This window comes from Telmatherina bonti (assembly GCF_933228915.1).
Source record: "Telmatherina bonti genome assembly, chromosome: 10".
NCBI lineage: Eukaryota > Metazoa > Chordata > Actinopteri > Atheriniformes > Telmatherinidae > Telmatherina > Telmatherina bonti.
Window position 1 is genome coordinate 29,846,173 of NC_136628.1, and position 60,948 is coordinate 29,907,120.

General features: G+C 39.0%; 4 protein-coding genes across 4 annotated transcripts; 1 reads left to right on the forward strand and 3 right to left on the reverse strand.

The window, feature by feature from the left end:
* Positions 1-7,648: 7,648 nt before the first annotated feature.
* Positions 7,649-36,284, reverse strand: zzef1 (zinc finger, ZZ-type with EF hand domain 1). Its single transcript, XM_079248280.1, has 54 exons — positions 35,818-36,284; positions 35,005-35,149; positions 34,695-34,889; positions 34,351-34,534; positions 34,042-34,241; positions 33,440-33,650; positions 33,179-33,295; positions 32,227-32,405; positions 32,044-32,142; positions 31,862-31,953; positions 31,610-31,755; positions 31,300-31,405; positions 30,913-31,131; positions 30,492-30,583; positions 30,138-30,358; positions 29,104-29,237; positions 27,876-27,946; positions 27,667-27,781; positions 27,355-27,520; positions 27,024-27,145; positions 26,794-26,916; positions 26,330-26,499; positions 26,159-26,240; positions 25,873-26,074; positions 25,520-25,653; positions 25,161-25,401; positions 24,982-25,061; positions 24,806-24,896; positions 24,235-24,721; positions 23,963-24,127; positions 23,251-23,370; positions 22,985-23,146; positions 22,637-22,769; positions 21,879-22,017; positions 21,587-21,752; positions 21,240-21,502; positions 20,924-21,096; positions 20,579-20,774; positions 20,352-20,497; positions 19,727-20,007; positions 19,224-19,398; positions 18,994-19,126; positions 18,693-18,919; positions 18,287-18,595; positions 18,101-18,201; positions 17,851-17,986; positions 17,320-17,679; positions 17,087-17,230; positions 16,762-16,930; positions 16,555-16,653; positions 16,265-16,430; positions 14,693-14,843; positions 12,583-12,654; positions 7,649-10,018 (listed from the first exon to the last, which is right to left on the reverse strand). The coding sequence occupies exons 1-54, from the start codon at positions 36,220-36,222 to the stop codon at positions 9,938-9,940; spliced, it is 9,096 nt and encodes a 3,031-aa protein (XP_079104406.1). The 5' UTR covers positions 36,223-36,284; the 3' UTR covers positions 7,649-9,937.
* A 1,262-nt stretch (positions 36,285-37,546) lies between these two features.
* On the forward strand, positions 37,547-39,145 carry cyb5d2 (cytochrome b5 domain containing 2; the record flags this gene model as incomplete). Its single annotated transcript, XM_079247458.1, has 4 exons — positions 37,547-37,802; positions 38,027-38,167; positions 38,667-38,853; positions 38,971-39,145. 4 exons carry the CDS (start codon positions 37,547-37,549, stop codon positions 39,143-39,145), a joined length of 759 nt encoding a protein of 252 aa, XP_079103584.1.
* Positions 39,146-39,327: 182 nt separating this feature from the next.
* Positions 39,328-51,752, reverse strand: ankfy1 (ankyrin repeat and FYVE domain containing 1). The gene is made up of 25 exons (XM_079247218.1): positions 51,711-51,752; positions 49,686-49,893; positions 49,269-49,387; positions 48,353-48,488; positions 48,100-48,223; positions 47,609-47,758; positions 47,341-47,506; positions 47,002-47,206; positions 46,829-46,897; positions 46,398-46,600; positions 46,199-46,296; positions 45,649-45,850; positions 45,375-45,473; positions 45,133-45,286; positions 44,453-44,621; positions 44,132-44,250; positions 43,719-43,875; positions 43,383-43,583; positions 43,119-43,295; positions 42,861-43,008; positions 41,986-42,076; positions 41,780-41,904; positions 41,544-41,690; positions 41,317-41,407; positions 39,328-40,974 (listed from the first exon to the last, which is right to left on the reverse strand). Exons 1-25 carry the CDS (start codon positions 51,718-51,720, stop codon positions 40,842-40,844), a joined length of 3,501 nt encoding a protein of 1,166 aa, XP_079103344.1. The 5' UTR covers positions 51,721-51,752; the 3' UTR covers positions 39,328-40,841.
* Positions 51,753-52,273: 521 nt separating this feature from the next.
* On the reverse strand, positions 52,274-60,308 carry ube2g1a (ubiquitin-conjugating enzyme E2G 1a). The gene is made up of 6 exons (XM_079247576.1): positions 60,125-60,308; positions 57,783-57,885; positions 57,534-57,631; positions 56,540-56,718; positions 55,902-56,021; positions 52,274-55,128 (listed from the first exon to the last, which is right to left on the reverse strand). Exons 1-5 carry the CDS (start codon positions 60,168-60,170, stop codon positions 55,935-55,937), a joined length of 513 nt encoding a protein of 170 aa, XP_079103702.1. The 5' UTR covers positions 60,171-60,308; the 3' UTR covers positions 52,274-55,128; positions 55,902-55,934.
* Between the last annotated feature and the right edge of the window lie 640 nt (positions 60,309-60,948).

Here is a 60,948-nt window from a genome sequence, read left to right on the forward strand (position 1 = left end):
TGTGAAGATGAACTAATGCTCGTCCTCTGAATAAAAAACTAAATTAAACCCCTTTTTCTGTTTATCTTCACAAAGCAGAGAAAATAGTGTCAATGATGTGTCAGAGGGTAATTTAGTCTTCAGCATCCATACAATGTTTTATATCATAATGAGGAAGGACAGTGGTTTCATTACATGATACGTTCTTGGAAAAGGCAACACAACTGATCAAAAGCCATATTTTTTCACCACAAGGTCACTTTTACAGTCAAGCATAAATTTTCTTGACAGTGTTGAGGAAACAGGCTGAAACCTATTTGATGTGGTACGCATTCAGTATTCCAAGCAAGGATAGCTCACCTGAAGGACACACTTAAAAGGTATCTAAAGGGATTCTCATTTATCGACTTCATTATGATGCTTGTAATGAAAAATGTTTACGTTTCTGTACAAGCTCTTCTACAGGTGGCTGAGACTCCCAACTCCTACATGAAGTGGCAAACCAGCTGCTTCTGACAGAGCACAATGAATACATCTATACTCCAGTTCTCTCTGCAGATCATCTGCTCATATTTTTTGCTTTTTTTAAAAAAAAATGCTAATTATCTACCACTCTATTTCCTGACTTTGAAATCTCTTTCAGTCATATCTCTAGCTATTTCAGACTTTTCTATTTAAAATTAAAGGTTCCTTCTTTACAAAAAGCAGGGTTTATCTGCAAGAAAACCCACAATCTAGCAAAACTTGGATGCATACAGGCTCCATTGCTTCAGCTTCAAGTAATAATAGCAAAAGCTATTAACTATTAAACAGCTCCCATTCATTCATGCAGAGGCTTCATTGTCTGTCAAGGCCATTTGGTGGGAGAGGATACTAAGACAGGAGGGCTCAACAAAAGCGAGGGAATTAAAATATCATCTTTCACGGGCATGACTCCACTGGACCGTTCACATTCAGCCTAAATGAGTTTTTGATGCAGTGAACTCTTGAGAACATGGCATTGTGCTGCAAGTTAATGGTAAGAGTTACAAATAGACCACTGCAGCACATAGCTGTGCATCAAAGTGTGACCTGAATCTGCAGCAAGACTGGATGCTAAGCAAGTGAGTTAGGATTGATGCCCACCATGGATTTACACATCTCTATTATCAATTAACTAAAGAGATGTAAAAAAAAACAAAACGCTTAATTAATTAGATCAGTGCACACATTTGATTTCTGCTTCTCTCACCACCATTACGGGTACAGCATCCCAGAAGTTGCACTTTTGTGGAAGCAACAATCTTCTTCTGTCTTTCTGTCTCATTCATGACTTGAATAAATGTAAGTATAGGTATCCTGCCAGTGCCCTGTGCTCTGCTGAAACAGCTTTGTCCCTGGAAGTCTCTGGCAAAACATTACCTAAACACACACCGTGTTCAGGTAAGAAGCTTCTGTGTGCATACGCTGCCATCGTTGTTGCGTACATCAAGTTGTAGGGAGAATGTAGTCATGTTCCAGAAATCTTGGTGTTTGTTCCAATGAAAACTGCAAACCTAAGCCACACTGTATTGTTTAGAGAGAAGAGGCTTTCTCAAAGCAGCCCTTCTAATCGAATGTTGTCAGTGTTTTTACAAAGCATACTGTTATGAAATTTAACATTTAGCATGCTAAATGAGGCCTTCTCTTTCTGGGATAGTGTGTTTTGTTTTTGGTTTGTGTGTGTGTATGTGTGTGTGTGTGTATGTTTGTGTTTTTCTTGCAACTTGCCTGAACATTGCACAGCATGTTGACAGGATGACACAATACATGTGAAGAGAGGAAGATAAGAGTGTAAAAAAAAAAAAAAGGAAAGGATAAAAGAGTTTTCCAGGTGCATTAATGGCTGGCCTGGGAAAGGCTAAATTAAGACACACAAGGAAGACTAATACAGGAGATGTATAGTTGTAATGCATCTCTTAGCATTTGAAAGCCTTAGAAACAACAAGCAGGCCCCCTTATGTCACAGATGAGCAAAGAATGACTTTGCTGCTGGTAGCAGTGTATCTCATTGATAACTCTCACTTTGTCTTTGCTCTGCTTGCTACCAGCCTTGAAAGGAGGAAAAATAACACACAAACTCAGTTTTGACCGACATTTGTTTAAAAAACAAAAGGCAAAGACAGTGATGGCCGACCTGAGTTTTAAGAATCACTAATTTCTTCTGAAGATGTTTTTCTTTGCCAGTAACAAGAATCAACATGCTAACATCTAGCAGAGTTATTAAGATAGAAATGAAAAGCAAACACACACAGACACACACAACTGTGACAAGCTCAACCCAGAATGCATGAATTAATAAAAAAATAAAAAAAACAATGCAACATTTTTTCTAAATACAGTACTTTACCTCTACAGACATTTGAATTGATACTTTTTGGGTTATTAGTAATATTTCAAATTTATCATGATTTATGATTTGATGTAATGTATTCGAAAAAATATTTTTAAATAATATACAATCATAATCATATCATGTAAATCTTCTATAAAAAAATACAGCTGTATCATTTTCTTTTCCAATGTATCACAAAGGAAAACTTGCATGATTACATTTGTCAATTATATCATATAGTTATTTATTCTCCAGTAAGTGGAAACGCTCTTTGATGACTCACTAACATCCACTGAAGTGGCTTCTTTAGAAAAATACCATCCTCATTCATAAATATGCAAGAAAAAAGATTGTAAATAGGTGTCTACTATGGCCACTATGCATGAAAGGGTTAAAGAAACCATCTGATTGTTTGGAAAACATAGATTTGCTATCATGATGACGATTGTATGAGAAAAATTTTGTCATCGGTACATTTGAAATTAGAACTCAGATTAGTTTATCTTCACTTAGTTGAGCTAAAGCTAGAAATAAGGACAGGACTTGACTGTACAAGAGGTCTGCCTGGATCCTAATAAGTCAAAGCGTCTTTAGCTGAAGACACCATAAGGACTTATGGTAAAATTTCTTAACTTGAATTCAGGAAAGACATGATGTTGTTTAAAGAGTCTACTGAGTGAGACGTGCCACATAATAATTACCTTACATTACATTAAAATACTTTACATGTTTAAGTATGACCAAACTTGTTCGGGAGTTGTGCAAAACCCTAATTTCATATTAAATTTACAATAAGTCTGTGAGATATAGGCTGTTTAACTCTGTATTGCTTTTATCATATCTGAAATAAATGCAGTTTTGATTAAAAAAAAAAAAAAAAAAGAAGAAGAAGAAGTTTGGTGGAGTTTGGTGAGGGACACAATATTCCAAAAGCTCATTTGTTCTGTCTCTTACACATCAGCTCTGAACCAGTCGGTGAGTTAGTCCTCAGTCATCTGATGTCCTCAAGCTAATTTGTGGCAAGCTGTGATCTCGGGTTAAACATAGCACCTTCCATTTGACACAGGCTGGATGCACGGCAGGGCAGTCCATCTCCTCTGGTTTCCATCACATTAGAGCCCTTGCCTCCTTTTAGTCGTATACCGCTCTCATCCTAATGATCCTGATTAGTTAACACGCTTGGCACCACGGCTGTCATGCTGAAAGCCCCAGCTATCCATTATAGTCCACCTTCTCCTTGTGCCACAGGTGGCTGTTCCAATAACAGCCTGTCTAACCCAGATAGGAGGGAGGCCAGAAATGAGATCAAAAACAGCAAGCTTCTCTCTCCCAGTGCAATCACACAATAGGATGTGCTAAATATGGGTGTAGGCCTTTGCTGCATCTTATTCTCACTGGGTTCTTTAAAGTACCTAATTATCCCCGAGCCTCTTGAGATCTGACCCATAACGGCCTCACGTCCCCAAGAGAGTTAGAAGAAGTAGGTTTCATTATGACAAGGTCAAGGTGGAATTTCCCGCAGCGTGGGAGCAGTTTCATCAGTGGGGTTGTGGGATAATGTGAGGTAAAAGGTGCAAGAGAAAGTTGAGAGTTGACCAGAAAAGTGGTGTGGTGCATGACCAGTAACACAAAAGCTGCTCAAGATGACATGGCAGAGTAAAATAGAGTACAGTACAGTCATAAACAGACTCTATCTTTCAATATAATTCTATAATGAATAATATTGATTTTGCAGATGCACTGTCACCAAGTTTTTTTCTGGTCTGTTTGACACTAAAATTCTGAACCAAAGGCTAAAAATATGAAAAAATACCAAGTTGATTTATTAATAAATGCGAATTGACGTACAAAAATCACTACATTAGCCAAATGAAGCTTTCTTTTTACAGAGAGGTAACAAACTGCGGCAGAAAAGGACATCTTAAATGTGGATAAAAACAAGGAAATGTTTTTCTTCCTCAAAGCAGGTAAACTGAAATGTCATGTGTGAATCAGTTTTCTGTACTTATGTTGTTGCATCATCTCTTTCTGCAGCAGTTTAATTATGCTAGCTGAAGCATTAGCTCCACCTGATGTTAATCTAAGTGAAATGTAGTCCTGTTTGGTGTTGTACTGAAAATTCTACAGAATTTCTTGAAAGTTGGCTGATTTGTTTAGTTCAGTATAACACTTGCTTATCATTATTATTTTTAATTATGTTATCAGTGTTGTAAAGTGATAGTAAGTAGCATCTGTTTGCAAAAATTTTAGATTATATTTATAACCATGCATGATCTTTTGAAAAGAAAATCAGAACTGTTGTGTTTTCATGAGCTTTTAAACAAGTCATAATATCTGCTGATGGACAGGATCTCTATTTGTTGCATTACCATGTTTGCTATCAGTTCAGACATGACAACCCAAAAACAGGATGTTGGGGAGCATATTATAATACACAGTAGTTGTTTTTTTTTTTTAAGCAAATAGAAATTGTAAAAAAAAAGTTGACTACTTGGATGCAATCTGCAACTTTGCCACTGGATGTCACTAAATCCCACACACTGCTGCAGGAGATAACACCGCTGCTAACCAGGTGGAAGTAATGAGCACAGGCGGAATCATAACAAAGGGAATAACTAGCAATCAATGCGAGGAGAGATCAGAAAATGATGCAATAAACAGATGAGTCTTGTGACAAATAACAGACACCTCAGACAGGCAAAGATCCAGCTGGTGAAGGACAGAGAAAAGATTATTCAGATGATTTCAGTGGGCTACAGCCGCTCAACCTTAACTTCTGTTTTAATATGGTAGTTTTCTAATTTATTCAAATGATCTAAAAGCAGATGTGTGTGCGTGCATGTGTTTATGTGTGGAGGTGGAGAGTATAAATGTTGGGCTGTTGGAAAGAGGGTGATGTAATGTTCCTGCTAAAGGCGAAACATTGGAAAGGATAAATCTGATTCATTTGATACTGATGATACGTTGTGATTCATAAGTGTACACAGCTGAAGGAGATGTTTATGAAAAGCAAATAGAGTCTGAGGCATAATGTTGCCGTTCTCGTCAGTGCATATGGCCTCCTGAGATGAGCTCTGTGAATTTCGTCTTCTTGTTCTCACATCGTTTCACTTACTTTACATTCGACAAACTGAGCAGCTCTTAAGTATTTGCTTTAAATTTGGTTCCAGTTTTATTTTCATTTTCTATAAACTGTATACCTTTTACAAAACTCATTTTTGAGGTATGCCAATAGAAATGATAGAATACCATCTGAGACTGTGAACTCATCATTCTAGCATTATTCCAGTCCTACTTTCAGATTTATGATGAGTTTCAATGAGACTTTAATTTCTTCAAGAGTCTTGAAAAACTTTCCTAATAATCTGAACTTTGTTTTCCATGTTAACAGTTTTAAAATTGTTCTAAAGGAAGTGAAAATGGCTATAAAGTTACCTATCTTCTGTGTGTTGCAAGCTGAACATCCTTCAGATGGACAAAAATACTAGTCAAAGTAAAAAACAGTTAAAGGAAAATAGCCCTGCATAAAAATGTGGCATTTGGTTGAATTGCAATAACATTTGTTTATATGTTTTAATTACTTTAAATGAGGAAAAATGTGCTTTTCTGGTGACATTGGTATGATCAGCAGAGAGCTTGACCTACTTGTTAACCTTATTTCACTAATTCTCCAAACTGCAGTTGTTCTAACTGCTGTTTAATGCATGTAAGACACATCATGAATTATCATAAATACTTCCCAAAGCCCTAAAAATGTGAATATCTTTTTTAAAGTTGAAAGGAAATGGCAAACAGAGCCAAATTTGGTCTAAATTCCCTTTCTCAGTGGTGTGATGACCATGCCAACGGCCACACATCTAAAGGCGGAAACTGTGAGCATCAACACATTTTCAATGATTTAGTTTTCTTTGTATTATTGAAACTTAATTAAAATGCTTTAGTTTGTTAGCGCACACATTGAAGAAGCACTGTATTTTCAACTTGTGTTTAACCTTATTTGTTTCTTTTTGCTGGTGCTGAAGGGAGCAGCACTGGGAGGCAGGATTTAATGGAATGGTCTAATAAAAATCACCTCATTCTGAATGTGGTGAAGACCAGGGAGATGCCCACATAACAGCTCCTCTGTATGTCGAGAGAGAGAGAGAGAGAGAGAGAGAGAGAGAGAGAGAGAGAGATAGAGAGAGAGAGAGAGAGAGAGAAGACACTGACAGGGTGAGGGAGTCAAGATACCTGGAAGCCCACATTGACAATAAACCCACATCATGCACTTCTTGCATACAATGTCTGTGTGAACAAGTTCACACACTTCCCAACACATCCTAGACAGGCAGTGGATCTCTTTCTCCAAAAGACAGCTCTGTTGCCAGAAGTACAAATACAGGAAGGCTTTCCTGCCACAGACAATAACTGTTCAGCGCATCACAGCACCGTTCCTGTTGGAGCTCTGCAGTCTCACCCATGTGATTAGAAAAATATTAGTATCATGTGACTAGCAGAGAAAATTTCTAAGCGACATTTTGGAAAATAAGAATAGTTTGAAGTTAAGGGTAATTATTTGACAAATTGTTCCACATATGAACCCATTTTCACTTCTCAAGTTCTGTGAAATATACATTATCAGAAGTCTTTACAGTCACTGTAAGCATTTTCTCTTTTTTTTCCACAGCTACTGCTTTTCACCTGGGATAAATAAAAGTGATGGGAATCTGCATAAACCACCCAAAAAGAAGCAGGAAACAGAGCAGAGGGGAGGGGCAGAGGAGCTGAGTCACTCCAGTGTGGGGGCTTTAGTAGCGCAGAGGGGCATTGAATCATCTAGAGCCTTATTGAATATATCTTCTATCTGATGTCATTATCACCCCAGTGATCATCACTCCCATCATCAGCGCTGTACCAGAGATTCCACATTACAGGCAGGGGAGGGAGGAGGAGGCGGCAGCGAGGAAGACCAGAGGCTGAGTCGGCCATTGAGATAAAAACCACACAGTGACTAAATCAGAGCACTGTACCGCTTTGCTTGAACAAAAAGACTGATATTTGACTTAGTTTTAGTTTGTAGGAGTCATTCGGCAGAAACTGTTTATGTTTGAGGGGGGGGGGGGGGGGGGGGGGGGAATACATGCAGCAAGAAGGCGGTTTTCTTCCTTTTTGAAAAGCTCAACGTTACTCTGAGTACTGAACCTACTTAAAGTGAGCGTGTGGGTTCAGACCAACATCACTTTCTCTCTGCAGCACAGAAATAAACAAAGATGACGAGCGTTGTGATATGTAAGCAATTTCTGTTTTTATTAGAAATGGATCACATTTCAACCCAAGCATTTTTGTTTTACCTTCAGTGTGCCATGCATACAAAATCAGATCCAAAGTGTCTAGTTAGTGCCTGATAAAGGTTTATTTCTTTAAGGGGTTGATATCAAAGTCTTTTTTTTTTTTTCTGTGCAATTAATATTCACAGATATGTACATTCAAATTAGTCAGCCTCGATTCAAGCATCATTTCAAAAAAAGGAAATAAACATTAAAAGTAAAAAGTTACAAAAAAATTCAAATTAAACAATCTATTTCTCTTTTAAAATATAATTAATAACATGAGTTAAATTATGATTGCTTAATTTTTTAACCATAGGCACGTCGTAAATAGGTGAGGCGTCATGGAAGCCAAATAGAGGCCACACATCTCTTCTCTCCTCACTGCAGCTGATGTTTGTGTAAACAAAACCACCAAACTATCCTGCAGCCCATGTGGGGCTAACTTCAGAAAAATAATAAAGGAAAACAAACCAACAAAAACCCTAAAAGTAAACAATGTATTTAATCTGTTCCAGCTCTTCACAGGGTCGCGATCTGATAGGTGGAAAAACAGAATAAACTCATCCAGGAGCTCTTTTAGAGATGTTGTATGGCTCACAATGATTGGTTTCTTTGGTATTAAAACAACCAGGATTTCCTACTAAAAAGAAAAATAAATCTCTGAAATGTTTATAATAACTGGAAAAACAACTCTTCAAGAATTGGGTTTTTAAATTTACCAGCACAAAAAAACCCCAACTCTTTGTGGAAGTGAGTGTTAAACGTGGCTACAGGTACATCTCATCATGAATTAAATATGCTGTGAATGAAAGTTACATTGCTTATTTAAGCAGATATTTGTGGTATTAGAAAGATGAAGCACAAAGAGTTTGACTCATAGATTATTTTTGTACAAGCAATGATTCATGCATATGTGATGAGTTAAACACTTGACAGTGGGTGTGTGTGTGTGATGGTGTGCTTCCCCTTAAGTCGATCGTTTCTCAGCTTTTTATTAGACTTCAAATTAACTTCAGCAACACTCGTCAATCCGTTCACAGAATGAGATGCAACACTAATGATGTATGTCCACGTGACTCCTGTCCTATTACTGAAAAAGATGGTTCAGATGTCAGTTTCATTCTGCAACCACTTATATCCAGGAAATCAGCATAGCTAATTTTACATACGTGTTATTCCACACATCCACTCCTTTCCATTTACCGCATGAGGGGGAACATAGCTCTAATGTTTAGCTTTTCATTCAGTGAAAATCAACCAGAAGTGTTGAAACTTAACTTAAAATGAAAATGTAAATAAATAAATATATATGTGGGTGAAACTGAAGTATTTTAAACAATTCGGCGTTTCTCGGATTACTTTTGTCATAAACTTCTATAATCACATCAGTCTTCCATTCAGTAATGGCCTTACAGGCACAAAATCAGAATAGCAATGTAATGTATATAATTAGTCTATGGCTACTATTTCACCGTCACCAGTTCTATCATGAATCTCTGTTTTATATAGTTATGAGATGAGAGTTTTGATATCTGTGGTGATGCACACGTTCTGGCTTTCAGCCTTAAGAAAAAGTACCGTCCTCTCTTCCTTTTGTCTGAAAAATAAAGCAATGACTAAGGAAGGAGGACAGACACAAGGCAAGTAGGAGGGAGTAGAGGAAAAGGAAAGAAGGAGGCAACAAAGGAAGGAGTGGAATGAGCTACTAGGTCATTACTTTCACTCCGATGTGACTAATGAGACTCCTATGTCCTGGACAGTATTTTTAGGATGCGCTACATGTCTTCTGAGACATGCAAGCCGCCAAGGTGACCCGTTTTCACCATATCAACTACGTAATCCAGAGCTGCTGCTGTTCAGGAGGGGAAAGGCAAGAAAACGGGAATATACTTCCCCTTGAAGGTGGCGAATTTGGCACACTTTGTGTCCTTAAGCACAGCATCTTCAAGTAAAAAAAACATTAGAAATAGGGGGAAAAAAAACAAAAAAAAACAACCCCCCGAAACCAGTCCTTTTTTTGTGAAAGCACATGCTGATATACTGGATTCACCTAAGGCAAAAAGGATTATGAATAAGTGTGGAAAGTGCTCTGTGAGTGCCCCCCTTCCACAGCTCGTGTCCACATATGAGCTGTGCTATGGAGAGAAAGATACCGAGGGGGATCTTATTAGAAGAAAAGCACTGGATGGTGAGAAGTTTCTCTCCGTAACGCTCTGACACACTCAACAAGCTGAGTCACGACGTGTGCCCTCCCAGATGCTCTTCCCCATTTTTTTTTTATTTATCCGGGAACGTCTCATGGGGACATGTTGAGTAGCTTGGTGGATTTATTGGGGTAATTGATAGCCAGGCTGATGGCAGCAATGTTCTTCAGAGCCTGCACAATAAAAAGAAAAAAAAGAAGGTGCATCAGAAGAGAATAAAAACCACAAAGCAGAGCAGCCTGGGAAAAAAAAACTGAGCAGATAAAATAATTTATTGTGATATATTAACTGCGTCAGCTTCAAATTAAAATCTTCCAAATCTAGCTAAGTCATCAAGAAACTGACTTAATAAATGACTTTGTATTGGGATTTTAACAAAGAATGCAGATGTAATCATATTAAGCTTGACTTTTGTTGATGGATCCGTAATATTTACACTTTGTTCCATTAAAAACATGCTCTGAAAAAGCTAAATAAATCTCTCAATAGTCTAAACAACTACTACTTTAATCCAATGGACAACAAGAGTCAACTGCTCAGGTCAAACTCAGCTGTCATCCTACATTTAAGGGGTAAAGGACAGATTTTGGACAGAGAAAATCGATGGTTTGAGGGAGGGGGAATGAAAGCAGTCATGTTTGTTAAATTGAAGCAAGCAGCTTAAATGAGGTTAAATGCCTCCAACTCCACTGCAGTTAGAGCTGCACAGGCCTGTTTAATGAGAGATAACATGTACTCACAAAGTACTTCTACTTTTAACATAACCTGGATGAGATTAGACAGGTGCGATTACAAAAGACAAAAAACAGATGCTGTAAAGTTCTGAACATTTAGAACTGTCTAGATTCCTGTGGTCGTAAAGCAGAATCCATTTAAAAAAGACAAAAATATTTCACTTATCATCAGTCAATCCAGTGTTATCACAAGAGTAAAATACACAGCAGTTTGAGGTGAAAGTAGAAGCCAGGGTAACTTCGAAGATAATCGAGTCCGACCTCTCTTTATGCTAATTTTCATGAACCCGCTTAAAAAAACAAACAACTGAATGATGATGCGAGTTACTGTTCTCTGGAGGGATTATTATTAATATTGCAGCTTAACAAAAATTGTATAAACAAGACAAAGAACTTGTTTTAGTTTTGACTCTTCACACTGAGATTATAAAACTCTGGTTTACAAGAGAAGTCTTGTGTTTGAGGAAAAGAAAACAATACATTTCCGCCACAGAATCAAAGTCGAGACTTTTAGTCGATGCAGCAAAACTTGAAGTCAGAAGTTCATGTACAGAAAGTAGCAGTAACCCAGAGTCACGGTGTTCTGCAGAGGAAAATCTGCTTAACTGGTGCTTAACCGGCAGATTTGTTTCATTATGCAAAATAAAGGTTCACTGTCGCACAGTGTGCATTATATGATTTTCCTTGTGGAATAGAAGAAAACTATTTTTATCCCGCATTTTATTTGGCTGTTTTCTGTTTGAGCTTGTCGGAGCAGAAATGTAGTTCATTCTTATGTGATCACAAAGCGTCCAAGTTCCCCATCTTTTTAATTGTTCTGTTTGGTTAGCTAAAAGCACATCCACATTCCCCCTTCACTTCAACAAGTAATCCAAGGCAATGCTCATATTAATTAATGAAACTTTGACTAAATTAATCAGATCTTTCCCTTTAAACAAAGACCAGATTGTTTATGATTAAAAGATGATGGTGATTCTCGATTTTGTACTTTTCGTCTTGTGTCTACTTAAAAACTGTAGAACTTGTAGAAATGAGATCTCCCCTTTAACTTGAGGTTGTTTTTTAATACAACGCAGCTCCTGCTCTTCTGGCTGTTGGTTTAGACAGGCAATTACATCACTAATTTACCCAATATATGTATATACAGGGTTTTTAGTGATTAGTGTGGTGAACAAAATAAACAGAAAAAAAAAAGCTAAATAAAATCCTTAGAACAGTGCTGACACTGTATGACTGTGACTTGGCCTAAGCTTAAATAAATAAGAAGCCTGAAAAGGAGGGTGAAGCCTGAAGAAGTCGCTGTAACACCCCAACTGGTGAAACTGCTTTGTCCCGAAGGCCTCTTGAACATTTCCCAATTATCTGAACAGGAACCTCAGACAATTTGTTGTTAAGACTGTTTGCAACATCAATATGATAATACTTATCCTACTGTGCTAAATTAGCCATGGTTTTGTTTTCAACCTGACAGGTATTAGGTAACTGCTCAACAGAACCACCCACAGTGTTTTTTCACCACCCCACCTCCTCTGCTCCTCTGAACCGCCTTCAGGCTCCACTGCTGTATTATGGGGCCCTCAAAGCGGAGGACGCTGTGGCTAACTCTGCCACAAATGCTAATGGACTGTAATTATCAAATACATTAGCCATGAGCACGGCCCACACACACGTTCAAAATGAGAGGAAGGGGGTGCCGAGGGATCTGCTAAGTGTCAACAGCTCTGTGATTCACAAGCAAAACAAAAAAAAAAAAAGGATCGGCCGCAAGCTGACTCACAGCAACTGAAGATGGTTCAATGAAGGGGACTGCGTGGTTAAGAGAGGGTTACATAACTCTTCAGGTTGCACAGAAAACTTCTTTGAGCTTCCAAAATCATCACTAGGCACCACTTGACAACTGAAAACATCTTCGTTGACCCGTGAAAGACCATCTGAATGGAAGGGCTTTGAAATTTGATACAAGATTCAACAGGTTTTACATCAGGACAAAGCAGGAGTCTTACCATTGCAGTGTGGTTGAGGAGTTGCTCATCAGTAGTCATGGCTAGTAAGTACTCCTGGAGGATGCCCTGGGTCTGAAAAAAAAAAGAAAAGAAAAGAAACATCATGATGTTACGCTTGCAAAAAACAGAGATGTCATCCTTGGCCAGGTGAGGGTCAAGAACAGAGGGAGCGTGCTGACACAAAATCATCAGAAGTTACATCAGAGATGCGTTCAGTAATAAATGAGGTTTGATTCTCTGACTACTCTTCATCTCGGCATCAAACTCAACAGTGGAATCTTGGAGAAGTCTCTTAAAATTATAAACAGACCAGTACATGTATTGGAAAGACGTACCTCATGCTGCATGAGTACAAGAAGTTGGGCAACACAGATAAGACTCGACAGAGGTTAAATGGGCTGAGACTGGAAAATGGAGCTTTTACAGCTCTGGAGACAGAGTCCAGAGCGCCCTCGTTCACCAATCATCTCGCAGCGCTCCACATGTTTATGTTGGGGAAAACATCCTAAGTCGATTTGTACATTTAGCAGTGCGTGACAAACCATTTTGATTTCTAAATATAACGTTTACTTCCTGAGGTAAAGAGTTCATTGAATCTCAGAGGACTTAGAGGAAATGAAGTAAAACTGCAAAGAGCAAGGACCGATGCTAAAATGTGAACAGCATCGACACTGAACATTCTGCTCATTTTTTTTTTTTTTTTTTTTTTTAGCAGGCAAAGCCCGGATATGGTCACAGAGAAATTAATTATATATTTACAGTGGCTTCATTTAGCTTCCCATATTTTCACAATACGTCTCTGTGGAGTTGTATGTCAACACGGCAACAATGCTGTTACAAACCCCCAGCTCGCCAGTGAAAAGGGGGATATGAGCTCATGACATGAAAGCCACCAGTCAGGTCTCACTTTCTATCTTTTTGGGGCTTTTTTTGAAGAACGGCAACAGATGATGCACCACTGCAGATAGAAATGTATAAGTGATGAAGGTTTTCAGTATTTACATCTCAATTCTGAAGGGAATAGATATCAAACTTGACTTTAATCATAACAAAAAAAAAAAAAGAAAAAAAAAAAAAGAAAAACAGTAACGTTGTTACTCTTAAATCCAAGAGTAAATCAATATTTTCTTTTCGTCTTGTGGATAAAAATTCTTCACTCACTTACTAAAAGTTTCATCTCAGAATGATGTAGATATTCGGAATAAAAGCAAAAAACACTGACAGTGGTTTGCTGGATGGATGCACAAAGATGGGCCATAACATTATGTATCACTGCAGACACAAGACTGCAATGTCCACCAAGGGCATTTAAGACAAACCTGGGAAGTACTGCTACTGCCCCCTGCTGTCCTCCCACACATACTGCTCGAAACAAACTTCTCATCAAGCGGTTGCACACATGTGATGAGTCACCTGATGCAATTTTACTGTCCGACAGTGAATTTCAGGTCTCGATTGGCCAAGCGGTAAAAGGCGAGACAGAAAGGCTTTTCTGGGACTATCTTGTTCAGCTGCATACACAGATGGGAAATTCCTACTTGATGCTGTGTTTATAATCCCAGAGAAGTCTCTTAATAATTCAAGACAGAGAGAGAAGCATGTGCATACAAAACATGGAGAACATCTCTTCCTCTTTCAGTGTGCAGGGAGCCTGTGAGGCAGTGTGATGTCTGGCAGATGGCATGGCGGAGCTTTGGCCCCGAGCCAGCACAGAACAGGTGTGCTGGGAGAAAAACATGGTCAACTTACAGAGAGACAGATATAAACATACAGACGGAAACACGGAGATAAAGAAGTAAATGTTGACTAAATTCTCTTCTCACCTGTATTAACGTGCTAAATATGTTGTCCTAAAAAAAACAACAACAAAAAAAACGATGCATTCTCTGTAAGGCAGGTAAAAAAAAAAAAGTGTTTTAATTCAATCAGCTGTGTCGAAGCTTCACTATATTTTACCTATAAAGTCAATAAATCTGTCATCACAGTCGGTTTAGCCAACAGCTGATATGTCACACCTCTAGGTTTAACAGGAGTACCTGCGTTTTACCAGATGGAGGTGCTTTCTGTTATTATTTATAAAGGCGTGCACATGGATCTATTCATCACCTACCATGGCTCGGGCCTCTGCGATGAAGAAGAGTTCAGTGAGAGCTCTGTGAAGAGGCAGCAGCACAGTGATACTGGTAGGATCCTGGCTCAAACCATTTTCCATGGAGATAAAGAGCTGCCACAGAGGTCGCAGTAATGTCAGCTCACAGGCTCTGGAGGACATTAAAACATATGAATATGTGAAATCTTCAACAATAACATTAAAATGAACATGGAAGTAAACACAAGAAGACAAAACAGATTTTGAGATATATCAAGCCATTTTCAAGGAAGTGTGTTATACATGTTTGCAATATAGGCAATATTGTTCAATTCTTGCACCTTACATTTTTCTGCCACACCTGCAAAGCCAGGAAAATTTTCAAGGACTTGTCACACCCATGCCACAAAATATTTCAAATGCAGCCCTCTGGCAGGCGCTACAGGTCTGTCAAGGCTCGCATTTCCAGACTCAGTGGCAGTTTCTTCCCTCAAGCTATCAGCATATTGAAATAACATAAGCCCTGACTTACTCGAGCCTAATACTTACACATCATTCCACCACCAAAAGATACCAGTTCTTTTATACAGCTAATCTGTATGCATGTTTTTTTTTTTATCTTTACTTCACTCTTTTTAAATGTTCATTTTAGACTACTTGTGTTTTAGTTATTGTTTCCTGTACAGACTTGTGTTAATTGTGTGTTATTGTTGTATTTTTATTTTTGCAGATGCACCCCTAAAATTGTTGCTCTGCTACAATGACAATAAGAACTCTCACTCTCTAACATCCAAACTCGAAGACTGATTAATCGTGATAACATTTTCTAGCTTATACACTACTGTAGATGTCTGGTGATGTGGCAACAGTAATTACAATACTCTGAAAACACAAACGGATATTAAAAAAGCTTTCATCTCTTTCAATTCCATTCAAATTCTATTTTCTATCTGGATATTAAGGCTTGATTGTCTTTCCAAATTGATATTTGCTAAATTGGGTCTCTGTTAACATCTCATATTTGATTCTTAAATAAAAAAAATTAAATAAAAAGAGGACATATATAAAAACTTAGGGACAAAATGAAAACACTGAAGCCACAAAGGTGGGTTGTGTAGGTCTATCTGCATACTTACACATACTGATGGAGAAAAAAAACATTTTTTAATAAACTTAAACAGGGTTCAAAGGATTACTTTGTGTCTAAGTTTTATCCCTAACTTTTGTGTCATTATGACCAGATGGCAGCTGGCTAAGTCTGCAACAATGCAAATTTTCAAACACGTACTTTACCTAATCTCCCTGGTAACAACCAGTACTTTTATGAAGAGCTCTCTGCGAACCTTGTGTGCTATCCAGCACTTCTAAAGATGACAATGGCAGACTAAAACTCTACCTAATGTCTTTACCTGAACTGTCTTTGCTTTGGGCTAGTTGGGAATGGGGCTTGAGTACTGAGGCGCAAATGCTTTTGCAACTTATTGTGGGTGTTTGTAAATAACAACACAAGTCCACCGTTTTAAAATAATTTTAAACACTAAAAGTGTGAAAAGCATGAGGAAGAATCAAGGCGTGTGATATCCAAGAACTTACGCCTGGGACTGACACTGCAGTAGACGGAGCAACAAGTGAATGGCTTTGAGTCGTTGGCTTCCAGTCTGACGGCACGCAACACCCACTTGCCACTCCCAAATATCAGCCAGCGGCAGATGACTGAGCACTTGATCATCAGCTAGCATCTGTTTCAGTATCTCAAAACCTGATGAGATGAAGAGGATGACAGAAGATTCAATGTTAAATGTGAAATAAATCTAAGCAGTTTATTGAGGGATTGGGTTTAAAGACAAACAAAAGGGGTGAGTAGCTGTTCTGAGCAGAAGCACCTGTTTGAAAACGGCCCCTGTGGCCTCCTGTAACAGCAAACTTGTAGCCCCACTCTGTGTTGCTCATGTCTGACATGAACCTGTAGTACAGGGTATCACCTACAACAGGAACACAGAAGGCATGTTAAAAATTGTGATTTTAAAATAAACTTAAAGTCAAACTGTCTCATATACAAACACAAGGAAATGTTAATTGACTGTCCTCACCTGGGATCTCAAAGTCAGACCATTTATGAGGGGATCCACTGAAGTTATGGACATCCTGAAGGAAATCACTGCTGCTGGACATGATGAGTTCATCGCAGCCTTCCTCTGTGTAGCAGCGGGAATCGAACTTTACAGACAGGTAGATGGCCCCGGGGATGTGCACCTTGTCCTGGAGACAGAAATAAAAAAATGTGCTGATAATTTAATACAGAGGTAAAATTAAGTTCATAAAAAGACAAAATATTATTTACACACTGTAAAAAGTTTAACTGAATGTTATTAAACGATTATGTCTGATTATAGATATTTAAAAAAGTTAACCCACCTCAAAGTTTGTGTTGTTGTCATAGGGATGTTTGGACTCTCTGACCTGCACGGCCATACCTGGCTCCTCCATGAACTGGCAAGCAGTGAGAGACAGACTGCACAGCATACTCTGGCTGCAGCCCTTCAATACTCTCTGGAGAATCTGATTGTTAACAGAATATTGTGGCATTTAGTGACAAAATGCCCTCATTTTTCAGCACAGTGGGAATTCAAACTCTTTCTCCGTCTCACCTTCTCCCAGAGCGGCCTCTCCTCCAGCTGCATTAGCATGTCCAGGATATAAGCCATGTGTGATGCCCCGTTCAGCTCCAAGGCCTCCTCACTCAGCGCTGCTTCTGCAGGCCAGTCTGCCAGCAGCGAGGCCAGCACGTGGCGAGCATAAAGAGTGCCGATGGCCTGGTTTACCTTAACTAGGTACTGTCGAACTGCCCGATTGCTTCGAACATCCAGCTCTTTGTGCAACAGAGCCGAGCTTTTAGAGCGTCTCTGTTTAGCATAGCTGAGCTGCAAGTCGCTCTCTGAATTAGTGATGAGTTTCTGGGCCACGACATTGATTTCTTCTGTGGCTTTTTCACAGTGACTGGGTTTAGACTGTTGGAAGAGGGCAATTAAGGGGTGAAATGTCATGCAGTTGTTATGTTTGCTAATGTTAGTATTAATAAGACCCTTCAAAGATATTTTCAAAATGAGAATTTTCTGATATCTCCAGGTCTCTGTGCCATATAGTAGTAAAGCATTCCAGAAACTACTTTAATAGCTTACCATGCTGGTTACCACTATCATGTCAGTGTCCACAGCTTTGGTATTCTTATCCTCAGATCGAGTTCGCCTGGAAGGTTGCCACTTCTGAGCCAGCTTTCTGATTATCTCATCTGTTTTTATTTCTTCCCCATCAAATCTGAAAATAATGTAAGGACATTATTTATGAGCAAAGCAACACTAGATTGTAAAATTTGATTATTACAATAACCCCTCATCTAAATAAAGTCAATTAAATAATCTTGATGCAGACCTCTTCTGCACCTCCAGGAAGAAGGAGTCAGTCCTCTTCATCTGGAGTTCATACATAGCTCGCAGGATTGGCAGGGGAGCATTTAAGGCATCATGGGTGATCTGCATTGAAAAAGAAAAAAATAAATGCATTTTTTTGCTTACAAGTACATATTTTTCATGCTCTCTGAAAAGTGCTCTTTATTACCTGGAAGCAAATCTTTGTCTCTTCATCGAGATCTTCTAAAGGGTCAGGCCCGTTGATGTCACCATCGTCGGCACATGAACTGGAGTGGTCCGAGTCGTTCTCCTTGTCCTGCTCTTTCTGGTCTCGCTCGGGGTCTTGAGCCATGGAGTGGATCTCCCGCTTAGAGGAGTAGAGCATGATAGAGAGAATCTCTAGGTCACGGAGAAGCCACAACTTGCTGAAGCCAGTCCCCTTGCTGCACTTCCTGACAAGCAACTGAGTCAGCCCCGACTGCTGGATGGCCTCCTGTGCTTGCTCCACTCCATGCTTCTATACAAAAAAAACAAAAACAAGGTGTGATGAGAAAAACCTATACATAGATAGACACATACTCTATGTAGATTTTATGTTCATATTCTACAGATACCTTGAGTGTGTTGTAGAGGCCTTTAAGGGCCAAAGACAGAACCCAGGAAGCCTCCACAGCATCAGGGGAACCATTGTCCTGGCTTGTCTGTAACAGGTGGCTAATAATGGAGGTGAAATTCTTCAGGTAGCGGCTAAGAAGCATCTTTTGGCAGTCCTGGCTCCCTGGCTTTCCACGGAAACCAGCTGTGGTGGAATCCTGAGACTGGATGAGTTGGTAGTCCTTTACTATAAAAGAAAGAGAACACAATTAAGGCCATGTTTATTTATCTAAAACACAGCTTTGCTGCTTGACCACCAACCTGTCTTCCTCTTGCGTGTCTTAACGTCCACCACTGCGGCGTGATTCTTCTCTGTGAAGTGTTTGAGTAATATCATGTTGTGCTGTTCATTTGCGTTGTCAATAAACACCGTCTGGGTGCCCACACAGAGAACCTGATAGAAACAAAGAGGAGTTATGCTCGGAGTTAAAGCTACAGAGCGCGCTCAGGCTTGCAGTGGTGTTAAGACTTTGCAAGAGTCTGCTGCATACCTCAGGAAAGCCCACCAGCACCAGTAGGGTGAACAGATTGGTGCGTTTCAGAGTTTGTGGCAGCTGCTGAATGCAATGATCGGTGAAGGCAGTGATGACTGTGCTCCACTCAGGACAAGCATTCAGGCTGTGTAAAATGTCTGCCACTGTGCACGCCCAATCCAGACCAATACGACTGAAATCAGCACAAAATATCACCTTGTAAATGACTGTGTAGACTATTTGGACACAATATATCTCTTTGAATGAATCGCTTCCTAAACTGAGGTGTCGATTTGGTGGATCTGAAGGTAGTTTGATCACTTATACAGCTTTTAACTGAATTAGGATTGTTACCGATTAAAGGTGGAAATCATTGACTACATTTAAGTCAACAATAATATCTTATAAGATTCAGATTGGCCCCCATGGTATTAATTTTATTCATCAGTGTCAAAGAATATAGATTCATAAATACGGTATTATTGTTTCTTCTATCTCTGCAGTGATGGTGTTGCTTTTACCTGTCCAAACAAACTGCTCCAAGGCTGAAAAGCAGCTGGGTGGTCTTCCATCCCTGGGTATCTGAACAAGCTGGCTCTCCTTGCATCAGCAGCTCGTATTTGTCAGCTAGGGCCTCTGTGACAGCGGCGTCGGCTTCAGCTGGAGGGATCCGAAGCAGCAGCTGACCCAGGAGTCCCAGGGTGAGGTGGTAGGTCTCATTGAGAGATCCAGTATTGGAAATGACTGCTCTGAAAAGCTGGGGCAGGATGGAGCTCAGACTGGGCAGAGACAGGGTAATGCCCTGGGTTGGAAACATAATGATTTTCTTTAGATCCAAGTCATGTAATTGTTAGATACTAGTTAATATGTTTTGACATGATTAAATCTGGTCTTCTGTTTTGGATAAAGAAACCATAAAAGCAATCAAGCACTGAACTCCCACTTCAAGTCGCCATCTTTACATGTCTGATTCTAATGTTTAGCTAGGCTAAGCTAATATAGTAATGGCTCTAACTTCATTATAAAAGCAAATATGAGAAGACTATATCAGTGTCCTCATTTAAATCAAAATATCTTAGGGTTGGTATTCTACTAAATCACAAACTCCAAAAGTATTACTTTATTATATTTTTTAGCTTCACATACGGGTTTAGCTGGTGGTAGCATTGCAGCTAGCAGTCCCAGGATCCTCTCTCTTGAGCACTCTGAAAACACATGCTCCTGTAGAGGGACCGGAGGCAGCCTTGCATCAGTCTCTTTGGCAACATCAGACTCTGGTCCGGACTCTAAAGCTGGAAAAATTTTGAGTCATACAGATTTAAAACAGAAATAATAACTAGTATACAAACTGAGCTGCGATTATTCTTACTTACGTCGAACCACAGGTGAAAGAGGGTCTTCGCTGGACACAGAGGGAGTCTGGCTGAGGCTAGGTGAATCAAGAGTGTCTTGAGTAACCAGCCTCTTTTTGGCACTCTCTCCAGAGTTTTGAGGTAATGACACCTCTATATGAGCAGCAGGAGGAGAGTTCACTTCTTTTGTCTTTTTCTCCTTGCTTGATGGCTTATTCTAGTTGTAAAAACACAACAAGGGTTAAAATACAAGAAATAATAATATGCTTTACACTGTCGTCAATAAATACATAAAAGGAACATGTAAGCATCATTAACAATCTTTAGATATAACAAATTTTTTTATCTTCATATCATGCTCATCACCATGTCCTTGGGAGAGGATGGAGAGCAGACTGCAGCAGTACTGCCAGGGAGTGAGGAGGTGTCCGTCGCTGTACTGAGCTCCTGAGAGGATTCTGGAGAAACTGGACACATCTCACTGTCAGAAGCTGATTCATTGGAGGACAGCAGAACAAGCAAGGCTGAAGAACGGAGACCTACATGCAGGGCAGAAAGATGGGGAACAAAACATTCAAATAATTACTCCTTGTAGCTTAGAATTATGGAAATACTGGCATGCAGTGATAGAAATAATAGCAATGAGCTGGATGAAAATGTGTGATGTAAAGGGACGGACTACCTTTTCCGCTCTGTCCATTGAGAAGGCAGTCAGTAATGAGTTGGGAGCAACGTGTCTGCAGGCCAAAGGCTTGGTCCAAAGTCTTGTTGTCTAAAGGCTCTCCGTCCATCTGCTTCTCACTGCTCAGTTCTGATGTATACAAAACCAAAGCAGCAAACAGCAACCAGGAATAGTTGTGGATGTAGGGCTGGATCAAGCGGTGACGATCACTGATTCGTATGGTGACCATGGGGTACACGGTGATCCGATGGGTGGGCAGATGACTAAAACCAATTTTTAAAAAAATTAATTCAATGAAAAAAGATTACGTGTTTTATCAAAATTAAATCTAATTCCAAGTGTTTTACCTATCAGGGTACTTCTTTGCATTGTAGCAACCAAAGCACAAGTCAAAGTCTTCACACACGTTGCAGTTGATCCTGCTACCTACGATGAGTCCTTGGCAGTGGTCACAGGCATACTCCATGTTCACCATTTCATGATCGTCCTCATGGCCTTCTGGCTTGGCTCCACCTGGTTAGAACACAAATATTCAAGCTTTGTTTAACACATAATTAATGATATTAATCAATGTCTTTCAGCTCAGAGTGAACCGGTCCTGAAAGTGTTCATGTATGGCAGTGTAACATGTGAGCTCACTGAGGAAGCAGGTCTTGCAAAGATCCATATCCATGCACTGCAGACATCTGTAGCGGTGCCAGGGCGCCATTCTCTCACAGCCATCACATGAAATAACCACATTGAGAAGGTCACAATAGCGAGCGATGAACATGTGCATCTATAGAAACAACAGGAAAAAAATATCATGTAATTGTTCAGTCCTTTTATCATTTATCATTATTATTATGTCATATTATCAGCAATCTTGATAGAAATCATATCCTAATTACCCACTCAAATAAATTTCCTCATCAACTATTAATATAAACAACAGTAAACAATGGTAAAATTAGACGTTTATCATGTTATTGTATCCTGTAATAAAAGGAATAAATTACTTGTCTTAGTCTTAAAAAGATTTATTTAAAGGTGGAGTATGTAAGATTTTCAATATTTTCAAAATAAATTAACTAAAAAAATAACTACAATCATAATTAGTTTTTTAAACATGTAGGTTCCAGTCTGTCCATATTTGATGTGTTTAATGACAAAAACCCTTCTTAAATGTTTTCCTACCAGTAAAAAAAAAAAAAAAAAAAAAAAAAGAGTACTTTATGCAATTTGTCATTAATTAAACTTGTAATTTAATAACGCATCAAATATGGACAGACTGGAACCTACATGTTCAAAAAACTTTCTAATTATGATTGTAGTTATTTTATTAGTTAATTTATTTTGAAAATATTGAAAATCTTACAAACTCCACCTTTAAAGACAAAATACTTGGGTCCACCCACCTTTCTCTTGTCCTCTGTGGATTCCTCTTCATCAATTTTGTCATACCACTTCTCAAACATGCCGTCCATACACTCATCCATCCACTCCTGGTTCTTTTTGTAGTCTGCAATTTCATCCTCTTCCGTCCACTGACTGCAGATGAAATTCAACCACAGAAATATATTTTTTTTATTTTGCATCTCGTGAGACATTGGAAATCAGTCTTATGATAAGCAAAGCACTTTGGGGCTTCCTTTATTTCAAGAAAATGAAAGCTGTATCTTGCAGTTGCCACTATTAAAGCTCAGAAAGCATTTCATTTAACAAGCAGGGTCTGCATGATCATCAGAGATACGACCTGATAGTACCTGATAGCAATGTCATGAACACTGATGTTCTCCTGGGACATGCTGAGCAGGAGGTCAGGGAGCTTGATGTTTAGGAAAAGAGGAAGATCGTGAACCTCCCAATTCATGTCTAGGAGGTGCAACAAGCAGGTTTGCACACATGACAGGGCCGGCAGCAGAACTCTGAAGGACAATGATCAGGGCAAGGTTACTAAACACACTTATTAATTTAATTTTCCGTCTTCCTAGTGATGAATAAACAGAGGATGTAGAGGAAAATAGCTTACTTTTCATTAAGGCTACTGAAGCCTTGCACAGCTTCCACCAGCATGAGCACCAGCTGATGGTAAGATGACCTCACCTCCTCTCCAAGCTTCTGTCCACCGTCTGACAACTGAGAGAAATAACTACAAAAGACAAAGAAAACTTTCTAGTAAACACTAAAGTCTTTAAAAAGAGATACTGATCATTTGGTCGGTGTGCTTTAGTTTATTTTTATTATTGGTTTTATTTACTATTTATTCAGTTTGTTTTATTGTTTTAATTCCGTATTTCTTGTATGACCTGTTGTTTTATTGTGTTATTTATTTGCATTTGAACTGTTTTATTCTGTTTTTATTTTGGCCGATTGTGTACAGCACTTTGTTGTTTTAAAGGGCTTTGTAAATAAAATTGAGTTGAGTTTCTGTCATCAGAAGTAAAGGAATAAGCTGCAATTCTAAACTCAAGATTGAATAAAACTTTCCATTATCTTATCTTAATTTTCAGACTATTTGTTAGGTTTGACAAAATACTTCAGGTAACGTCACATTTGAACTTCAATGTCTTATCTATACATTAAAGAAGCTTAAAAGACACTGGTCTTTACTAGTAAAAACAAAACAAACAAACAAAAAAACTAATATAAGGTGCAGTATGGAAAAACAACACCTTTTTAAAAAAAAAAGGTAAAATGGACCGGCGTCACCACTGAAATAACAATATCCTCCACAGTTGTACCTGGTGAAGTCTTTCTGACATGCCAGCAGCTCCTGTAGGAACAGGATGCAGGGAGCTTGGAAAAGATGTGGCTGTCCCAGAGAACGCAAACACTGCTGAACCGTCTCCAGCACTTTGCACACGCTCAGAGCCTGTGCTTTGTTCAGGGCCAGGGTGTGCAGAACGCTACATGTAGAGGAATTAGGTAACTTCAGCCAGTGTGTTATGAATTACAGAAAAAGTCAAATGATTTTCCTTTTGCAAAAACATTTGAAAGGCTAAAAATCCGTTACCTTGCCGTAGTGAGAGCCTGGTCCTTTATGAAGTTTAGGATGTGTTTGAGGATTGGGTAGCGATCCTTGACAGAGGAAGTCATCCGAGGTTCTTCGGTTGAACGGTAGGACAAGAGGCGAAGTCGAGACCGGCTAAATGGGGCTTTACGGGAGAGGGTAGAGGGTGAGGCTGGCTCGCCCGGCTGGGATGAGAGACTCTCTGTGGAGCCTCTGTGGCCTCGCTTGCCGTGTTCACAGGACAATGGGTTTAAAACTTGAATGTTGGCTGGCTGATTCTGTCCGGTCTTAGCCTCACTACTTTCTTCAGGCCCTCCTGTCTGAGGAGACGGAGAGGAGCTGGGCTGGAAGTCTCCTTCTGAGATTGAACTTGAGCGAAGAAGTGGGACGATGTTGCCCTCTGTCGCTTTGCCAGCGTCACTGCCATGGCACATTTTTCCACAAGGGGCAAAACGAAACAGCAAAAGGCTCTTCTCAATGCACATCTCGGCTAAAGCAAAGGAGATTATTGTATGAATTAGTATAATATCCCAAATGAACTGAGGGTTAGAATTAGATTCACACGAGTTCTCACCAAGTGTCTCCATGGTAACCTCTTCATGATCCCCTTCTTTATCATCAGTTATGTTCATTTTGCCAACTAGGTATCTCTGCTTCATTTCCAGCTGACAAAAAAGTTAATTCCACCAGATCAGAAACGTGATCAGGAGCACACGGCGAGAAGAAACAAAAACTGTGTGCAAAACTCACCATCCATGTTCTGATGGTGTCTGCCAGGGAATATACCTGCACAAACTCTTCGCTGAGACATGACCTACAGTCTTGATCCACTATTCACACAGAAGCACAACAAAAGGGAACAAATCAATCGAACATGAAGAATTATCACAAACAAAACACTGCTATTTCTGATGATAGCCAAGCATTACTGTAGATCTTGAGGGCCAGGTTGAGAGCTGGGGTGTGGTATACCATGGCTGCCCATATGGCATTAACAGCTTGGTCTGTCTTCGACCCTGCGGCAATCTCATTTCTCATTAGCTGTTTTCTGCAAGACTGCATGAGGGTCCTCATTAACTCTGTTCGACTGTCTGTCAGGTCTTGGGAGGGGTTCCAACGGGCAAAGTCCTCCAGGAAAACCATTAGCTCATCAACAGACCACGTTTTTGTCTAAAAGATAGAAAAACAGCAGCAGCGTCTACCAGTTGAGGTCAACTGCCAATACAATGTGATCCAGTAAATTTTAGCTTGTGCATACTGTAACTGGATAAAGCAAGCATGGTTGTACCTGATCTGGGGTTGTTTTACCCCTATTTGTTTCCCGTGTTTCACACAATCCATGTTGCAGGATGGGTTTCCAAAGAGGTGAAGACTGAACGTGGGACATTTTCCCTGGTGGAAGCTCTTTTATGGTACGAATCTCTGGTGTAGACAGCAATCCCAAGAGTTATTAATTATATTATTATATTATCATTATAATTCCAGAGTTGGAAAAAAAACCAGTAATGTTAGGTTGCTTAAAATATTTAAGTAACAGCAAAAAAAAAAAAAATGTTTAAAAGTTATAAATATTTCCATGAAGGAGATGTAGACAAAAGTTATGTTCAATATTTATCCAGTCAAGGTCACAGGTGGTCTCACCATAAGGAGATTTTAATGCCAGGGTTCTGGAAGCAAGGCGGCCCATCAGACGGGCCACCAACAGCTGCAGGTCTGACATCCAAGAAAGAGTGATATCGGGCAGACCCAGGGCTGTTACAGTGAATTTGTAACCCCATTCATTATTGCTGCTATCGGAGTGAAAGAGGAACTGTAGCTGAGGGCCTGCATCGAACGTCACCTTCTGCAGGAGAAATGCATATGTGAAAGAGTCAAGCAACAACAATGTTCTGTGCAACCATAACGAAAACGGTTGCCAATAGCCTACCTTTGGCCATTTTTCAGTCCCAACATTCATATCATAGCGCACCTTCCCACCTCGAGAATCTGTGAACTCCAAATAGTCGTATCTGGGAATAAACAAAACAACTCCTAATTAGAATTATGAATGTAGATAATAATCATATATTTAAAAAATTAAAAGAATTCCACCAGTCACCTCTTCTCTGTCTTGCAGCGTTCATCAAACTCCACCTCAAACGAGGTCGCACCAGGGCAGGCGAAGATGGTGGTCTCATGGTGGCTGTTCTCATAGTTGTGAGGAGATTCCATGTTCCAGGTCCGGAGCACCACTGGCTGCTGAGGTTGGTGCCAGCTCTCTTGATCCCCCTTATAATGACACATGAAAGTCCATTACAATCAGAGACAAGAGCTACAGCATCCAAGTACAAAGATGGAGCTTTTCACGCAAGTTTTCCCTCATAAAATGTGTTTATCTGACATCTGCTGTTGCATATTTACTACCTTCACTGAACTAAAGAATCTGCATACTTGTGATGTCAGACAAGTTAGACAAGTTATCTACAACTCTCAGTACCACAAACACCCTCCATTTTCACATCTGTATTCACACACTAACTGTGTAAACCTGCACATTAAGGTTTATGGTAAAAATGAACTGACTTTAGAGAAGATGTCTCCAGTATCACTTGAAAGGCTTTTCAGAAGCTCAACCAGGGAGGAGAAGCTCTTCAGCAACACACTGTGGGGTATATCCATAGAGCACAGCTCCAAAAGGAAAATCATCTACCAGGGACAGAGTAAGCATTTGTTAAATTGCTTCAGGACAATTTGTTCTCTCTCTGCTTCAACACGATGGCAGGTGAAAATAACTGAGTTTAAGTTTGGATTACCAGTTGCCTGAAGACGGTGGCAAGAATGGAGCTTCCCAGTTTGTCAGTTATTTCAGTACTGGTGTACTTCTCCAGCAGGGAACCCAGGACTACTTTGATACTTCCCAGGAACTGATCCACATCTAATAAAAGAAACCATTTAGTCAGTCTGAAAGAATGTTAAAGGTGCTCAGTGGTTTCACATTTTAAAACCAAGTCGTGACCATTGATCATACTTGACTGATTAGAACTAAGCTGCACGTTTGTTATTAGTAGAAAACTAGAAACCTACTTCTAAAAAGAAGTAAGAAGTTCATGATTGTTAGCAATGAACACTGTAAATATTTCTCACATTTTAATAAGATGTCTCTGGCCAGGTCCAGTGCAACAGATGTGGAAGTTCCTCCTTTGAGCTGAAGATAGCACCAGGAAAGCAGGCTTCCCTGCAAAGCCCAGAACAAAGACAGCAGCACTGTTCTGCTGGCTCCACCGCTTTCATCTACCATCATAACCTCACACTGGAAGGAAGACAACAGTTGACAATCAGCAAAAAGGGTGATCAAAAAATGTAATTTCATATCTGGACATAAAGAATCAAACAGAATGCTTCTAAATTGTAAAAAAAAAACAAAAAAACAAAAACATCATGACAACATTGACTCACCTCTCTGGTTGCTACCAGCAGCAGTGTTTCCATGACTGACAGAATTGGGCTGGTGTCAAAGTCGGAGGAAGCTCCTTTAGGAGGCAGCAAGAGAAGTCCGCTTGGATCCTGGTCGCTGCATGGAGAACACAGTTGTTACTGATTCGTTGTGATGTCTGAGCAAGTACGAGTAATTCATGTTGTGCTTGCACATCGCACAGTCTCCTCACCTGAAGTAATTACAGAGAGATTCAAATGTCACCTTCACCGACTCTGGCTGATCCTCTTCTGTAATATTTTTCTGCAAAATGACACATTGTTACAATTACTGGGCTTGAAGAGAGGAGCATTTCCATGCCTTAAAGCTGCCGTAAGTAATGTTGGGGAGCTAGCAAGATTTGAAAGTGGCGCCCTGTCTTGGCTCCTCCCCCTCTGGTTCTGATCCTTGCGTGATCCAAGGCGTTTTTATTCGCAGCTTTTCCACCAACGATTTTCTCTTTCTCTGCTGTTTAGCGGGAGGAGGCAAATTAACCAAAATCCTTCCTGCATTTTCTCAGCCATGTTTGCCTTCCAAGTTTCTTCCTCACTACTTTGTATTTTTATCCTAACACGCTGTTTATATGCAGGCTGTGGCTATCAGGTATGCGCTGCAGAAGGGGGAGGAGGGGAGCCGGGAGAAGAAGCTTAGCAAATAAAAAAAAAAGAACAACTTCATTTCGGCCCGAACATTTGGATCGGTCAGAGTTTTTACAGATTTACAGTAAACTGAGGGGTCTAACTATATTTCTTATTGATCATGATTACAAAATGTACAGACTACTATCAGGACAAGGAACCACGTCACCCAGAGTAAAAGAAAAATGTCTCTGAGCAACATGACCAACCCCAGCTTTGACTGTGTTTCAGAATAGTTACAAAATGGAAAGAACGAAGGTAACTGTATTCAATAAAATTATTTGAAAATGAATACATCCACAATCCGTACAGTCTATGGCAGGTAGGGCTACCATCCTGCAGGTTTTAGTGTTTCCCTTGTACAACACATTTGATCCAAGTGAAAAGGTTCTCCAAGAACTTGTTGTCATCTTCTGCACCTGCGTGTTAATGAGCCATTGGTTTGGGTCAGGTGTGTTGTACCTGGAAAACACTAAAACCTGCAGGATGGTAGCCCTTCAGGACCGGAGTTGGTGACCCCTGGTCTATGGCATTTCTGCAGCTGGCACAAATAAACTTATTTATTAGTTGTGCATATCAATAATATGCACAGTATTCATATAAATATGTAAAGTGAAGCATATTGACTCTTTACATTGGAACTGTTAATATAATTTAAATCAATATTTAAAAACACTTTTTTTTTCAATGAAAATGTTTCATTTTAAAAGAGCAAAGGTACATGAGCGCTTCATGTTCTAAGAATTATGAAGCTGCTGATAATTATATCCATCTTCAACTCACCATCATGTGAAAGAGTCTGTCTCGCCTTTCATGTTTATCAGGGAAGAACACAGCTGCTCCATTAAGAATAGCCTTGACTGCTTCTTTGTGCAAAGCTCTTTCCACTAATGTCTCACCCCCTGGACCATCAACAACTGAAAAACAAAGGTTATTACTCATCAAAATTTAATACTCTTAAGCCTCGTTTACTCTGATGTTTTAAGCCTGATTTTCCAGTTGCAGACAAATGTTAGTTGACGCAAAACATCAGCTGTTTGATCAGTGATCATCAATTGCTATGTGATGGGATAGGCTTGTGGAGACATCCCAGTATCTATCATGTGAGTTGTGATTGAGCTGCCAGCAAGGAGTTACATTTAATGACAACGCAACGGATGGAGTCATTGGGCAGGAGGTAAGGTTTAAATCTGGTACAGGAAAATAACTAGAAAAAAAAACAACATCATGACAGAGAGAATGGTTACAAAATGAGAAACTCTCCGTTCTCTTCAACGACTGGGTGAACTAAAGTAGACAAGAGTCACCAGGAGCTGCTTGTATTGTGCATAGTGCATGAAGAGAGAGAGTCGTCTGATCTGTTCTTGACCTCAGCCTTAACCGCTCAGCAGAAAAGTTCAGATCAGATACATGTTATAACTTCCAAAGAATTATGTTGCATTATGTAAAAAGTACAATAACCCAACAATGCTGATGATCATGGGAGTTTTAAAGATAAGTAGTAACATCTTTTTTCAGTCCTACAAACCCCAAACCCAGTATTTAGCATATGTTTACCAGGGTCTGGTACACCACAACTGGTTCAAATTAAAAGTCCTTAAAGCTTTGGCAGAGAATGATGACAGCTGAGCTAAATCACTCAGTTATGTGGTGTTAAGTGTGTTGAGTCTACATCTAAACATGAAGGGTACAGTGTTGAAAGAGTATGACAAGCATGGAATTGTAATAATCATATAATGATCAGGAAGACTCTTAAACAAATGCAGGCTCCAGATAACACCCTGCTCCCTGCTGTGTGAACGCTGGCAGGCTCTTACTGTGGCAGAGATGAGCATAGAGTTCTGACACGGCCCTCGCAGAGTCACTGAGAGCCTGCCCAGTGTTGGAAGTAGATGGACCTGCTGAAGCAGAGGCACCATCGTCTGGGCCCTTGCTCTCCTCTGTGCTTCGGGGTTCCAGTGGGTTTGGCAGCATAGGAAAACAATTCTGCATCAACTGGAGAAGCAGAACTCTACTCTTCAACACCTCCTCTCCCTCACTGAAATAAAAGAGAAGCCCAATTACAGGCAAAAACTTACTATAAATAGTTTTTTTTTCCTATGCCTTGAAATGCTTCATGATCAGTTTTGTACAATTAGTAAAACACAAAAAAAGGCTGAGCATCTACTTACATCTCCCTGAGTTTACCGTAGAAGTTCCAGAAGAGGCTCAAGCTGAGACCACTGAAGTCCAGAAGATACTTCTGCTTTAAATGAGAGGCATCCTGCAAAAACGGACAAAGGACTACAGTCTGACAGTCTTCAAAAACTAAACAGAGAACATGCTACAGAGAAGTGAAGCATCCATTCACCCTCTCAAAAGTAAAATGCAATGTCTATTAAAGGCCACAAGAAGACCGGCTGACCCAGCATACACAAAGAATAAACCCTGAAAGACTGAGTAAACAAAGCACATAGCTTCTCAAATGACAGAAATATTGTTTGAGTTGATTTCACCTTTTGAATGATGACATTTAATGATCATTTTACTACTAACATGAGTCATATTTTAATGCTGCACACACTGTGGACACCCTATGAAGTTATAAATTACCATGTCTTGCGTAAGCTGCTGTATGAAGAACAATGTCTTGTTTAGGAGGCAAAGGCCAGTGACAACATGCTGATCGAAGCTCTCTCCCTGCGCACTAAGATCATCCAGGTCTCCAAGCCTCTCTGTCCCAGGGCACAAGTAGCCACTGAAGCTCAGGGACTGAACACCGAGGCGTTCAGCCGAGTCCTGCCTGGTGCAGAGGAATTTCACCATCAGGAACTAAGAAGACAAATTATGAGAGGAGTTAGATACGCAATGGGTGCAGTGACATCACTATTATACCAAGTAAATCACTGAAGGTCGAGAAACAATGCACAAAGGTTACATAAAGACATTCACGTGATTACAGGGCAAGTAGCTGGTATGTAGCTGGATGTGGCGTTGTACCTTTGCAACACGACACTGTTGCAGCTTGATCTCAACATCATTCCAGTCATCCTCAAGCTCAAACCAGCCGACTGGCTCGTCCTCACTCTGTGCAGGAATCTTCACGCTACAGGTTATGTGACAGCATGGTTTGTAAGTCATAAGCAATTTCCATAACTGAGGGAAAACATGTTGTGCCACACAAGAGCCATATTGTGCTGCTTGTGACACATTTAATGAAATCCACTTTTCCAGACACGTTTAGTTAAAAAAAAAAAGAAAAAACTTGCTAAATAAAATATATAAATGCATAAAAAAGCAGAGGGCTTACTTGTCTTGTATAAATTCTTTGTAGTCCTTGAAGCTCCACGTGTCATACTTTTTGAACCTCTTGAAATGTTTCTCTGCATCAAAAGGTTCCTCATCCTTGTATGCAAACACCAACCCACATTTTGCACCAATGGCTCCTTTTCGTACCTTAACACAAAAACAAAATCGCAGGTGTTATGTACATTAAATTGATCATCACCATTTTTCTATCAAACGCCATGTTCAAACTGGGAAATCAATTGTGGCATCTTACTTTGATCTTCATCTGAGTGACCTGGAAGCTACTCTGATCCTCTGTTGATAGGATCACACTGGCTTTCTTTTTACCGCTTTCTGAGAGAAAACCTGAAAAGAAAAGGAAACAATTATTTGGTTACATTGTGAGTAGAGTTTGTACAGAAACTAAAGATAAACTTCAACAAGCCTCAACTGTACCATCTCCAGTGGAAGACTCTGTAAGCATGTTCTCCGGTCCTGATTTCTCCTCTTTGCTTTTTACATCACAAGCCTGCAGGTGCAGCTGGAGGGGTTTTCCTGGAATCAACCAACAATTTAATTGAAAACTAAATTCGGTGATGATAAATGTGAACGATAGTGATTTGGGGCTTGTCTATTTACCATTGCGATAGAGCTGTCGCAACCTAACAGAGGCCATTGAGACAATGAGGGAGGAAGCCTTGTATTTAGTCTCTACATGATAAGTAATGCAGGACAGGGCCTGGAGTACTTTTGCCACACTGCCTCTGGCCAGGGCGAACGCTAAGAGAGTTAACTCTGCATCAGGACTCACGCAGCAGCTGCACATAGGAAAAGAAACAATGTTTGGGGACTTTTGGTCATATCAAAAGATAAGTATAACCTTATCTGTACAGTCACATATTAAATGAACAATTAACATTTCAATGTTCAAAGTCTAACATTGCTTTATCATCACGGAAGATATCCAACTTGGTCTGTAGCAAGCAGCATAGAAAACAGTTGGCATTGAGCAACAACAAAGACTAACATAGATCCACAATATCTCATTTCAAGACTGATGACGACTGGAATAAATTATTTCTTGATTCTCCAAATCAGCCATAATTACTGTCCAGACGGCCACTGAAAGCAGCACTGTATACTGTTTTGCAGTCTTTATAATGGCCATAAAACCTGTTTCACATATCAGCTGCTGAAGGCTTTTAGTAGCTTTCAGCCAACATTGATGAAATAAATAGTTATAGAAAGACGTGTTATACAGAAACGGTAAAAAGTTTGGACATACTTTCCCAATTAATCTGATGTGGAAATGTGTCCAAACTGGTACAGTAGAAATTCAGCGATGCTAAAAGCATGCAGGAATTCATTTCAGCATGATTTTTCATCATTTCTGATGATTTTAATTGGTCATGTTGCTGTCGACATCAGTGAAAGGATGTGAAATAATCACACTTATTAGTCAGGTGTGTCATCACCACACGCAACCACTAAACGCCTTGATTTTGCTCTTTCATGTTGATGATGTCAGCATCATGAACTCAGTGTGGCAGTGGTGGATAAATGTGCGCATGTAATCCCCACAGGTCCTTACTCTGCTATCCTGAGGAGAAAACCATCCACCTCCTCCAGGATGTTCAAAGAGAAGAACTTGGGGAACTCAGTGGATGATGGGGTCAAGGATAAAGGTGGCATGTGCTGTAAGGCTTTCCTAAGAAGAAAACAGCACAAAGAAACTTCAGGACTTGTGTACTGAAAAAAAAGCACTACCACAAATAAGTGTGGTAAAAAGGAAACACAACACTCCTAAAAAAAAAAGCTGCATTTGTCTTAAATCATAAGTGTTGCATCTTACTGTGTGCTCTGTAGGACAGTGTGAGCCAGTGCTGGGTTAGTCTCCATGGATGCTGTGACCAAGGAGGTGAGGAGAGACAGGTACCAGATGGCCGAAGCATCCGAAACAGACACCTCTTTACTCTTGGTAATCTGATAGCCCAGTGTCTTCAAGCCATGAATCCGCGTGTCACATCCGTCACTCAGGCACCGTTTAATGTTGATTTGGATGTCTGGGATTTGGTGATAACATAATGCGATTAGCTCAGTGATGGAATACACTATGCAAAAATGCCACACAGACATAAAAAAACAAAAGAGAATTGTGAAGACATTATTAGATTAATCAATTTTTCTACAAAGCATGACAACTTAAATGTTTGCAAAGTCTGTCAGTAAGTTACCTTCAGTTAAATATGGCAAAAAGATTTTTCTGGGGTCGTTGTGTGGTGTAATGTTCTGATAGAATAACACTTCTGAAGTAGCTTAATGTGTAAAGAACACTGTGATTTGTATGAAACTGATGAAAACAACTTCTCAAAAAGCATCTGTGACAGATAAAAAATGAGCCTCAAATAAGTGGAACGATCCAATGAGCAAACAGAGTGACCAGTTTTGACTCACATGGGTGTGTTATATTGGCATTCTCCAACAGAGCTACGTAGCCTGTTACATTGCTGGGGATGCGGATGTCTCTGATTTCCTGCAGGGAACGCCGATTTTTCCCAACAGCAACTGAAACCAACTGAGGCATATAACTGTGGTCATTGGATGCAACAGCGATGGCCAAGCGTCTCAAAACCACATCTGGTTTCATTTTCAGCCTGAAAATACAAACAAATACAAGTTTCTTATGTAAGAATCATGATAAACAAGGAACAAGTATTTAAGGCCAAGACAAACATGAAAATTGGCTGCAAAGTTACACTTTACCTTATCCAATGTGATCGAGCACTCCCATCTGACTGCCAGAATGATGAAGTTTCCCCATTTGTCATCTTGTATACGTCAGCAACGTTGGACGACGCCTCTATTGTGCTATAGCACTGTGTGACAACCTTGACTTTATCTACATCTGGATCACGGTCAAGTTCTGCTCTGTACTGGATATCTAAATCTGAAAGAGACCAAGTCAGATTAAGACAGTCCTAAAGTTGTGTAGCAGAAGGAGACAGATGCATACGTACATAGCTTTAACGTACATTTGAAAAATTCCAAGACACCAAAAATGTATATTTAAACCTCTTTATTTAATACCAGCGAGCTTTGGTGCTTACCTTTCTCCTTTTGCAAGAGGAACTCCAAAAAGTCCTGAACTACAGTGGATCTCATGGTACAGATACTGTTGTAGCCCTCTAAAATAGGGAAAGGGATGGCACTGCTGGGAATACGATTCCTGTGTAAGAATTTAAGGATTTTAGAGGCATGTGCTCCTAACCGGTCTTTGTTCTTGGAAAATATGTCAACAAAACCTGCAAAAAAAAAAACAAAGAAAAAGAATGAGACAATATCCAGGCTGCTAGCAGACAGTGTCAATTCAAATTAACTCAACCTTGTCTACACAGGTAAACAAATCATATATCTTGCCTGGGGTTAGGGAGCATGCCTGTAGCTGTCTTATCACATGACTCAGCTCTCCCTGTAGATTGGCTCCATTTGAGTTCTTAAGAGCAAGAAGCATGCTCTCAATGTCCACCACTCCATCGCCCTCTGCATCAAACTGTCCAAAGGCCTAAGATAGGGGACAAAGACAGAGACATACAACACAATCAATCCTATACATGCACTCAGTTGTGTGAGAATATTACTTTAAAACCAAACAATAATCTGCATTTATAGGACCATAAATGTATCCATATCTGTATAACTTATAAGAAACTACATCGATTTATGTGGGTAAATGTGTTTTATGTCTGTATAGGAGTCACAGTTCTCCATGTAGAAGGCTGACTTTGCATCTGGATACCAACCCAATTTAATCTGGGAAGACACTAATGTGGAAGTGAGCATTTTAAACATAAAACAGGTTACACACAAAAATAAATGCAGCCTAAAGTATGCATTCATCTCTAGCTTTTAGTTAAACAAATGTCAGTCCCCAGACAATAAAAGCAGTATGTTATACTTCAAAAGGCCAAAGCTTAAAATGGTGTGCCACTAACACTGAATTCGAGCATTATGACAGCTCAATAGTATCACTCACAGTACACCTTTAAGATTCATCTATTGATTATGTGACCTGATTTCTTTCCTTTGCTGGGACCCCATAATCTTACATGCTGATTATTCATCATAAATGGGAGTGGCGACAGCTTTCTTGGGACAACCACAATAAAAACATGACATTTCAAATCATTACATCATATTCGGTTGGTACTTTGCTTTTCCTTGGTTGTATACCTCTTCACATTCATCCCTCGGAACATCTCTGCTTTCCAACATTTCACAAAATTGTTCAACATGAACAGACTCGTCTCCTCGGTTTAACCGGTCCTCCAGCCATCGCATCAGGACTCCTTCATTCCCGAACAGGACAGACTCGTGAATGGCCACTCCTGAGTCGCTAATACGAGCAGCTGTTTCTCTTAGTTTCACTTGCTCCAAAAGGACCCCGGGGTTAGGTGGTCCACCGGTGGGTGCGGGTATGTTATTCAATATCCTTCCGCTTCTCCCAGAACCGGTGCCTCCGACACAACCGCCAGCGGCCGCAGAGGCCGGATCGTCTTCCGCGAAACCAGGACTCTCGGTCTCTATATCTTCTTCGTCGCCGCTACCTCCACCGCAGCCGCTTTCTGCGTTTCCCATGTTTGCTTCACCTACTTAGGCCGCGGGAAAACCCTTGTGGCCCCGTTGGGTGTCAGTTTTGAGACGGTCGTACCGGTCTGTACACAGACCTCCCTACCGTTCACCTACAGCGAGAACTCTACTGTGGACTACTACCGCATTGACGTACTGTACGTCAGCCTCATACGTAGACGTCTCATTGAGCGCTGGGGAGTGAACCAGCGTCGCCGCCATATTGGATGGGTCTCCGCTTTCGAGTTTTGCTGCAGCGTCAACGTAGTTTCCCCAAATTTTTTGGTTTTTTTTTTTTTTTTTGTGGAACAACGCGTATATATAACACACAAATAAAACACTTTTCTACATAATTGGTTGATAAATAATGTTAACACAGTGGATAATCTACTAAATGCAAATGATAAATTTTACTCACTGCAGGGGCGCCGCCAGGATTTTTGGGTCCTATGAAACACAATGGCATAGACCCCACCACTTGATCACAAATTTTAGATTTTTGTTTTTGCTTCAATTGCTTCAAGCTGATAAAAATAGCTTTTCATTGGAATAATAAAGATCTAGGGCCGTGTTTAACCCTTTTATGGGGCAAATTACTATTTTTGATCACTTTTTCTTTTATATGAAACTTTCTTTCATGAAACAAATTTTTTTGGTAATGTATCAACAGAATGGAGGTCTTGGTACAGACTAGAAGGACAGTTTTAATTTAAATGTATTTGACTGAGTGCCCTATAAAGGGTTAAATCACAATGCATACATCTAACTAGGTTATTTAAATATAAATGGTTTATCAGTTTATATCATTGCTATATTCAGGGACGCTGCCAGGAATTTTGGGCCAAATGAAAGACAATGGCACAGCCTAACTAAGGGATCCTAACAATCCCTACCTATAGGACTTATCAAAATATTTTAACATAAAACACATCGTTTTTTAATGTTTTACAGTGATCTGTATCATAACAATATATCTGCCCTTTGTAACAAACCAAACTGTGAGAAAAATCAGGTAAAAATAGGTGGAGTTATTGTTGTGGTTGGGCCTACACCTCACAAATATATGCATTGGAGGCGCATGGGAGACCCACCCAAGATGGTGGTGCGATGCTCGTATAGACAGCGTGATACAATGCGGCGTCTATGTATATATGATGTTTATGTCTATATGATGTCTACGGACAGCCTGCCTGAAACGTCCTTCGCGTTGCTTTCTTGCGCATGCGCAATGATATTCCTAGGCGGAAACACCTGCGTCGTTAGTGTCCATCTCAACCACAATAATGTGAGGTGATGTGAATGGACTTCAAAATCAGATAAACTTTTGAGAACCATGCTGAGCTATTTATTGGTCGCGTTTTTTTCGGTTTTACTGGCAGTGTTTTTAATTCCTTATGATTGGCCTGTTAAATCAGTAACAGAATCAGTCCAGGGGCCCCCGCTGCGGCTCCTGAGCAGGAATGAACTGAGATTGTACAATGGAGAGCAAGGTAGCAAGGGCCTTTACCTGGCAATACTGGGTCAGGTTTTTGACGTACAGAGGGGACACAAGCATTATGGACCTGGTGGTGCTTATCACTTTATGGCAGGTGATCCCTTGTTTTTCCTGGATTGCATTGAACTTATGAGCGTGAAATAAGTTATTAAACTATAGCTACATCTTTCTCCTACAACTGTGAGACAGGACAGGCGAAGTACTGTCAAAACACCAAAACCCTAAAATCAAATATTGTAGTTTCCACTTAAATAATAAAACATAATAGCTACGACTGAATAAGCACCAATTAAACATTAAATGTGTTTGTACTTTCAGGCAGAGATGCTTCACTGGCCTTCATCACTGGAGACTTCACAGAGACTGGCCTGACAGATGATCTGTCCAATCTGTCCCCACTGCAAATAGTGGCCCTTTATGATTGGCTGGCCTTCTATCAGAGAGAGTACCAAATAGTTGGTAAGTAGTAGTCTCCTTAGATTAAGGGTCACCAAACAACTGTAAAAACTATATATCCTATCAAGTAAAATTGGGATTTTTACCAAGGATGTCAAAATTAAACCATTAATGTAGATAAATCTATAAAACTTGCACCATAATTTTTAAAACACATAACACACAAACAACAATGTTAATAAACATGCCATTTTAAAATCTGAATTTGCTATTACCTCTGCTAGAAAAGCTGATTTTAGGCACGTAGGTGCTTTGAAACAATGTACTGAATCCACCTAAATCTACTTCATTCTCCTGATTCATGAATATTTTGACAGTTTTCCAGCCTTACATTAAAAGGCTGCAAAATGACTGACATACCTCTAAATGAAAACCTCGAAAGTTTACTAGTTTTTAATAAATAGGGATTCCCATTTATTAACTGTCAAATGAATTAAATTTTTGAAATATATTTTTATTTATGTAAATTTTTTTCTGTAAAATATTGCATTTTGAATTTCAGGGAAATTAGTGGGTCGGTTCTATGATAAGACTGGAAAGCCCACAGAGGCCCTGTTGCAGGCAGAAGCATCATTAGCAGAAGGCCAGCAGATGAAAGCTCAGTCTGAGGCGGAGAAAGTACGATTTCCACCCTGCAACTCGGAGTGGAGCGCTGGCAGGGGTGGAAGGGTTTGGTGTTCTACCAAAAGGTAAGGAAACATGTTAGGCTAGGCCACATGGCAAAGTTATGTAGTGATTTGCAGGGTTTTAATAGGCTCATGTACAAAAGCAACAGGATACTTTTTTTTTTTTTCTCCTCTCTGCAGTGGTGGAGTAGTACGAGATTGGATTGGTGTCCCACGAAAGCTCTTCTCTCCAGGCTCCATTGGTGTTCGATGTGTTTGTGTTAGAGATCCATCTACGGCTGAGGAAGATGCCAGCTTACAGAGATATGATGGCTGCCCTCCACATGCTGAATCATGCTCTGTAGGAAGTGACTAGCATCTGAGCAAATAGAAGCATTCATGCCAAAGTCTGTATTTCAGTTTAACACCAAATCAAAGAAAACAAAAGGACCCGAGGTGACAGATCACAGCATTTAACTTCTTCAGTAATATTCAGTATGAAAAAAAACTCAGCTCTCAGGTTTTTGATGACCTTTATGTAAAGCTGTCCTCCTTTTCCCTACAAGAATACACCAGGAAGAGACAGACTAGATATCTGAGCATACAGATACAATACAATGTGCATAAAAGATTAAACAATGTGCATAAAAGGTTAACAGAGGCAAAATTTAGGTTTGTCACAATGACAAGCACAAACTGCATTTAAGTACAAAACTGTTGTAGTGGTCAAAAATATCACACATTTATCTGTACAATTTAACAATACTTAAAGTGGCCCCACTACCTGGCCATCCCTCTACTTACTCCACATTCTCCCAAATGATCAGAAATGTCATGTAATCTTGATAAAGTGCACCTGTTAGGCTTAGAAATCAAGAAGCATTTAACGTGAACGATGAAGACAAAAGGTTGTCATGAGGCAACATTGTGGGGACAATGATCAGAGCGATGAGGGGCCCCATGGCTCATCAAAAATGGAATGTTATCATTTGATGATAGAGTTTAAAAATCTGATTCATGATTACAACCAGGACATATAAAGGCTACAAATTAAATGACAGACATATGCATAGTAGGCATTTCCGTAACTGAGGACTGTTGAAAACATTTAGTTTTAGTTGATCACATTGATCTTGCGTTTGAAAAACTGGCTGTAAGGTCCCATATCCCAACTTTCTTTATATATATATATTAAAAAAAAACAAACAAAAAAAAAACACTTGGATATGTCACATGATCTACAAAGTACAGAGAATTAGCCCCATTAATTTTTGTTCAATTGTGTCATATTTCATCTGTATGGACAAGTCATTAAGTCATAATTCCAAGTAAATGAATTGAATGGAGCTCAATTGAAATTTACTTTATATTTTAAAAAAAAAAAAAAAAAAGCTGATTTGATTTCTCATTAAATCCACCAGTTTGCTTCATTGTATCCAGTCACAATCCAGTAACCAAAGGATGAATGATGAACCATAACAAGTTTCATGCAAGTAGCCTTGCGCAGATGGTAATTGAGGCATTTTTTAGTGTTAATCTGTTCCAGGTTGATTCCAGGCCATTGATTCCAGGCCATTCTCAGAGATGTTTGTTTTAAACAAACCTGTAAAGATTAATTCTGTAGTATATAATTTGTATTTGGGTGGATCAGCATGAATCCAACCAATACAACTCAACACAAATGAAGCAAACCCCCTCCACAGGTGATATCATTGGATTGAAATGTCATAACAGCTACCCGTCTGTAATAAAGGAGCTAATCAGCACAAATGTCACAATTTTTTAGGAAATTAAGAAACTCAGTCCAGCTGTCACCAAACTGGAGAGCTGCTTACATCCAGTTTAAAGATACTTTGATCGAAAAACCAAAAAAAAAAAAAGAAAAACAGTTTCTATTTGAACAGTCCCTCTACAAGATTAATAATTTGTTGTAGACTGGAATTGTATAAAGATGATGGTCCTTAGTATATCCCGCTTCTGACCTCCCTTCTCCTGGTGTTCCTGAAAAGCTGTGCCAAGGTAGGGTTGGCAACGGCCAGAGCCGGAAGATGAAGGAGATGCTGACTTCAGCATTACGACACCCCGCCCAGAGTCAGTACATCGAAGCAGATGTCGCACACCCTCACCGGTTTGTTCAAGTCAAACTTGATGATGGGTATCTCCTTTATAGAGCACTTGTGGCACAACAGGCGCCCACAATGGCGGCTGCAGTGAAAAGGAAAGAAGGAGGGAGTTCAAGAGTCATCATAAAGCTACATGAAGTGAATTTGTCCATCACTTGCACTGCAACAACCAGGACAAAACTTTAAAAAGTCTAGATTTAGCTAAGCAAATAGGCCAATAGCCTTCCAGTGGTGCTGCAGTGATTCTTGTTTAGCCGGTACATTACTTGACCCTATCTGATTAAGTAAATGGTTTCTCTTTCCTGGGGTTGCTTTAGTTAAGTATAAAAGCAATATTACAGCAATAGTATGTATTATGTTGAATGTGTAGTTGAGACTTTTTTTTGACCATCAAATATGCAAATGAAAAAGCCAGTTAACTAACCAGTGATGTTTCCTAGTCGTAACACCAAACTTTGCAGCACATTCGTAGCAGTTGGACCCATCACACCATGGGGGCTCTTTGGACAGCATATCTAAAATGAGAGAAAAAAAAACACAAATAACAAAAACTTATTTATAATCACAGAAACAACAATGGGGTTTAGGGAATGGATATTAATAATAATTTAAAAAAAAAACAAAACTGAATAAGGAAATGTGAAAACCTACCTAGAAGGCGGAAGAGCAACTGTTTGGTTGCAACTTGGTAGTTGAAAATGTTGATGCCCTGATTATTAGTGACGCCCAGTCGAGCCCCAGCTCTCACAATGGCACGGCATAGGTTTGCATTTCCTTTCATGTAGGCCAGGAGAAGAACTGCAATAAAGCACAAATCAGTTGTTCCACTGTCAGGGAGTAGCATTGCTATTATTATGTTGTTTATACAGAAATAAACAAGTATGTACCTGTGTTCCCTTCATTGTCTGGTTTATCCAGGGGGTATTCAGGCATACACTCCAGGAACAATTCAAAAATGGCAGCAGCGTTCTCTTTGCCATAATGACCTAGCACATGCATTGGTGACTGACCCCTGAACAGACATTACATCAACACTTAAATACGTTCCAGAAAAAACAAAATATACATAACACCTTTTTTGGACTGAGTGTACCTGAGATTGAAGGCCTCGGCATCAATGTTGGACTCTGTGAGAAGGGTTCTGACATTGTTAAGGCGGCCCTGCATCACAGCTAGATGTAGAGCTGCAGAAACAAGAAATGTACTATTAAAATACAATTTTAAAAAAAAATATCATGATATGGTTGTGAGGTCATTAGTCAACCAAACTAGAAAAATGCTCAAAATAACACAGATCTCCATCAAGCGGCTCATTTCCAACCATATCGTTAAAAAAAAAAAAAAAAAAAAAAAATCCCTTTAAAAATTCCTGTGTCCAAAATTATTTCCAAATCAGTCTCAAAATTTAATAGATTCTAATTTAGACCAAGACCTATTCTCAGGAAAAATAAATTGAAAAAAAATCCACCAGTAGTTCTTGCATGAAGTTGCCTTCAAACAGATAAATAAACATGGACAAAAACAACCTCCTCTACAAAGGCAATAAGTAATAATCGTTTTAAAGTTCAATAATAATCAATTTTTTTAACACACCCTCACAAAAAACTTTAACCTGCTTCATAATACTTGTGAATAGAACTAATTGTCAAATTGTATAGACTTAACTCATAATGCCATTATTAGACAAGAAAGTTCACTTGGAAGCAACATTTCAACTCTTTCCAGAAGCCTAACACAATAAAAAATTCTTTGCACATTGTGCTAGACGTAAATGGCCTTTGTGCTTTTACATGGTATCACATAGCAATACACTTGTGCCTTATTTAGTATGCTTGGGTGCGTAGCTATGCAAATTTGCTCTGCCTGAGCTCCACTGCTCTCCTGGCTTGACTAATAAGAACCAGAGATGCTCTGCAAAATGAGCAGACGGATCAAAAAGAAAGCAAAGTAATGAGGAATGTCACATACCATTATTGCCATTCTCATCCTCAGCAGCAAAATCTATACCATTCTCAATCAAGACAGAACAAATAGTGGCCAGATCCTGCTGGGCTGCCAAATGTAGTGCAGTCTGCCTGTGTTTGGTCAGCTCATTCACTTTGGCTCCAGCAAGCAACTGTAAGCAGGAAATGTAAAATAAAACTATTTAAAACAATTTAACTGTTAAAAAAGAAAAAGCCTTCCAAGAGAGAAATCAGAAGATGAAAGAAAATTAGAAGTTTTTACCAGGTTGCGGACAATAATCTCAGAGCCAGCCTGTACAGCCAGGTGGAGCGGGGTGAGTTTGGCTGCATCCTGAACCCTGGAGTTGACATTAGCTTGGACACTGATGAGGAACAAGACGCTTTCAATGTCTGAGTTTTGAACAGCCACGTGGAGGAAATTCCTCCCTTTGTTATCCACCTGGTGAAAAACAACACTTTGAGGTTAATACTGAAAGCATACAATCAATGCTGTGGAGACAGACTAGTGCATTTAATGCAGTGCTACCTGTTCAGCAGCACCTGGCTCCCTCTTGAGGATACCTTCTGCTGCCTTATTGTTTTTGTAAGTCATGGCACAAGCAAAAGGAGTCATTCCTTGGCGGTCGCGAATGTTGAGCCGAATGTCTGGATGGGAAATGAGGAGCTGAATGATGACGTTGTGCTGGTTGCTAATGGCAGCATGGATTGGAGCTCTCCCCTCTGCATCCTGACAAAACATTGCATTCAGATTTGACCACAGTTCATATTCCTTTATTTACAATTCATTTTTTACACACAGAATATTGCACTGATAGAAAAGAAAAAATTACAAGACAAAGGTAAGTCAATCAATAGGACTAACCTGTGCATTAACATTAGCTCCAAACTCTAGAAGGCACTGCACCACCTCCTCCAATCCCCAACTGCTCGCCAGGTGGAGGGGCGTTTGTCCATCTCGGGCTTCTTCATCTCCTTCCCCATTAGGGCCGGGTTGCCTCGGGCTGTTTACATCGCAACCACTATCCACACAAAGGCAAGCAGTTAAAAAAACACTAAGTAGCTATGGATGCTCTTTTCTTTTTTGCACTTGACAGACTAGCTACTTTTCTGAGTGCATTTAACAGGTTAGGTAAAGCTTTTAAAGATTGAAATCTATGAATTTGGTATTAGATTCTGTGAAAGGTTTTATTTAAAAAACAAAAAAAAAAACAAAAAAAAAAAAACTATCAGACAAGTTTTATTTTTGCTCAAAATGTGTAAGCAGAAGCTGCAGACCTGCGGATGAGGAAGCAGGCAGAGACTTCATTGTTCTCATCTACAGCTCTGTGTAAGAGAGTCTGCTGGCAGCCAGAGGGCCCTGTGCTCCAACATGTGGCATCACAACCATGCCGGACCTGATGGAGGCGGGGGAGACAAAAAGAAAAAAAACCCCAAAAGTTAAAATACAAGAAAACTAACGCCTGCTTTAAAAGCGCTTTTACCATTTCTTAAGCAGGTCTTTAACAATATAAGTGGTGTCAATGAACAAGTTGTAATACAAAGATCTTATTTTCAAAGATTTTCCTCACACAGTTTCTAATTTTTTTTTTGTCTTACCAGTGTAGAAGCGATATCTTCCAGGCCATTCTCAAGAGCAAGCCACAATGGAGGGTCTCCTTTGTCATCTATCACAGACATATCAGCTCCTCTTGTACAAATAGCATCCACCACCAGTGGCAGCTGGTTGCTAATGGCCAGCTGCAGTGCTGTTTGCCCCTCCTGGGTCCTGGCAGTTGACAAAAAATTTTGCATAAACATCTCACAGGCCACTATAGGAACGTGGGGAGATTAATTTTAATAGTTCAAAATTAAAATAAAAGGGCCTTTTATGCTGATTGTATTACTCTAATAGTGAAGCTTTTCATGAAACTGATTTAAATAATTAAAATCTTATTGTAGTTTTTATAAGAATTTCATTTCTTAAACTCCACTACTGTCTGAACGGTCAAGTGTTATCAAGAACAACAATGAAGAAAAACAAAAAACAAAAAAAAAAACAAAAAACAGTGACTGTAAGCTGTATTTCAGAGGTAAGCCATGTGTATCATAAAAGAAATCTAATGTGCAGTTGTTGCAGAGGAGGGAGAAAATTAGAGCCAGTTTTTAAATCTTTAAAAAAAAACAAAAAACAAAACACATCAAATATTATCTATTCCCACTTATGTACAAATGACTTAAAATATTAAAATGCAAAATAAGACCTAAAATGCTATTCTCAAATATATCTTTAGCATTACCTGACATTGATGTCTGCTTGATGTTCAAGAAGAAAGAGCGCACTCTTGCTGTCCTGTCTTTGGATCGCCATGTGAAGCAGGGTTTGTCCATTGGACATGGTGTCATTGATAGAAGCCCCTGAGCCCAACAGCTGAGCTGCTATGGTATGCATACCTGACAGGAACCGACTGCATTTTAATACCACATATACCAAACACTATGATTTATATTATAGATTTTACCAACATTTGTTCTTGTGTACCTGTCCAGAGGGCCAAGCCCAGGACTGTCTGGTCCATAGAGTCTTTGAGACTGAAATCTGGAATGATCTGCAAGTTGTTGGTGGCATGAAGTGCATTGGCTGCAAACCAAAAATAAAAAATGTACATAAGTTAAAGGGTGCTCATGAAAATTAAAAAGAAAAATGACTGAATAAGGTTAAATTAAACTTTAAAAAAAAAAAAAGAAAAAAAAGAAACTTGTATTGTAGTTTAGTTTAGCACATTCAAATTGAGTATGAAGCCCAGAAATATAACCTTTTTGCTCCAGGATGACTGAGACCACATCTGGATGGTTGTGAGCAATGGCCATGTGAAGAGGGGTCTGCATAGCCACTCCAGGGGTTTCATCAGGCAGAGCCTTCTGCGTCTGCAGATTGGGGTTAGCCCCTTGCTGGAGTAACTCAGCTGTCAAGCTTGCCAGCCCACAGCGGCACGCTGTATGAAGCGAGCTCTCCCCCTGACATTCAGAACATGTTTTAGTTACAAAGACCACTCTGATCTACCAATTATGCTTGAAACCTATATTATTCAACTACTTTTGAAAAACATCAGCATGTATAGAGATTCATGCAGACTTTAAAAACTCCACTGTGTTAAAAAATCCCCCTCTTAAGCCACATATAACATATTAGAATATTCCAAATAACATTATTAAAAAATGAACCCATTTAGCATCAAATTCTGCACACTGGTCAACTGCCCTTTTGATGTTACTTAAAAACAAGTGAGAAGGAAATATGTGCCAACCAACATTCAAAAACTATATAACAGTTTTAATGTTATATGATCAAATGTTCATACATACCCATTTGTTTACATGATTAACCTTTGCACCGTGAGTGGCTAAGAAAAGTGCAGCTGCTTCATTGCCTGCCTGAGCTGCTCTTTGCATAAGGCAATTTTCTGTAAGAAGTTCAAAGATGAAAGATGTTTAAGTGTCAAAGACACAACCACCACTCCATTTTATCACAGATGTTTAAAAAAAACAGTTTCCTAAAGAGCACCTGTAGCAGTGTCAGGTGCATCAGCGTTGCTTCCTCTCTTGATAAGCTGGGCTGCAAAACCGTTCTCGTCAAATGAGGTGCCGTTCACTATTGGTGCATCATCCTCAAATGGATTTACTGAAGGATCTGAAGACATGGTGATGTACTGCAGGGCCAACCACAGAGCTGTGCTTCCTTCATGGTCCTTGAGTTCCAGGTCAAGCCTAAAAAGAAGGCCAGATAACTCCAGGTTACATGTAAGACTATTAAATTATGTATAATCATTGCCAAGTTTGCATGATATCTTAAATATTGGTTCATATAAACTGTTGCTTTTTTTTTTTTAAACCTACACTCATTATTGTGATCTTATCAGTCAAACATCATGCATACAGTTTCCGACAATATCTAGCCAAGTTTAATAATTTTATTTCAAGTTATATGCAACTCACTGTTTGCACTGTAGAAGCTGGTTGAACACTGCATCATTCCCTGATGCCACTGCTTCATGTAACGGAGTTCTACAATGAACAAAAGACAAAACCAACGCACCATCATACTTTGTACCGTAGTTAACCATATCTGCACTGCCATAAAGTTCATGAACCAAGAGTCATATGACTACCTGCCCTTGCTGTTCTGCATGTTCGCGTTGGCTCCAGCTTTAAGCAGAGCCTCTGCAATCCTGGCCATGCCACTCATCACCTCTGCAGAGTGTTTCTTGGGGCTGAAAGAACAGACCAAGTGAAGCGGGGTCTCCACTGCCCCTACTGTAGCTGCATTCACCTGAGCTGAATGGCAAATAAGGAAGATGGACGCAAACTCGTCTCCTAGATAAAAGAAAAACATTGAGCTTCAGAAATGAAAAATATTCTACCATCAAAAATCACGTTTACATTTAGTAACAAAGGCTATACAGGGAAAAGCTGTCCATTGTCAACAACAACGACCCAAAGACCCTAACCTCTTTGGATGGCCTTATGTAGGAGGCTCCAACCGCTCTGGTCCACCATGTCCACATCAGCTTTGTTGTTCACGAGAGTAGTGGCAATACTTTCCAATTTACGGGAGAGTGCCAGGTCAAGTGCCAAGTCACCGTTATTGTCCAGTTCATTTAGTTTTCCAGGTAGCTAAAAACAGGAAGAATCAAATAGAAAACTTGTTTTTCAGCAGAGAAGGTCACTTTGATTAATAATGCATATATATACACTACTCAACAAAAAAGAACTAACCTGTGAATCCATCTCAATGAGGTACAAAAAAACCACATCTTCACGCTCAACTTTAATGGCTTTGTGGAGAGGATACTCCGTTTTAGATTTTATCATCTTGTACAGAAGTTGGGCACTCATGGTGCTGAAATCTTCTTTCCTCAGATCATCCTGAGAAACAGCAGTCAAATAAGACAACCGGTCAATGTCAAATATCAGAGTTGACCAATGGTGGAGGGAAGCAAGTGCCCTTACCCATATTCAGACTTAAACATTGCAGTTCATAAACTAATGAAAATTAAAAACCTATTTCTTCTGACATAAAGAAAAAAAAAGACGCTGATAATGGCACTGAGTTGTGATTGTCATATTTCAAGAGATTAAGCCAAATGATTGAGATTAAGCCAAACTTGTTGTTGGCCAAAATTGTTGATCTGTCTCACACGTGCCTGCATAAACATGTCCTAAAATGCCTTGCTGAACATGCACAAACACTGTTGTAAGGTACCCACCCAGTGACTGGCTATGATTTCCCCACAATAGTTCATTAGTGTGGTGGCATTTAGTTCCTCAGCTGTTTGGTAGAAGCGAATGCAGTTCCTAACATTCACCGACGACATGACGCCTTTTTCACACCTTTTGCAAAGACAGACACAAGGTAAAACTATACACTGACAAACATGTTCCAAAATAGACAGTAATTACCAACACTTCAGGTTTAACATAATCTGTAAACTGAAACTCAGTTTGCAGAGAGGTTCCAACCTTTCTCTCAGTAGCTGAAGCTGGAAGCGGTTGGCTAGTTTCATCAAGTCAATAAGAAAGGCATCATCTTCACTGAGTTCCAACTCATCTGTGTATGCCCACCGCAGCATTGCCATGGCAACATCAGCTTTGCAATCTAGGAATCAAATTATGAAGTTTTGTCATTTAACATTTATTGGTTATAATTTAAAAATTAAACAATAAAAAAAAACCTTCTGGTATTTCTGTCATCTGTCAATTGTTTACATAAGAAAAAGAGAGAGAACTCGAGTCACCCCAGAGTGAAATAGTACCCAATATTGAACTTTGACAACCTAAAATAAATATTGTCACTATTTATTAACCAAGGAGTGTGTTGTATGGCACAGAGCCCAGTGGGATCAGCTTTATTTCTACTATGATTTATTCCTGGATTCCACCAGATACAGCTGTGTTCCAGTTATGCATACCTCATGCAGCGTCATACTGGACAGCATACGGTTAAGGAAAGCAATAATGATGCATGTTTGTTGTGTCCAACTTACAAAAATCAACTCCCACAAATTCTTGCTGGTAAAATTTATGTCACATTGTACTATTTGTTTAGATATTTTTGTTAATAATCATGCTGATTATTGATATGCAATCATGAATCTGCACATGGTGCTACTAGTATTTTCAATCCCCCCCCCCCCCCCCTTTTTTTTTTTTTTTTTAATTTTTTTTTTTTTTTTAATATATACTTGCTGCTAATCTGCTTTAGATGTATTGACGTGGCTTCTTTCTGGAGGACTTGCTTAAAGAGATTTCTGAAATGTGCCACAAATTCATAAAAACTGTCCATCCTGGTGGCTGTGATGCAGCTGGAAATAAATGCAACCGTATCTGGTACAATTCTAGCATATGGTTAATGTTTAAACACAATAGGGTTGCTCACCAGATAGGTCCAGTTCAGAGGCAGAGGCCAAATTAGCCAAGCTCCAAACATCACTGCGGGCAGCCAGAACAAACTTGTGGGCACAGAACTGCTCTCCCGCAACTTTCACTTTCAGATCACTAAAAAAACCAGGCGATCAATGCGTATTAAAAAATATTCTAGCAACAGCACATTTCAACCAGTAATGTGAAAAGTTCATTAAGTGCAACAATTCAATTCAGCTTTATTTGTACAGCACCAATTCACACTATCTCAGTGCTTATGTACAGACATAATCCAACTCAAGCAAATTGTTTGTGCTTCAAGTAACCTATGGAAATTTTAGCGAATCGAGGAAAAGACTGAACTAAATCTTGTGGAATGATGGTTAGGGAAACATTAAAACAAAAATAAGTTCTTTCTAAGCACAATTCTCACCTGTACTGTTCCTGCTGATAGAGGTTGGCCACAATATCCAGCAGACGGCTAATAAAGCTGTCTGCAGCTGCAGGACTGGAGGAGCCCTGGCCAGAGGTCTGAGCAGCAAGCACAGCACAGCGCCTCTCTGTATCAACCAGCTTCTGCTGCATCTTCACATACTCCTGCCTCAGCAGGGCCAGGTGCTTCTGCAGCTTGGCCACCTCCTCTGTCCCACATTATGGTGAAATAAAATGGACAGGAGACAAAAACAAAAGATGCGAAATAAACAAATAGGTAAGGAATCCTGTTTCTCAACATGTTAGAACTGGGCTGTTATTTTTCTAAGCACCAACATCTGTCATGAAGCTTATGTTGGAAAGATTTTTCACGATTTCAGTAATCAAAGTACAAGAACCAAACTGACTAAAGCAAAATGTAATATAAATGGTCATATCTTTCTCTGCTCCTTCACATGAGCAGATCCTTGCTTTACAACACTGATTCCTGTCTTGGCCAAAAGTGCACATTTTCACAGAGGCCATTTCCTTCCTTTAAGCCTGTAAAACTTTTAGTGAAGCATAAATGCTGAGGTGGCACGTTACGGTCTACTCTATCGTAAACTGTCACTGGTAGAGCTGCTGGTCACGAGCAATATAAAGGGGGTGTTTTTGAAACCCACATGACCAGCTCAACGCAGGAAGGGTGGTAATGCTACGGTAACAGCTTATGTCAATCGACAATCTTATAATACAACATAATTAGCCCATCAAAGAAGCATATTTTAAGCATCAAAGAAGTCTAATGTAAAAGAATAACACTAAATGTAATGTACACTAAATGTATAAAAATTTGGTGGTTGATCTGTATTTATGATGTAGTCTCTTCCAATGTTGTACATCAATAATCTTACATGAAAAGTTTGTCCATAAAAATAATTTGTCCTTAACATCAGAAGCAATGCAATGCTTAATTTAATTCCTCTTCATTTAATATTTGGTCATTCAGAAAGAGGATGACCCAGAAACTACTTCTTCGAAAAGGTGTATAGATCAGCTTTAACAGCATAGACCCTGTTTTTCAACCACTGTGCCGTGAGAGATTATCAAGTGTGCCCTGAGAAATTAGCCAATTTCCCCTAATTGGTCTAAAAAGCAGCTCTGTGTTGATTCAAAAATACCCTAGTGAAAGTTAATAAAATTCCTTCTTCTTGTGTTTATCTGATTTCTATTCATGAGGCTTTGACAAGATGGACTTTATATTATTAATGTGGACTTAAAAAAAAAACCCAAAACATTTTGGTTTGTGGTGTGTCTTGTGATTTTTATAGTGAAAAAGGTTGAAAAACACTGGCATAGACGACAGTGTTTGCTCCCTGGATTCAAGTTGGTAAGCAGATTTCCCTTAAGGAGTCAAGGCTTAACATAGGTGGTGCCCTCGTAGATGGCACACTACTGCCAGGGGGCTAAGACGACACCTGGTAGGGAGTGACACCCTGATTTTCCTGACAAGCTGTGCACCCCATTTTAACCCATTATTGTACAAAACTCATAAGGGAGGACCTCCTTGTATAAACAGGAGAAAGACCTAGTCGCTAGTTAGTTTGATGAGAGCTTGACGCTTTACGTTCAACCCATAATCAAAACCTACATTAATGCAAATTCTGAGTTAACATGCCCTAATTCTGAGTTAACATGCCCTTTTTAGAGCGAAACCAAACAGAAAATCTTCCTAATGGACTATATGTTTTCATAAAATCTGTAAGCAGCATTTTTTTTTTCTTTTGCTCAATTGGGCTAACTCATAAGGATAAAATCCAGCTAGCGACATATACGAGAGCTAGCGACAGGGCTCGTTCACTTGCGAGATGAGTGTGACAAGAAGAAAGTCGCTGTGCTTCACACGATACACCTCTGAAAATGCACGGTTAGTTTAGCTGCCAATACATCATCTGCTCCTAGTTCATAGTTAAAGATATCACAACAGAATAAAAGGGACTGCATGAACTAGTTAATGAGGGGAGAAAAAAAAACATCAATCTCATACCTTCCGCCATGTTGCTCAGCGTTAGCTCCGTGGCCTGATGGTTCGTATCGCGATACCATGAAGGGGCTCGCGGTGGCCGTTAGTGCTGCGTTTAAGTGGTTCATTAACAGTCGTTAGTTGACAGTTAGTCACGTCACACTGTTTTCTTCTCATGTGCACAAATGCATCACCATGTACCGTGATTTCTTCCGTAGTGTTTATGCCAGCGTATACAAATACGTAAATTGCCCCGGCCAAGAATAATAAACATGTTTAGTTAAAAAATGTTGGCTTACTTTGAAGATTTATTTTATGGCTACCTTGGTATTTCTGTGTTTTCGCTGAACCGCCCTTGTCTTCTGGGGCGACATTATAGACTGAACAAAAAAAACAAAACAAACTATTTTGTTGTATAATATTCTATAACACATTTCTTCAGAGGAGAAAAACCCAAGAAATCAGTGCTCAAGTTCTGCTTTATTTTGGGTTTTCTGAAATTAACACGCCATCTGAAAAATGGTATACAATTAGTTATGCACTATAGCCCAAAATGTCTCAACTTGGCATGGTCACACATGGCCGCTTTTTTTTTTTTTTTTTTTTTTTTAGATAAAAGTATAATGTCCGTGACTAATTGCCGCTGGTAGCACCATTGTGCTAACACAAAATTATGTAGGACAATGTTTAATCAAAACAAACTTAAAAGTCCAACCAACACAGAATGGTTTTGAGAAAAAGGACTATGGATCACACAAATCAAGGATGTCTCATGGAGCCATGGTAAAAAAATAAATGCAGATTTCAAGATAATAAGCTCAAACTAATGTACCAAATAAAAGTTACTGAGAGCTTTATCTGCTTTAGGTCTTTTCCTATCCAACTGGCAAATTGTTCACTTCTGATGAAGACAGTGGTTCCAGTTGTTAAGAAGAAACCAGGAACCACCAACACACAGCTGGCAGCACAATGAGCTGGAAATCAAGAGCTGTGCCAACAGTCAAGCATATTTTGTGCATCATCACAAACCTGGGCCTCATAATTCAACACCTTGTAGGTCTGCCTTGACCGCATCGATAAATAAAATGCCTCAAGGATGAAAATTTGAGGGTTAGAGGAGACAATGACAGAGTACTGTGGTCACAAAGATCAGCATTGTGTTTTGAGAAGCCAATAGGGATAAATTTAACAACACACCACTGTAGCAGCAATGTTACTCATTGTGGTGCTAGCATTATGTTGTGGGGTTTAGATAACAGAGGAAGTAACCATAAAGAATACTCTCAATTTCTTCAATAAAATGTTAAGACAAGGTTCACATCAACCTTGGACACAAGTGGGTGTTCCAACAGGACACTGACACCAAATACACATCAAAGCTGGTTGTGGAATGGATGAAGCAAGCTCGTTTTATGCTTTTGAAAAGGCACCACCAAAGTCTTAACTTCAATCCCTTTAAAAATATATATGTATGGTTTGCTGTGCTTTAAAGGAAAATGAGCAAATTTAATTAAACTCTACTAAGGAGTGGTTAAATGTCCAAAAATAAATATGCCTAAAGCTTGACGAGTATCAAGTGGTGAAAGTGAAAAATTGTGTGCTAAAAATTTAACTTCCCTGTACAATTTTGACTGGGCATCATTTCAGAAGACTCAAAATAATGCAAATACATGCACCAAATTCTTGGGTGAGCTTATACAATCATCCTGCCCCATAAAATGAACTCAAAGTAATGTCACTGCATTAATGTGTCAAAGTATAACTAATGGTTGGGACTTCCAATAGTTTGGAGAAGTAAATGGATGATACGAAAAAGGAAAATGATCTAAATCTGCATCCGTTATAGTTGAAATTCTAAAGTTTGGTGATCTTGTCAAGAGGAAACAATCAGTTTACATTTAAGGAAATAAAAAAAAAAAAGTATGTTTATCTGCCATTTAATAGTATTAACTGTTCAATTTGCTGACCAAATATTTTCACTCCATAACCATGTAAAGATCATACCAAAATCTAAGCTTGAAGTGTAACCTTCCAGGAAAAAAAAAAAAAATGTGGGAAATACTATTTACCTGTTCAAACACCTGCACATTTTAATTATGTGCTGCAGATGTAAATTAAGAAAAGTAGACTATTCAAAATTATTTGTAAATTTAAAGTGTCAATTGCTCTGTGTACTCCAAACCAAATTTGAATTAAATACACAGAAATATTGAAAAAAAAAGTCATATTTTAGAAGAACTCACTACAGGTGACAGATTTCATAACATGAAAAATATACATCCGGTTTCTTTTTTGTCTTTGTACATTAGGAAGAACTGCACTAGCTCAGCGGGCAAAATGAAATTGTGAATGACGTCAAAGGACATCAAAAACAAACGGTACAGGCATTGTGCACACAAACACTCGAACATTCGCAAATGAAATCCCATAAAAACAAACATTCGGGGAGGTGGGGGGGGAGTAAGACAAAGCATGCATAACAACTCCTATAATGAACAGACATGGGAAACAGCCACTGCTAAAAAAAAATATTGGGAGGTCAATTTGCATCAGAAAAATGAACATGTACACTTCATACTGTGGGGCAGGGCATTGCTACAGCAAGTTGTTGCAAATACCTTAATTCTACATATTCCCTGTGTACTGGTGATTATGTACCATACAATAGGTGGCAGACAATTTCCCATATTTTTCCAACATTTTTTACACTTTGTTAATGCAGAGTGAAATGGCCAAACATTTTATTAGGAGGCACTTCTGTCAAAGAAACAAAATTTAGCATGCAAAAAAAGTCGTGGACATTTTTTTTTTTTTTTTAAGTCAACTGAGCAGAATGAAAAGCAAAATAAAAACAAAATAATTCAGGTGCACATATGATGAGTTCAGGGAGTGTTACAGAACCCATGAGAACAGAATATGGCGGTAAATCCTCAGGCATGTCAATCATGTCTTGCTTGAAGCCGACAAGCGCTTCACAGGTGACATTCCTCCAAGAGCACTGTGATTCACTCTCTTTAAGACCTCCTGTGAAAGCAACCTAAAAATGGCTAATGCATGCTGGAGTTGAGAGGAGGGAAATGGACCAAAAATAAATCTATCCAAACCAGCACTAATATATTTGGTCTAAATGTCTTGATGGATGGAAAGGGAGCGTATATATTATCCGGTTTAGTCTGTGCTATTTACATGTCTTTACAATATCTTCCTGAATGTTGAAGCAGTTCATAGACTTGAAAAATGTTTTAAACATCCTCTGGGCTTTTGTTGTTGTTTTTGAGTTGGCACTTGCTTGGCGATTTTCTGTCAGCCATGGTAGTCACTGTAATAGTGTATTGCAGCCTACAGTAGCCAGTCTGTTCCTGCCAAAACAAAGGAGGACAAAGCTGGCAAGAGGGTGGAAGAGTGCAGGAATGAGTGCCGTTTTGATTTTCGAATTAAAGACCTGCAGGGGAAAAAAAAAAAAAAAAAAAAAAAAAAGAAAAACTGTCAACAAGATGAAATAATACATAAACATGTCAGCTTTTGTCACCTTTAAACTTCACTTGCACAATGAGGTCAGAATGTATGATCATCTAAAGCACATTTATTCTGTTTTGATGAAAGGTTTTGTCATAACACTGAAATGACAGGAAAAAAATCCAAACAAAAAGACTAAAACCATGCAGCTCAAAAAGAAGAATGATTAGAGGGCTTCATACACCAAACAAACAGTGGCCCTTCAGCAAATCTGCAGTGGATGAACATGTGTCTCTTGTATTTTTGGTGTGTAAAGCACTGTCACTATTGTTGGACTTCACTGGTGTCTATTTTCAGCCAATTCAACATCATGAATTGCTGTTGCTGCTGTCAGCACAGTGAATGAGTGCAAAAAAAAAAAAGAGAAGGATTAATGATGAGAGAAAGCCAATGCACACTGTAACATGTCACAGACAATCTCTTCTTATATACATCTTGAGTTCCAACAATTGGGCTTCTCTTGCCTTTATGGGTGAGGGGGGATATTGACAAAAGTCGGTCAAAATTATCCTGAAATGTGTAGCAGCCTTAAAGCAAGACGATGACAGCATAATTCCTAGAACCGAGGTTGTTAGGTATTATCTCCCCCGTTTTTAGAACCCCCCCCCATGTGAAGGATATAAAGTTAAAAAAAAAACTCCTTTTAATTTGAACAGATTCAGATTTGAAATATGAAGAGTGGAAATCAAATAGACTTACCCTGAAAACATGAAGCTAGATCTTTGCTATATATCACTCAAACGCAGTCTCTTGGCTTTTTCGTACACAGCGGGCAACTTTCCTTTTGAATGCACCGTGTCTGTCTTCCCTCCACTCTTTCTGCATAGGAGGGAGAAAAGCATAAAAAGAAGTAGCACTTTAGCACTTATTGTTTCAAAAATATGATGAAATAAAGGTTTGGCATATCAACAGTTAGCATAAACAGCAGATTACATACAAGTATATACACCCCATTTCATTCTCACTGATTTTTGGGAGGAAGAAAATGCTCAGGCGTTGGACCTAAAAATATGTCCAAGGTTTGTTCTAAAGGTAGTATATGGTTTGTCATTCCTGAAAAACTGACTTTACTTCACTATATTAATCTATTGCTTAGATAAAAACAGTTATAGTTTTGAACAGCATAAAATTTTCCCCCACAATCTTAATAGTAATACAATGTATCCTAAGTAACTATGATGCATTTTAGTCATACATCAAATAACGCATGACAATTTAAAAAATCATCAAAATCGTTGATTTTGCAAAAGAAATTATGGCTAATAATATTCTGACAGTCAACATTTTGAAATGAAACACACATTTAAACAGATAAGCTTGTAAACAAGTAAACTTACTGCAGCATCCACATTGGCTGGTGAGTCGCCATTTGGGTCTGCCAGCATAGAGATAACACTAATCATGATGGTTTCCACAGTATGGATGGGCAGCCAGCGCTCCTCTGGTTTCTCATAGCCATACTTGTCCTCTCCAGGCTCGTGCAAAATAGAAATGCATACGTCTCCATTCTTATCCACTAAAAGAGACAGGAGATAATTAAAATAAAACAAACTAATCACAATTATGGGAAACACTGTGAATAATAAATATTCAACAAATAACACTAAATTTTCCATAATTATCTGAAGGGAAACACTGCCAACTAGTTAAACTTTTGGCTTAACAAGCTATCCCGTGCTTCATTGTCCACAGAATCTAACCTTTGCTTCCTAAACACAAGTGACCCAACAAAATGGACCAATGAACTAGTGATGAATGTTCCCAGTAAATTAGGGACATGTTCAATCTGCTGCAAATGACTGCAGGCTGAAAAAACTGTTTCAACATCTCTGCTGGAATTTTGTATAAAAGTCTAAATTAAATATCAAGCCACAAAATAACCAGACAGCAGAAGACATAACAGGTATCCTTTGCTTACTATTCCCATCCCTTGACAGACACCCTCTTTTCAGAGGAAACTAACTGGGGGTACCACTATTTTGCTATCATTTGTGAAACATGATACGAGTTAATCCATGAAAAATGTGTGCTCTAGTTATTTACTTAACTTAAATGACTTAAATGTTTTGATGATCAATAAATTCTTTATACCATTTTCTGTGGCTGAGTTATCACAACACAATCCTACTTATTTTATTATCACATTCTTACTTGGTGTGCAAAAACAATCAAAAAAATATTTCAATAAAAATAAGTGATGTAGGTGAAAAGAATGTGCAATAAGCTAAAACAAATATGAGTAAATTACTAAAAAAATACTAATGTTTTCAACAAAATTGTTAAATGACTAACACTGAAACATGTTTACATATTCAGATATTATTCACCTACCATTAGGATGCCAAATGTCTGTGATGAACTTCATTTTAGGTGGCCTGAGGGGGTAGTCTTTGGGAAATGTCAGATGAGCTTTAAACACACCACCTTCACTGTAAACATAAGAATAAAAAACTAATAAATGCATTGCAGAAGGAAAAAAAACCCAAACAATACTAGTTTCAAAACATGTCCATGTATTTAAGCTGCTAAGGGTTGTTCACATCTCTGCCATGATAGTCAACTTAGAACAGTCAAACTTACTACAGTGTATCTGGAGGCCCAATGATAAGGACTTCCCATCTGTAGAGATCACTGTCCTCGATCAAGCCTGCTGAGAATCCCTCCACTGGGTTTTTATTCAGCTCTACATAACAAACAAATGACATTAGGACTTGGTTGGTTCATGTCATAGCAGCTTCACAATAATTACTACACTTTTCTATAGATTGCTCTGTATATAGGTAATGTATGTCTCTGGTGACTGTGTTTTGGTGTTGAGTAAGAAGTAGCATTTTGGTGAAACTACACAGCCTTAAGAAATCTGTTTCCACCAGCAAGTCTGGGTCGGTACAGAAGGTTTGGTGTGGTTTAGTAGGGTAAATCCAGACCTCTGTTGCGATTCAACAGTTCCTTTACCCAGTAAGAGGTGTATTGGTTGGATAGTGACAGATGCGTCAGCTATGTTACATGCAGTAGCAGGTCATAGCAGCGCGATGCCTTTCTTGAATTACTACGAAGAACACAAAAAACAACAAAAAAAAACAAAAACAAACAAAAAGCAAGAATTTAGCAAAAATGAAAAATATATAAATAAAAATATAAATATTTAATGTATGAATAAAATATTAAGCAAATTGTGTTGTAAACATGGCATTGTTGCAGATTTCTTCTTAGTGCAGATTAGCACAGGAAGTAATAAGTCTTTTGGCTGATAAACGTGATGTAGTGTGTGAAGCTACACCTCTTTGCATCAGATCGGTAAGACTGGGACTCCAACAGAAGGGTTCTGAAAACGTGGGACTGACCGGGTCAGATATTCTGGCACCCGTCCTAGTTTTTGACTGTGGAAGACAAAGAATCGCATACCAACCCGTACAATACCGAACCACACTTGTCGGTGGAAATGGGCCTTTACTGGATCACACTGCCCTACTTCTTATCTCATATCCTTACATTTAGTTTCTGCTTCATTACTAATTACAAAACATTGATAAAAAATCTGGCAAACTTTGGCAGTCACCCTTTAATTACTACTAAATTTAGTTGGGTAGACCATGGATATTGTCATTACACGTACAAAAATATAATTCCTAGCATTTCTAATCTATTAAGCAATTCTCTAACATGGACTGTTTCAGTAATCTGAAGATAAATGAACAGCACACACCCCTAAAGGCCTTCACAATTTCCAATGTGCTTTTGGTGATTGATACTTTTGCTAATTCTACTACAACTTCTCAATCTTTCTCAAGCAAGAATATGCTTGATAAATTTAATGTTTGGATTTTATAGTTGCTATTTTTTACTTTAAGCTTCTAAAACTTAATGGATATGTAAATCACAAATTACCATCTATATTTTTCCTTTAAATATTTAGAGATTTTATTTATGCTATTGTCATTAACAGCACTGTTATGTTTATTGGTCAGCTTAAACAAAAAATACTTTCCTCCTCTGATTCCCTTAACTAAATGTATGCATTGTCATCTCCTGAGTGGTACACTACTATGTCACAATTCAAGTCTGATTACTTAAGGATAATTATTTGATACTTTGCTAGCATCGCCATTACGTGAAGTGGGATAAGGGAACGCTAAATATAAAATCATTCAGTATGAATCAATTACATCTTACAACTGTAAAGGATCACACTTTGTCCCAAACAGTTTGCATAAGCCGTCTTTAGCTTCAAGTAGATCTTATAATGAATCAGAAGTGCAAAAAAGTAAAACGTAGCAAATAGTTTCACGACGCTATTTTTGAAGGAAGTTATTTTTAGATTAGCTAAATTTAATTCGCAGCTGACCCTGCTAAAACAGAAAAGAAAAAAAAAGAAAGAGGTAATGTGAGATTAAGGTTAGTTTGTTAGCTCAATATCTAGCGACGGTTCAGGCAGCTAACGCTAGAAAGGTAGCTCAATGTTAACGATTCAGGGTGGTTAGCTACGATAGGTGCATTGCTGGCAAGTTACCCTTATTTAAGCATAAAAATATTAAGTTACTACTCATTACGAACCGAACTGGTAAACACTGTGTTTTAAAATCCCAAATAGTTCTTCATATGTTGTTTGAAATACATGTAAACACATCGAGTGGAGCATGCTAGAGGCTAACGTTAGCCTCACTTTCAGCTAGCCTGACTTGACAGCGGCTTTTGCACCGTCGAAAAACACATGCACACACAAACTATGAATATTAATTCAGTTGGGAATCCCTTTGTCACGTTACTGCGCTTTCACATGAAAGGTTTTATTTGTCATGGGACATTAACGTTAACGCAGAAGGTTGAAGAAAACAGTTTGCGCCAGCATCATCGTTTCAATCACAGTTACGGCGTAGCGTCGTTAGCAGCGTGAGCGTGTTTAACTCCATGGTTTTAATTACCTGCAAGCTGTCTCCTGAGTAACAGCGCTGACTGTGGCTCTGTCATAGTTTGGCGAATATAACGCAGCTATGTTCAAGAGTGATCTTTCGAGGTAACAGCGTTGATTTTACGTTAACTTATCGCACTCCGTCCCTTCTATTTTCCGTTTAGCATTCTCGACATTCTTCTTCTTCTCCCTTTCTCCTGTCGCCGCCGCTGCTGCTTCTTCGTTCTTCCTCGTTGAAATTTACAGCCGCCAACACTTGCATTGAGACATTACTGCCATCTTCTGCTTCAAATCTACTTTAAAAAAAAAAAAGAGGAAGTCGTGTGACGTCAATACTACCGAATTTACCTCATCGAACATTTCTATTTTTTATTTTATTTTATTTTTATTGAAATGTATTTACAATACAATACAATACAACAGGTATGCAGGAGAATTTCATCACTCACAACTCAAGCTCAGGAGCAGCAACGTAGATCACTCTGGTTTTCACAGCTTCTGAATTGGTGCAAAATTTCAATGACTTCATGTACATATGGACATAACATAGGAAAACTGATATATTTGGTTTTTGCTCAGCGAATTTACAACAATGTATGCGAAATTTAGCAAGTAGAGTGAAGAGGTTAATTACAAATCTTATTTTGTGTGGAAGGTGACAACTATAAAACCCAAATAAAACATGTACAGGCTTCATCCTAACTTGGGAAAAAATACAACAACAACAACAAAAAAAACCAAACATTTCTATTTGTTTAAAAACTTGCGTTTTGATAAGGTGTCATTGTATTGATCAGTTAAACCAAAATGTCAAGCTTGGTCAATTTTTGAGCTTCA

Coding starts and splice junctions, on each gene's coding strand:
- zzef1 (XM_079248280.1), bottom strand. CDS start 36,222: ATGGGAAACGCAGAAAGCGGCTGCGGTGGAGGTAGCGGCGACGAAGAA. Junction 25,062..25,160: donor CCTGGCCCTCAAGATCTACA/GTAATGCTTGGC, acceptor CTGTGTGAATAG/TGGATCAAGACTGTAGGTCA. Junction 14,844..16,264: donor CTGCAGTGTCAGTCCCAGGC/GTAAGTTCTTGG, acceptor AATGTCCTCCAG/AGCCTGTGAGCTGACATTAC.
- ankfy1 (XM_079247218.1), bottom strand. Junction 46,898..47,001: donor ATGCAGAACAGCAAGGGCAG/GTAGTCATATGA, acceptor TGTTCATTGTAG/AACTCCGTTACATGAAGCAG. Junction 43,876..44,131: donor GCCTGCTTCCTCATCCGCAG/GTCTGCAGCTTC, acceptor TTGTGTGGATAG/TGGTTGCGATGTAAACAGCC.
- ube2g1a (XM_079247576.1), bottom strand. CDS start 60,170: ATGACAGAGCCACAGTCAGCGCTGTTACTCAGGAGACAGCTTGCAG. Junction 56,719..57,533: donor AGACATTTGGCATCCTAATG/GTAGGTGAATAA, acceptor TGTCTCTTTTAG/TGGATAAGAATGGAGACGTA. Junction 56,022..56,539: donor CAGCCAATGTGGATGCTGCA/GTAAGTTTACTT, acceptor CCTCCTATGCAG/AAAGAGTGGAGGGAAGACAG.